Genomic DNA, 72,089 nt, shown 5'->3' on the forward strand with positions numbered 1-72,089 from the left:
TATAGGAACAAGTTCAACAAAGCCCTGTTAATTTTCTTATGAGCAAGAAAAAAGCTAAATAGTGTCAATATAAATCAACTGGATCCATCAGGTGTCAGTAAAAAAAAAAAAACTACATCAAAACAAAGCAAAACAAAAAAGCAGTAAAATGCCTAAACCTTATTGTTATTTAACTTTAGGTTCAAAATTCTCTTCTCTTTTACTTTATAACTAGCTGTACTACCCGGCTTCGCCCGGGTTAATAACTGCTGTTAAAATTTCGCCTCACAACATAACCTATGACGCTCTCGGGGTCCAGACGTGTGAGTGTGCAAAATTTTGTGGCTGTAGCTGCGACGGTGCAGATGCCAATCCCGGACATACATACATACACACACACATACATACACACGCCCGGGTTAATAACTGTTGTTAACAAAATAGAATGTATTAACATTCCTGGGATAGAATGTATAAATAGAATGTATTAACGCCCGGGATAGTAACTGTCTCTCTGTTTCTTTCCCATTCTCTGTCTGTCTCCCCCTCTGTATATATATATCTCTCTGTCTCTCTCTCTCTCTTTGTCTGTCTCTTTCCCTGACTGTCTCTGTCTCTTTCTCCGTCTGTCTCAATCTCTTTCCCTGTCTGTCTATCTCTTTTCTTGTCTGTCTATCTATCTCTGTCACTTTCCCTGTCTGTCTCTTTCCCTGTCTGTCTCTTTCCCTCTCTTTCCCTGTCTGTCTCTTTCCCTCTTTCCCTCTATCTCTTTCCCTGTGTCTGTCTCTTTGTCTGTCTCTTTACCTGTTTTTGTCTGTCTCTTACCCTGTCTGTCTCTTTCCCTCTCTTTCCCTGTCTGTCTGTTTCCCTGTGTCTGTCTCTGTCTCCTTGTCTGTGTCTGTCTCTTAACCTGTCTCTCTCTTTCCATCTTTTTCCCTGTCAGGCTTCACCCGGGTTAATAACTGCTGTTAACAAAATAGAATATATTAACAATAATGTATTCTGCACACAAAAACCACAAAACAAATAGAAATGTAATTATTAAATTGATGCCTATATTAACCAATCAGAGCTCATATTAATTAACTGTAGCAAAATAGAAGTTAAGCTGTGATTGGTTGCTATTGGCAGCCTGATAAATCTCCAAGCAACAGAAAGCCCTCCCCCCTGACAGTATATATTAGCTCACACATACACATATAGACAGGTCATATGGCTGACAGCTGCCGTATTTCCTATATGGTACATTTGTTTTTTTGCAGTTTGGCTGCTTATTAATCAGATTTTTATTTTTGAAGGATAATACTAGACTTGTGTGTGTTTTAGGGCGATTATGTGGTGAGGTTGGTGTATGTGTGGTGAGATGTGTGCTGAGGGTGGTATATGTGTTCAAGTACGTGGTAGTGTGTGGCGCATTTTGTGTTTGTGTTCATATCCCCGACCTTAGCGACTGTACGGTATATACTCTTTGGCGCAATGTAATTATAATGTCTGTCTCCCCCTCTGTATATATCTCTCTGTCTCTCTCACGATCTCTTTGTCTGTCTCTTTCCCTGTCTCAATCTCTTTCCCTGTCTGTCTGTCTATCTCTGTCACCTTCCCTGTCTGTCTCTTTCCCTGTCTGTCTCTTTCCCTCTCTTTCCCTGTCTGTCTCTTTCCCTCTGTCTCTTTCCCTCTCTTTCCCTCTCTGTCTCTTTCCTTCTTTCCCTCTGTCTCTTTCCCTGTGTCTGTCTCTTTGTCTGTCTCTTTGTCTGCCTCTTTACCCGTCTTTGTCTGTTACTTTCCCTCTCTTTCCCTGTCTGTTTGTTTCCCTGTGTCCGTCTCTGTCTCTTTGTCTGTCTCTTTACCTCTTTACGATACACGATTTGTAACCGATTTGCGATCGTTCTGAGATGCTCGTAGGTGTCACACGAAACGACGTCGCAAACAATGCCGGATGTGCGTCACGAAAACCGTGATCCCGACGACATATCGCACAATAGATCGTCTCGTGTGACGCCCGCATTAGTCCAGTAGCAGGAAGGACATAGGCGTCAGACGTCTCGGTATGGGCCTCCGCAGACGGTGCTTGAACCAATTCAGCCAGCTGAAGCAAGGTAGTGGCAGCCGGTCAGGTGTGGATTCTAGGATGCAGGAACCCGAGGTAAGGACTTGAGCAGCGGGCAGGCACGACCAACTCTGAACAAGGATAAAAAGCAGGAGTCAGTAACAGAGACAATGATAAACAAGCAATAGAGGGAACATGGACCTGATAAGAGTAACACACTAAGGGACAGGAAGACATTGCTCAGGCACCTCTCAGCAGGGAGGGTGCCTTATATATCTAGTGCCTCTCCACAATAGGCTGAGAAGCACTTCCAGGTTATGGTGTACTGGCCCTTTAAATCCCCGCAGAATGTTGCGGGCATTGGCTAAGGAAAGTCCTGGAAGTCCTGTTCAGTGCACGCATGCTTCTGGACGAATAGGCCACAGGCAGAAAGCTGAAGGAATGTCCAGGACTTGGATCCAAGTGAGTACCTGTATTGAGGGAAAGACAGCGGGATAGACAGACCGTCTGGAACCATGTGCTGGGTGCCGACCCCCTGCCCAATAGGGGTCGGACCCGCGGGTCGAAGCATGATACCTATTAACTGAAAGGATGACATTGCTAAGATGGCAATTTTAGGATGCATGTTGGAAACTGTTATGGAAGTCAGGCAAGGTAAAATGAGCAGTGATGGAGCCAAGCCGGGCGAAAGCTGCCAGTTTAAAAAAAGGGGGGTCTAAGTCAAAGCATAAGCCTTGCCAGATACTGTTACATTTTTGGCTAGGTAGTGATATGCTATTTCGGCAGATTCTGACTGATCAAAAGTGGATGAACACACGCAAGCAAAGAATACCAGAGAGCACCATCACTGTGTCCTGGCCCGCCACTGACTTTTATTTTTAGTTTTTGGACGAAAAACTGTAACCGCAAAGTATTGTGCCTAAAGGTCCTCAGAGGTTGCAGAGAAAATTCACCTAACCCTGCCAGTTTCAGCAGGAAAGTCAGATGATCTAATCTTCCCCCTTGATAATGACGTCAAGTAAGAGAATCAGTGGACATCGCCCAGACCTCTCAGAAGATGAGCCGCCACCGGCAAGGCTGTCTGGCATCTATTGTGTCTCATCTCCTTATTAAAAAAAGATGCATGCTCACCCGAGCCGAGCGTGCATATATGATAGAGTCAGAAGAGATCTTAAAGCGGTATTCTGGTTGGAACACGTTATTGCTTGTCTATAGGATAGGCGCCAAATGAAAACTGCTTTTTTGTCCATTTTTAAATGATTGATTTTAGCTGGATCCGTTTTTTTAACATTTGAGTCTATGGAAAACGGATCAGTAAAGGGATCGCAACGTAGCCATTTGTTACTGATCTATTTTTTTACTTACTGGATCAGTTTCAAATGGAAGATAAATAGCAGTCTGTTAACGGATCTATTTTCCATGGTCTCCCAAGTTAAAAAACGGATCCAGTTAAAATAAATAATTTAAAAATGGACTAAAAAGTTGTGTCTGCACAAAGGATCAATGCTGGATCTGTTCTAACGGATGATTACCGGACCTGAGAACTGAACCTTAGACTTTAAAAATGGCACGATGGAAAAGAGGAATATGGCACCAAAAATATATAAGGCACAAAACACGAAAAACTTGACAAATAAAGGAGCAAAAGCAATAATGAACGGGACCCCTGGTCCTTTTCTGGAAACACTCAGATGTATTGTGTATTAAAGATAAGGCCTATTCTAATGAATGATACTTCGTTGCAGTACCAAAGGTGTTTTCGCCTTCTTCAACATTTTTTTTTTACAATAATGGCCTCTCCTTAGCAGAGCCGGCGTCAGCACCCGGCGCACCCGGGCAAGTGCCAGGGCCTTAGACCGCCGAGGGGGCCCACTCGCTGTTGGCAGAGGCAGTGATATATTCTGCGCCCCCCCGGGCCGATTTCTAGGGACCGCAGTTCTCAGGTCGGCAACCACACTATGCTGACTGTTGGCCCTTTAAATCTACACTTACATGCAGCTGCACATCCATCTCTTATTGATTTGAATGGGAGGCAGATGTGCAGTACCCGGCCACGGCCATTATCAGAAGACAGGTCAGCTCCAGAACTGAGGCATTTCAGGACTTCTGCTGCCGCCGCTGACGAGTGCAGCTGATCATCGGGGGTGTGGGGTGTCGGACCACAGCCGATCAGACATTGATGACCTATCCTAAGGATAGTCCATTAATGTAAAAGTAGTGTACAATCTATTTAAAGGGGTATTCCCATCTCCAAGATCCTATTCCAATATATTATTATTATTATTTATTATTATAGCGCCCTTTATTCCATGGCGCTTTACAAGTGAAAGAGTGTATACGTACAACAATCATTAACAGTACAAAACAGGCTGGTATAGGAGGAGAGAGGACCCTGCCCGCAAGGGCTCACAGTCTACAGGGAATGGGTGATGGTACAATAGGTGAGGACAGAGCTGGTTGCGCAGTGGTCTACTGGACTGAGGGCTATTGTAGGTTGTAGGCTTGTTGGAAGAGGTGGGTCTTGAGGTTCCTCTTGAAGCTTTCCACGGTAGGGGAGAGTCTGATGTGCTGAGGTAGAGCGTTACAGAGTATGGGGGATGCACGGGAGAAATCTTGTACGCGATTGTGGGAAGAGGAGATAAGAGAGGAGTAGAGAAGGAGATCTTGTGAGGATCTGAGGTTGCGTGTGTCGCGGGCGGAGGAGGGGACGCCGCGCTCTCCCACTGCTCGGGTCCGGCCGCTGCTGCTGCGGCTGCCGCTGCTCGGTGGTGGCTCGAGCGGTGGGCCGGATCCCGGGGACTCGAGCGGCGCTCCTCGCCCGTGAGTGAAAAGGGTGGATTGATGGTGGGGATTTGATTATTGTCCGTGACGCCACCCACGGTTGTGGTGATATTAGTGACACCACCGCTGCTCTGGACGGGGATCCCGGGAGCGGTGACAGGGAGCAGCTTTGTTGTTAGTTCTCCCCTCCGTGGGTAGGGGGTTGGTTGTCCCGGGGCCCGGTGATGGGGTAGGGATGGATGGCAGGCGGGTTACGGGGCCTGGGGAGGTGCAGGGTCGCAGGGGCAGCGCTGTGCCGCACGGCACGGTGGTACTCACTCAGCCTAATGAGGAAGACACAGTTCTCGGTAAAGCACTCGGCTGGATGGACGGGTCCCACAGACGGCTGCGGTGTTGTTACTCCCTGCAGGTTGATGGTGACTGCCTTTCCCTGCACCTGTGTACGGTTGTTGGTTCCGATGGGTCCCCACCGGTAACCCGCTCCCCAGCTTGGATGTGGGCTGGAGGAGCCCTGTTCTTGCCCGCAGGCTCTGGCCCTGAGAAACGGTTGCCTTGGCGGTGGCGGTGTTTCCCTATTCTGGTTGGACTGTCGCCTTCTGTCGGGACTTGGCTGTTTGGAGACCCAGGAGGTCCCCTTCACTAACGGATTCGGCAAATTCACGGCGACTCCTAGCCTTGCCGGGGTCCGCAAGCCCCTGCCAGATGGTGCTGACTTCTCTTCGTGTACCGGTCCGGTACCGCCGGGCCACCGCCCGTCCACAGTCCTCACGGTAACTCCGATAGGCCACTCCTGCAGACGGTCACCACCGTCTGCCAACCTTGCTGTCTCGCCCGGGCCACACACCCGGACGCTGTCAGTCAGTTGCTCCTTTACCACTTTCCTCCTTCCACTTTCACTGTCAAAACTAGACTCTGTCCACTCCTCAACTCCTCTCCAACTCATCTGAGCTCTTTTCCCGCCTCCAGGACTGTGAACTCCTCGGTGGGCGGGACCAACCGCCTGGCCCACCCCCTGGTGTGAACATCAGCCCTTGGAGGAAGGCAACAAGGGTTTTTGTCTGACTTCGGTGTGCCTGCTGGGAGTGTGGGGTGCTGTGGGTGTTGTGCTCTGTGGCCCCTGGCTTGTCCAGGGCGCCACATTCCCCTTTAGTTAAATGCAGACCGTCCGCGGGCTGCCCGTCCATCACCGGTTTTATTTTCACCAACTGTAAAATAGAAAAATGGCAAAACGGTAAACATATTTACAATTATAATAACATCTTCCCACATCGGGAGGTACTCTTGCTTAAACGGTTTCAAACGGTTACGGCATCCGCTCTCTCCCACCCTAGCAACCTGGCCCTGATGCTTCCCTTAGCAAACAGGCAGCACCCCTTGACCCCAGTCCAGCACAAGTTGCCCGAGCGGGTTCTGTCCTTTTCAGGGGACCCACGTCCATGGGGAACCCCTGAAACCCCCAGAGGATTGCCACCGGTTCCGGTGGTGGCTGGGCCCCAGCCTGCTCCACTGCGGGCCCTTCCTCCAATCTGGCTCTCCGGAGGCGGCAACGGTAGAAGCCACAACAACAATTATTTACATGCCACTAACGTTTGTGGTTGCCCTGCAAGTTCTCGGGCCTGTTCATAAAGAGTCCTTTATGCAACTTTTTGGAACGGTCCCCACGGGGACAACGGTGCCGGTAACAACCGGTTCAATCAGCAGTAAGTCAGGTGACTTTTCACGGTGTCATTACTTATCATCTTTGCAGAAACTTTCAAACTTTACAACAGTACTGGTCCCAACGGGGACAGTGACAACGGCACTCCGCTGCCCTTACTCAGCAATCCCGCGGCGCAGCTGCCTTCGCTGCCGCTCCCGGTGCGGAGCACTTTCTGATTGCTCCGGTTCAGGCGGTGTGGGGGATGGGCCCAGCCAGATTCCCCCCGTGCCGGCTACGACTGGTACCTTCGGTAATGAGGGACCCCGCTGTGACATGGCCTGCTCTGCCTCCTGGCAGCTGCATCCCCGCCGTGCCTCCGGTGCATCTTTGCTGACGGGCTCAGCCTTCGGCTTCTTCCATGGAAGCGGATCAGGGTGGTCACGGGCTTCTGCTGCAGGTCGGTCCGCCGGGGCGGATTGGCAGGGTACCGCTACCGGTGGTGGTGGTAGCGGGCCTAGTGGCGGGGCAGCAGCAGCCAACACGGGTAGCGGGGGAGGTAGCACGGCGAGCGGGTATGGACCGGGTCCCTCAGCCGCGATGACCGACCCACTAGGGGTACAGGGGCGTGGGTCACTTACCCTCCCTTCCAAGACTCCCTCCACCTCGCGTCTCCGTATGGCCGCCACCACTTCCGCCATGTCGGCCTCCCACTCCTCCAGGAGGAGCTGCAAGCAGACCTGCAGGCGGCTGCTTAGCTGGACGGTCCGGACTTCCACCCATGCTGCAGTGCCAGGCGCGGGGTCCACGGTGTTGTCGGTTGGACTCAGCATCTTTAGCAGCGGCCTCTTCCAGGAACCAGTAAATGGCCGCAGGGTCCTGGCGTCCTCGCTTCCACAGCCGCGTGCTACATGCAGCCAGACGCCATTTCGTCCCCCCTTAGTCTCTTTTTAGCACTTCCTTCTTCAGGGGGCAGGGCTCCACTTTCGCGCCTTTCCTGCTCAGGGAAGACGCTCGAGCGGGAATTCTTCGCGCCAAAGATAGCGGCTTCGGCAAATTTTCAGCCGGACACCTCCGGCAATAACAAGGCGCACCTCTACCCAACGGCAGAGCGGTAGGATCCTGTTCGTGACGCCAAGTTGTCGCGGGCGGAGGAGGGGACGCCGCGCTCTCCCACTGCTCGGGTCCGGCCGCTGCTGCTGCTGCTGCGGCTGCCGCTGCTCGGTGGTGGCTCGAGCGGTGGGCTGGATCCCGGGGATTCGAGCGGCGCTCCTCGCCCGTGAGTGAAAAGGGGATGGGGATTGATTGTGGGGATGTTTGGTTATTGTCCGTGACGCCACCCACGGTTGTGGAGATATGGTTGACACCACCGCTGCTCTGGACGGGGATCCCGGGAGCGGTGACAGGGAGCAGCTTTGTTGTTAGTTCTCCCCTCCGTGGGTAGGGGGTTGGTTGTCCCGGGGCCCGGTGATGGGGTAGGGATGGATGGCAGGCGGGTTACGGGGCCTGGGGAGGTGCAGGGTCGCAGGGGCAGCGCTGTGCCGCACGGCACGGTGGTACTCACTCAGCCTAATGAGGAAGACACAGTTCTCGGTAAAGCACTCGGCTGGATGGACGGGTCCCACAGACGGCTGCGGTGTTGTTACTCCCTGCAGGTTGATGGTGACTGCCTTTCCCTGCACCTGTGTACGGTTGTTGGTTCCGATGGGTCCCCACCGGTAACCCGCTCCCCAGCTTGGATGTGGGCTGGAGGAGCCCTGTTCTTGCCCGCAGGCTCTGGCCCTGAGAAACGGTTGCCTTGGCGGTGGCGGTGTTTCCCTATTCTGGTTGGACTGTCGCCTTCTGTCGGGACTTGGCTGTTTGGAGACCCAGGAGGTCCCCTTCACTAACGGATTCGGCAAATTCACGGCGACTACTAGCCTTGCCGGGGTCCGCAAGCCCCTGCCAGATGGTGCTGACTTCTCTTCGTGTACCGGTCTGGTACCGCCGGGCCACCGCCCGTCCACGGTCCTCACGGTAACTCCGATAGGCCACTCCTGCAGACGGTCACCACCGTCTGCCAACCTTGCTGTCTCGCCCGGGCCACACACCCGGACGCCGTCAGTCAGTTGCTCCTTTACCACTTTCCTCCTTCCACTTTCACTGTTAAAACTAGACTCTGTCCACTCCTCAACTCCTCTCCAACTCATCTGAGCTCTTTTCCCGCCTCCAGGACTGTGAACTCCTCGGTGGGCGGGACCAACCGCCTGGCCCACCCCCTGGTGTGAACATCAGCCCCTGGAGGAAGGCAACAAGGGTTTTTGTCTGACTTCGGTGTGCCTGCTGGGAGTGTGGGGTGCTGTGGGTGTTGTGCTCTGTGGCCCCTGGCTTGTCCAGGGCGCCACACGTGCAGGTAGGTACCGGGAGACTAGGTCACAGATGTAGAGAGGAGACAGGTTGTGCATGGCTTTGTAAGTCATGGTTAGTGTATAGTAGGTGTAATAATAAGAATATTAGAAAATAGTATAGTATAGCTCTTCTGATTCACTGTCACTTATGTCATGTCCAGGGCATTATAGGACCTTAGGTATCCATAGTTATGACCACTCATATATTAACAGTTAATAGTGGTAGTAACTCATGTGGAGGGCATTGCAGGTTAGGTTAGGTTAGCAACTAACTAATTGTGACTATGTGCGTGGTCATAACCATGGATACCTAAGGTCCTGCAATGCCCTGCACATGTGGTAAGAGTGGCTATATCAGGAGAACTATACTACATTTCTAATTGGAGGTATTTGCTATTATTATTATTATTATTATTACACCTACTACATATTGGGATATGATCTTGGAGATGGGAATACCTCTTTAAGTGCAAGAGTTAGACATTTAGCTTTCCTTTCGAACTTTACCTTTAAAAATATTTGCACACACCTGGACCAACTTCAAACTTTCTCAACTGTCACCTTCTCTGTCACTACTCTCACTGTCCTCCTTCTCCTTCCTCTCTTGCTCCTCTACTACTTCGCTGTTTACTCCTTCACTTCCACTCTCTATATCTCTCTAAACTCTTCTGCCTGGTTTTCCCGCCTCCAGGGCTGTGAACCCCTCGGTGGGCGGAGCCAACCGCCTGGCCCACCCCCTGGTGTGGACATCAGCCCCTGGAGGAAGGCAACAAGGATTTTTGTGTAGCTTTGGTGTAACTATCCGGGGTGTAGGGTGTGATGGTGTTATGACCTGTGACCCTTGGCTTGCCCAGGTCGTCACATTCCCCCTTAGCAAAATGCAGACCATCCGTGGGCTGCCCGTCCAACACCGGTTTTATTTTTCTGAAAAAGATAAAACATAACAAGTATAATAATGTCATCCCACAACGGGAGGCACTTTTCTTAAACGTTACGGAACATTAAAACAGTTGCTGCTGCCGCTCTCTCCCACCCAAGTAACCTGGCCCTGATGCTGCTCCTAGGAAACAGGCAGCACCCCTTGACCCCAGTCCTTAACCAGTTACCCGAGCGGGATCTGTCCTTCCCCTCCAGAGGGTAGCCACCGGTTCCTGTGGTGGCTGGGCCCCAGCCTGCTCTACTGCGGGCCCTCCCTCCAACCTGCCTCTCCGGAGGCGGTAACGGTTAGCTGCAACAAAACATTTTTATTTACAAGCCACTTAACGTTTGTGGTTGCCCTGCAAGTTCACGGGCTTGTTCATAGAGAGTTCCCTATGCAAAACATGGTGGATGGTCCCCACGGGGACAACAATGCCGGCAACGGCCGGTTCCATCACGGTGCTGACAATCAGGTTACTCCATCAGTTGATCACTGTCATTTTTCTCTTTCAAAACTTTCAAACTGGTGGTCCCAACGGGGACGGTGCAACGGTGCTCCGCTGCCATCACTCAGAGTCCTTAGCTAAGGCGGATCCATCCCCCTCCACCAGCATATCAAACATGCACTGACATGCCTGCTGTGACAGGGGTACCCGGTACCCATTTCCACCGGTACGCGGGGTATGGAAAACCACTGGGTCTCCTACATAGCGGGAACGCTCACTTGCCTCTTCAAACTCAGCAGCGGACCCGGGGCTGGGGCCGGAGTCATCATCTCTTGTTCCTGCGTCAGGCGGGTTACCGCCAGCTGCCGCAGCCTCCTGGCCTCCAGCATCCAGCACTTCAGACCCTTCTGCGGTAGCACGGAGCAGCAGATCAGGCGAGTTTACACTGAGGCGCCCCATAAGTAACGGCAAGGGTGATGCATAGGCCGAGACCAGGCCGGGCCCCTCAGCCGCAGCGGCCGGTCCTGGTAGGATATAGGGACGTGGGTCACCAGTCGACTCTGTTACATCTATTCCCCCTCCGTACATCGGGGCAGTTGTAATCAGCATCTCCACCTCGTTGGTCCACTGCTCCATCATCCGTAAGATCTGATCCTGCTGACGCTGGTGGAATTGAATCACCCGGGCCTTCATCCAGGCCACGGTCCCGGGCTCGGGGTCCGGCACAGTCACTACCAGGACTTCTGGCACCATTCTGTTAAGGGGCCGCGGTCCTAGCGGTTCCCCCTGGTGTACTTCAGAGATGTCCTGGACGTCTGCAGCCGGCTGGTCCGCCGGGGCGGCTTGGCAGGGTATCGCTACCGGTTGGGCAGGTAGCGGGCCTAATGGCGGAGCGGCAGCAGCTAGCACGGGTAGCGGGGAGAGAGGCAGGGTGAGCGGAAGCCGGCCGGGCTCCTCAGCTCCAATGGCCGATCCCTCAGGAATACAGGGGCGTGGGTCTCTTACCCGCTCCTCCAAATCCTCTTCCACCTCGCGTCTCCACATAGCAGCCACCACGTCCGCCATGTCGGTCTCCCACTCCTCCAGGAGGAGTTGCAGGTGGGCCTGCAGACGATTACTCAGCGGGACGGTCCGGTCCCTCAACCACATCGCCGTGCCGGGTGCGGGGGTCTCGCTGTTATTAGCTGGAGCGGACATCTCGGCAGTCGTGCTTTCCAGGAACTAGCAACAAGATGGTCACAGGGTCCTGGCGTCCCTGCTTTTGTAGCCACCTCACATGCACTCAGTCGCCATTTCGTCCCCCTCAGCCTCTTTCCGGCCCCTCCTCTATCGGGGCGGGGTTTTGTCCTTCGCGCCTCTGCTACTCGAGAAGACGCTCGAGCGGGAACTCTTCACGCCAAAGATGGCGGCTTCTGGAATTTTCCGGCCGGACACCTCCGGCGGTAACAAGGCGCACCTCTACCAGACGGCAGAGCGGTAAGATCCTGTTCGTGACGCCAAGTTGTCGCGGGCGGAGGAGGGGACGCTGCGCTCTCCCACTGCTCAGGTCCGGCTGCCGCTGCTGCTGCGGCCTCCTGCTGCTCGGTGGCTCGAGCGATGGGCCGGATCCCGGGGACTCGAGCGGCGCTCCTCGCCCGTGAGTGAAAGGGGTTTGGTTTTTTGGGATAGTTTATTGTCCGTGACGCCACCCACGGTTGTGGTGATTGTAGGAACACCACCGCTGCTCTGTATGGGAATCCCGGGAGCGGTTACAGGGAGCAGCAAAGTTGTTAGTTCTCCCCTCCGTAGGTAGGGGGTGGTTGTCCCGGGGCCCAGTGATGAGTTAGAGGATGAGGGATGGCGGGGCCGGTGCAGGGCTTGGTGGGGTGCAGGGACGTGGGGGCAGCGCTGTGCCTCACGGCACTGTGGTACTCACTCAGCCTGAGACGGTGACACAGTTCTCGGTAAAACACACGGCTGGAAAGACGGTTCCCACGGACGGCTGCTGTTGCTTTTCCCCGGTAGTTGACGGTGACGGTCCCTTTTCCTGCACCTAAGTCTATGTTGGTAGCGATGGGTTCCCACCGGGACTTGGTTGTTGGGAGACCCAGAGGTCCCCTTCACTGACGGATTTGGCAAATTCACGGCGACTCCTAGCCTTGCCGGGATCCGAAAGGCCCCTGCCAATGGTGCTGGCTTCTCTTCGTATACCGCTCCGGTACCGCCGGGCCACCACCCGTCCACGGTCCTTTCGGCAACCTCCAAGTAGCCTCTCCTGCAGACAGTCACCGCAGTCTGCTGACCTTGCTGTTCTCAGTCCGGGGCACACACCCGGACCAACTTCAGGCTTTCTCAACTGTCACCTTCTCTGTCACTACTCTCACTGTCCTCCTTCTCCTTCCTCTCTTGCTCCTCTACCACTTCGCTGTTTACTCCTTCACTTCCACTCTCTATATCTCTCTAAACTCTTCTGCCTGGTTTTCCCGCCTCCAGGGCTGTGAACTCCTCGGTGGGCGGAGCCAACCACCTGGCCCACCCCCTGGTGTGGACATCAGCCCCTGGAGGAAGGCAACAAGGATTTTTGTGTAGCTTTGGTGTACCTATCCGGGGTGTAGGGTGTGATGGTGTTATGACCTGTGACCCCTGGCTTGCCCAGGGCATCACAATATGTTGGCGCTATAGAAATAAAACATTATTATTATGTTCCAACCGGGCCATCCAGTCCGGCCCATTGCAGACGCTATTTAGGCGTTTGTCCAGATTTCATGTTCTCATCACACAATGCTAGAAATTCTCTTGTAGTCCTATAATAGGCTCAGACACAAGTACGGAGTGTCAAAGGGCCGACTATGTAACATAACAGTCTATTCCGCAACGCGTTTTAGTGCTGGAGGTGGAAGGCCCATTAGTGTTAATGTGGCAAACTGAAAGGCACCTTTATACTTCTCCCCACGGCAGCCCGTGCAGAACAATCTGGCCTTTATAAAGCCCCTCTTTCTAGTTCGGGTGGGGAATAAATAACAGACTCAAAGAAAAGCCAAGGAAAATTAGATCAAAAACCCCCAAACCATTTTAATGAGGAAAAACACCTCAGCAGTAATGATCACACTGGGACTGCAAAAGGCCGGGCCCGAGAAACCCAGAGGGGCCGCAAAGCACTTTGTGATGTGCGGGGACTTCCAGGGGCAGCTGCCAAGGATTGAAATATAGTGTTGAGGTTCAAATGTGACAAAATGGAAGTAGCAGGCGGAGGGGGAGCGGAGCGGTGCGCCTCTGTTATGACACAGATAATCTCCACTGAGGGAATATGTTCTATGTGTATCATTAGTAATATCGCCTCCCATAAAACACGGAAAATGGATGGAATCACGGGTTTAACGGGGACGGTCATAAAAAGTAATCAAGAACATTGTCAGGCACGGTGATCTCATAGGCTCACATGTGGGTTTCGGTAATGGTGTGGGATAGCGCCCCCTTCTGTTCCTAGTGCATACAGCACAATGATGATGTCTATCTACAGTCGTGGCCTCAAGTTTTGGGACAGACACAAATGTTGGTCTTCACGCACTTTGATGCTTCAGTGTTTTTAGCTCTTTTACTCAGATGTTTTGAGGGTCAATGAAGAACAATTATAACATTTTTCAAGCTTTTAAAGGGAACCTGTCAGCAGATTTGGTGACTATAAGCTGCGGCCACCACCAGTGGGCTCTTATATACAGCATGTTAGAATGCTGTATATAAGAGCCCAGGCCGCTGTGTAGAGCATAAAAATCACTTTATAATACTCACCTAAAGGGCGGTGCAGTGCAGATGAGTCAGATGGGTTTCTCCGTTCTCCAGGTCCGGCTCCTCCTCTTTCGGCCATCATTGTCCTCCTTCTTCTGAAGCCTGGGTGCATGACGCGTCCTACGTCATCCACACTAGCCGGCATTGAGGTCCTGTGCAGGTGCACTTTCATCTGCCCTGAGTAGGGCAGATCAAAGTATTATAGGTGCGCCTGCGCAGGACCTCAGTGACGACTAGTGTGGATGACAACGTAGGACGTGTCATGCACCCAGGCTTCAGAAGAAGGAGGACAAAGATGGCCGAAAGAGGGGGCGCCGGACCCGGAGAATGGAGACACACATCTGACCCATCTGCACCGCCCTTTAGGTGAGTAGTATAAAGTCATTTTTACACTCTACACAGCGGCCTGGGCTCTTATATACAGCATGTTAAGGTGGCTTTACACACTGCAACATCGCAAACGACATCGCTGTAACGTCACCGGTTTTGTGACGTAATAGCGACCTCCCCAGTGACATTGCAGTGTGTGAAACACATCAGCGACCTGACCCCTGCTGTGAAGTTGCTGATCGCTACAAATCGTTCAGGACCATTCTTTGGTCCTTTGTTTCCCGCTGTAGAGCAAAGTCTCAGTGTGTAAAAGGACTTTACAGCGACTTTGTTAGCGACTTCCCTTTCAAAAAGCTGCTTTACAATGTCCCCAATGACTAGCTAGGTCGTTCTGCAGGTCCGGATCGCTGTTGCGTCGTTGGCCAGGTCTGCCTGTTTGACAGCTCACCAGAAACTTTGTAGCGATCCCGGCCAGGTTGGGATCGCTGGTGGGATCGCTAGAAAGCCTCAGTTTGTAAAGGGGCCTTTAGAATGCTGTATATGGCTATGTGCACACAGTGCGTTTTTCGCGGCGTTTTTGCGCGTTTTTCGGGTGCGTTTTTGGCCTCAAAACTGCATGACTTTGCTTCCCCAGCAAAGTCTATGAGTTTTTATTTTTGCTGTCCCCACACAGCGTTTTTTTTCAGCTGCGTTTTTGTGGTGACCACAAAAACGCAGCATGTCAATTATTCCCGCGTTTTTCACTGCGCTTTTCATCCATTGAGTTCAATGGGATGTTGAAAGACGCAATGAGAAACGCAAATAGCTGCGTTTTGGTGCGTTTTGGTGCGTTTCTAAGACCAAAAACGCAGCTATAAACGCAGCAGGTGGGTAGTAAAGTGACGTGTACAGGAAGAGGATTCCTTCTGTCAGTATATACAGAAGCGTGAATCCTCCCGGTACCGTCACCGCCGCTTCCACCTCCCGTCCTGTGCATGTCAGCTGCCGTGCGGCGCCATGTACAGGCAGGAGATGGAAGCGGCTGCGAAAACAAAAGTTAACAGTAGAAAAAAAAAAAAAAAGTTATACTCACCTGTCTGCAGACTCCCGGTGCCGTGCCCGCTCCCATCTCCTCTCACGGTATCGCCACCCCCGCTCCAGCTGTGTGCAGACGGCCGGGAAACCTCCGGCTCCGATGGATGCAGGACCTGGCGATGGATCACCTGATGCAGTCACCTGACGCATCAGGTGATCGTAAGTATCGCGGTGACGCAGGCGCCCGGCCGGTATCAGCGGATGCATCAGGAGACTTCATCCCTGATAACCGGCAGCTGCTGCAGCGATCGGACAGGATCAGACTCCCGCCCCATCGCTGCAGGAGCTGCCGGTATTCAGCACATAAGTGAGTATTATTATTTTTTTTTTTTTTTTTTGCGCTGATGCATCAGCTGATTGTATAAAAGTCGTTTATACAATCAGCTGCTGTGTCATGTGATTCAGGCACTTGATCCTGACACATCATCTGATCGCTTTGCCTTCCAGCAAACCGATCAGATGATATTGGATCCAGATTGGACGGCGCGGGACCCTGACCCAGGATTACTGCGGAGGGGGGCTTCTTTATTTCAATAAAGATGGAGTCACTAATTGTGTTGTGTTTTATTTCTAATAAAAATATTTTTCTGTGTGTTGTGTTTTTTTTTTATCTTTACTAGAAATTCATGGTGGCCATGTCTAATATTGGCGTGACACCATGAATTTCGGGCTTAGGGCTAGCTGATAATATACAGCTAACCCTAACTCCATTATTACCCGGCTAGCCACCCGTCACCAGGGCAGCCGGAAGAGTTGGATACAGCGCCAGAAGATGGCGCTTCTATGAAAGCGCCATTTTCTGGGGTGGCTGCGGGACTGCAATTCACAGCGGGGGTGCCCAGAAAGCATGGGCACCCTGCACTGTGGATTCCAATCCCCAGCTGCCTAGTTGTACCCGGCTGGACTCAAAAATTGGGCGAAGCCCACGTCATTTTTTTTTTAAATTATTTCATGAAATTCATGAAATAATTTAAAAAAAAAAGGGCTTCCCTATATTTTTGGTTCCCAGCTGGGTACAAATAGGCAGCTGGGGGTTGGGGGCAGCCCGTACCTGCCTGCTGTACCCGGCTAGCATACAAAAATATGGCGAAGCCCATGTCATTTTTTTTTGGGGGGGGCAAAGAAATCCTGCATACAGTCCTGGAAGGAGGATGCTGAGCCTTGTAGTTCGACAGCTGCTGTCTGCTCTCCTGCATACACTATTGGATGGAGGATGCTGAGCCTTGTAGTTCGACAGCTGCTGTCTGCTCTCCTGCATACACTATTGGATCGAGGATGCTGAGACTTGTAGTTCTGCAGCTGTCTGCTCTTCTGCATATGCTGAGCCTTGTAGTTCGACAGCTGCTGTCTGCTCTCCTGCATACACTATTGGATCGAGGATGCTGAGACTTGTAGTTCTGCAGCTGTCTGCTCTTCTGCATACACTAGTGGAGAATGAAGAACACATTGAAGAAGGAAATGACATCAGACCTTTTTTTTTTTTGTTCACTGATAAAAAACGCATAAAGACGCAGTGAGCAAAAACGCAGCAAAACGCAGCAAAAAAACGCACCAAATCGCGGCAAAACGCGTGCGTTTTTTGCCGCGTTTTTTCGACGCAGGTGCGTTTTTGTGCGTTTTTCGCGGCCAAAAACGCACAAAAACGCAGCGTCAAAAAAACGCAGCGTGTGCACATAGCCTATAAGAGCCCACTGGTGGTGGCCGCAGCTTATAGTCACCAAATCTGCTGACAGGTTCCCTTTAAACGTTTAGTTGACAAATACATCAAGTTTATAGTGTTGTCCCTTATTTTTTAATGTCACTGCGAGAGTTGAGTATCAGCTTCTGTGCCAAATCTTGACTGATGACCAATTGTTGTCTAATCAGTGCTTGGAGTTGTTCACACTTTTTTTTACTTTGTCCATCCGCTTTTTGATGATTATCCGTAAGTTGTGTCACAATGTGACCTAGGTGTCACACCAGGTATGAGAGGACTCCTGACAAGCGGTGCAACACAGAAGACACTGGTGCTAGGGAGAGGGGATGGGTGGACACCTTCTAACACTCATCTGAGGCTGATCCCTGCAGTCTCTAACATCCTTAGACAGGTCCTTCTCCCAATCACGTGCCTAGGTCCTCGCTTGCCCTGGACTCACCCTGACTAGTAAAGGCCAGCGAGATGCCAGTCTCGCAATTGCAATAAGACCACACAAAGAAGGTAAGACAAACAGGTGGGGAAAGATACAACAAAAAGCACTCTTTGGTTTTCAGCAGGAAACTTCACAGCTGCAGGAGAAACAACACCACAGCTATGCAGAGATAAGCCCTTTCAATATGGACAGGATAGGTATGAGCTATAGAGGAGCTAGAGGCAGAGAGAGGAGCTAGAGACAGAGGGAGGAGCTAAAGGCAGAGGGAGGAGCTAGAGGTAGAAGAAGAGGCAGGAGCTAGAGGCAGAGGGAGGAGCTAGAGGCAGAGGGAGGAGCTAGAGGCAGATGGAGGCGCTAGAGGCAGAGGGAAGAACTAGAGGCAGAGGGAGGAACTAGAAGCAAGAGGTAGAGGGAGGCGCTAGAAGCAGAGGAACGTGCAAAGATGTAGAATGGAGAAGCTACAAGCAGAAGGAGGAGCAAGAGAGAGAGGGAGGTGCTAGAGGCAAAGGGTCAAGCAAGAGGCACAAGGGGGAGCTAGAGGCAGAGGGAGGACCTAATGGCAGAGAGAGGAACTAGGAGCAGATGGAGGAGCTATAGTGAGAAGGAAGATTAAGAAGCAGAGGGGCAGCGAGATGCAGAGGGAGGAGCTAGAGGCAGAGGTGGAGCTAGAGACAGAGGAAAGAGCTCAAGGGAGGCGCAAGAGACAGAGGGAGGCGCTAGAGGCAAAGGGACAAGCAAGAGGCAGAAGGGAGAGCTAATGGCAGAGGGAGGATCTAGAAGCAGAGGGAGGGGCAAAATGCAGAGGGAGGAGCTACAGTGAGAAGAAAGAGTAAGAAGCAGAGGGGGAGCAAGAGGCAGAGGTAGGATCTAGAGGCAGAGGTAGGAGCTAGAGGCAAATGGAGGCACTAGAGGCAGCGGGACAAGCCAGAGGCAGAGGGAGGAGCTAGAGTGAGAAAAAAGAGCAAGATGCAGAGACCGGCTGGTTTCACCTTCACCTGGTCTTCACCTCCTAATCTGGTGCCTTCTTCATCTGCACCTGACTCTGGTAAATGGGTCCCCGTGGCGTAGAGCAACTGGGGGTCCCCGTCTGGTGGTTTTTCCACTGTTATCCGTATGACGGTAGCGTGAACCCTGTGGGGTTTAGTCTCTGGTTCTGTCCTCGGTTCTCCCTTTGCTAGTGAGTCTCGGATTTTTAGGGTCAGCGAGTTCCTTGATGGTCCCCTCGCTGTGCAGGTGTTATCAGGCCTGCCTGGAGCTTCTGCCTGACCTAGGGTCCTGTACCCCGTTGGTGCGTAGTTCCAGGGGTGCTCCACTGGCAACTACCCTCCTGGGCACCAGGTTACTGTTCACTCCAAGTCAGTGCGTCTCCTCACATCCACCTTCACTCTCTCCTCCGACTACTCAGACTGACTGCCTACTGTCCACTGTCTGCCCCTCCCTCCTGGTCAACTAGTGGACTGGACTGGCTCCACCTCTAGGTGGCCATCCATTGGTCCGACCCTAGCCTTGCACCATTGTATGGAGGATTGTTGGGGAAAACTGGGATTTTGTAAAGTGTTTGTGTGTGTCCGGCACTTGTCTTCCGGGGCCTTGGGGGTAGGCCCTGCATCCTGGTGGGGATGCAGAACCTTGTAGCTCCCTGATGGCTTCCGAGGCGCTACAACTACGTCTATCATTATTATTACTAGTACTATTGATACTATTACAGCTATTATTAATACCACTAACATTATTAATATCACTATTATAAGATCACATAAAGGATCTACGTTTTCTTCCCCGTCTAGGCTCCAGTAGGGTCGTCCATGGCTGCGATTACACGGAAGAGTTCACTTCTGCCCTCACAATTCTCCGCCTGGCATTCTCTGTCAATTACTAGGCCCCCCCTAATAAGTAGCATGGACGCCAAGGACCCCGGGCCGAGGATTGTGGGGGCAGAAGTGCTGGGATAATTCCCAATCAGTATGAGCGGTATGAGGCGGCATTTTATACAACGGCCGCCGCTGCAGTACGGTTTCAGGCTAATTATAGAGAGTGAAAGTATGTAAAGTATGGGCTATCTGCGAGCGAGCGAACGAGAATATATTAAACCCAACCATCCACCCGTGTGTCCGCCCCACAGGCCACAGCCTTATCTGCTGGAAGCAAAAGATAGGAAAGCCAAATGCTTATGGCAGACTTTCCAGCATAGCCCTGACGTCCATACATGTACTATATCGCTAATCATAAATATTACAGCCTCCATTCTTGAGTTATTGCCTGCAAATTCACTTATTTTTGTGTTTGGGCAAATATTTTTTCACTGTTAGGCATTGCATTTTTGCTGCTATTTTGCTGTGGTTTTTCTGCCATTTTTCTGTGGTTTTTCTGCCATTTTGCTGCATCTCTGCTGTGTTTTTGTGCCCATTTTGCTGCGTTTTTGTTGCCATTTCGCTTTGTTTTTCCTGCATTTTTGTTGGCATTTTGCGGCATTTTTGCTGACATTTTGCTGCGTTGTTTTGCTGCCATTTTGCTGTTTTTGTAGATCTTTTGCTGTGTTTCTGTTGCCATTTTGCTGTGTTTTTGCTGTCATTTTGCTGCGTATTTCCTGCCATTTTGCTGTGTTTTTGTTGACATTTTGTTGTGTTTTTGCTGCATTTTTGTTGCCATTTTGCGGCGTTTTTGCTGTGTACTTGCTGCATTTTTGTTGCCATTTTGCGGCATTTTTGCTGTGTTTCTGCTGTGTTTTTGTTGCATTTTTATTGCTATTTTGCTGCGTTTTAGCTGTCATTTTCTGTGGGGAATAAAACGAACTTCTATCTATCTTCTATCTATCCATCCATCTATCCATCCATCTATCCATTATCTGTCTGTCCGTCCATCTACCTATCTATCCATCTATCTATCGCTCTATTATCTCTATCTAGCTATCCTTCATATCTATCATTTATCTATCTGTATTTATCTGTCTATCCATTATCTATCTATCTATCTATCCATCCACTCATCTGTATCTATCTATTTATGTATCTATCTTTTTATCTATCTATCTATCTATCTATCTATCTATCCATTATTCATTTAGCTATCAAGCCATCTGTATTTATCTATGTATCCAATCTATCTATCTATCTATCTATCTATCTATCCCTCTATCTATCTATCTATCTATCTATCTATCTATCCCTCTATCTATCTATCTATCTATCTATCTATCATTCACCCTTCTATGCTTTTTTTTGCTTATTATTTTGCTAACTTGGCTGAAAATGTTAATTAAATATTTGCTGTTCAGGAGTCTGGAAAAGCTGGATAACAGCTGCTTTAAGTATTATAAGGGTACGTTCAAACAGAGTTTTTTGACTTTTCCTATAAAGCGGATCTGCTCTACAATCCACATCATCCAGTATCTGAAGAGGTTTCTGATGTGAATTTTTGAACCAATCTGCTTAAAACCCCTTATGGCGGCCTCATCGCTTGTCACCCAGTTGTAGCCTAAACAAACCTCGGATCTTGGTGTTAGAGCTATAAAAATATTGTCCTTGAATCCATTTTAGTTTTCCGTTTTTATTTTTTTGGTAAGTGAAGTGTGAGATGTGGGCTCATCCGATGCCTTTATAGGCCTCTCTTTATCCCTGTGGTAGGACCCAGTCCGCACCTCTGTATCTGGACAAGCTGTTATAGATCTGCTTATCTGATCTCCTGGGAGCCTTGTCTTATCTTCCAAGTGGTTAAGGAATAGTTAATGTGGAGCGTTCTCCAGACATCTCGGAGCCAAATAAAATAGCATGTTGACACCAAAACCAGAAGGTGGACAGAGGGGCTGCGAGGAAAGAGTAATTGTGGGGTCATCTGGTTAAGTTGGGAAAGGGAACCCACAAGTATGTATTGCTGGGTGTAGTAATCTGCTGCTCTGCTGATAACTTATCTTATTCTCTGATTAAAGGATAAAGGATATCAAACAAACTTCTGCCACTTCCTGATGGTGAAGAAGATGATGGAGAATCTTCAAGAGTCAACTGGTGGTGGCCATTGGAGATCTGGAGAAACCAGGACCATTTTACATGGGCCAATAATGGGCTAAATGAGCGTTTGTTAGAATACTCGTTGCCAATCATTGACTTGTGTTCAAAAAAGAAAACATGGGGCTTTGAAAGACTACCTTTCACTTGCGTTAAATGTTTTTATTTTTTTTACCTGGTCTAAATGCCACTGTTCTCCTCAGTTCGGCGATGTTTTTCTCTTGTTCCTGCGCCTCTCCATTCCAGAGATATGGCCATCAGTTCCCTGTGGGTGTGGTCCTCAAAGACACAAACATAGACGCAACCTCAGATCCTCACAAGATCTCCTTCTCTGCTCCTCTCTTATCTCCTCTTCCCACAATCGCATACAAGATTTCTCCCGTGCATCCCCCATACTCTGGAACACTCTTCCTCAGCACATCAGACTCTCCACTACCGTGGAAAGCTTCAAGAGGAACCTCAAGACCCACCTCTTCCAACAAGCCTACAACCTACAATAGCCCTCAGTCCAGTAGACCACTGCGCAACCAGCTCTGTCCTCACCTATCGTACCATCACCCATTCCCTGTAGACTGGGAGCCCTCGCGGGCAGGGTCCTCTCTCCTCCTGTACCAGTCTGTCTTGTACTGTTAATGATTGTTGTAGGTATACCCTCTTTCACTTGTAAAGCGCCATGGAATAAATGGCGCTATAATAATAAATAATAATAATAATAACATAGAAGCACTGAGGACCGCACCCACTTGGCTAAAAAGGCTAGAGTTTCATGCAATGAAGAGAAGGCCATATCTCAGGAATAGAAAAACGTAGAATCATAGGAAAAACAACGGCTGATTCAGCAAAGCCGAGGCCTTTACATCAGATGAAAACATCACATATTAATGGCCGGTGACCGTTCCTCTTTAAAGGAGTGGTAATCAACTGGATATGTTGGTGATCGCCTCTTGATGCAGACAGATATATTTGTGTAAGAGGACCCTAAGATCCTTCCTATTTGCTTGTTTTTCAGATGATTGCTGTCATGGTCAGTCTCCTCACATTTGGAAAACAAAGCACAAGGGAAAACTGTTGTCAATAGGATGAATAAATGATGCTGTGGGGGAGAGCGCGCAATAGGGTCTTACCCGGTAGGGAAATAAGACACAAAAAGGGTCACGGTATACCCACCTCAGGTTGTGAGAGTCACAACCCCTATGTCACACACTCAGTAATGGTATCCGCTGCAGCCCCGAAATGTAGAGTAAGTAGTAGGACGTAGATAGAAATTGGGTATATACCGCGCTAATGCTCAATGGTATATTAATACAATTCCTGTATTATATATTGTTCATATAGGTCTACGCGTTTCAGAGACATCCGTCTCCTTCCTCAGGACATCAAATTAATTATTTAGAAAACCATCAAGAAAAATATACAGACGAAAAAATTAAGGCTAGGAAAAAAACTTGATTAATTGGATGTCTTGGAGGATCAGGACAGCCGAATGTCCCGCCTTGGTTTGAATTGTGGAGGGCGGATCTGCTGACGTGGCATCCCATATGTATATATAGAAGCTCCTTCTGAGTCTGTTGATGTATTGTTCCTTTGATGTCCTGAGGAAGGAGACGGATGTCTCTGAAACGCGTAGACCTGTATGAACAATAAAGGAATTGTATCAATATACCATTGAGTATCAGCGCGGTACATACCCGATTACTATCTACGTCACTAGGAAGAGATTCAGGTCATGGGCCACATTTAGAGCCCACATTACCGATATAATGATAGCCAAAGCTTTTTCACAGAAATCACACTGAGGCAGTATACCAATATCCAGGGGTTCCTATCCTACCCTTTCAGATCTGCTCTTCTGTGTGGGGCTACTCAAAAAAGTCACCATCTGGACACCTCCTTTCCATAGACGTTTGCTAGACCTGGTGCTAATGCAGCAAGCATGGTTGGACAGCCGTGAGCCACACAACATGGGCCCGCAAGCCACACAACATGGGCCCGCAAATCACACAACATGGGCCGGCGAGCCACACAACACAACCCGTGAGCCACACAACACGGGCCCGCGAGCCGAATAACACGGGCCCGCGAGCCACACAACACGGGCTCGCAAGCCACAGGTTGAGGACCTCTGCCATAACATGGGCCCGCGAGCAACACAACATGAGCCTACGAGCCACACAACATGGACCCGTGAGCCATACAACACGAGCCCGAGAGCCACACAGCACTGCCTCATGAGCCACACAACATGGGCTCATGAGCCACACAACATGGGCCCATCAGCCACACAACACAGGCTCATGAGCCATACAATATGTGACCGCAAGCCACACAACATGGGCCCACGAGCCACACATGGGCCCGCGGGCCACACAACAAGGGCCCGCGAACCACGCAACATGGGCCAGCGAGCCACACAACACGACCCATGAGCCACACAACACGAGCTCGCAAGCCACAGGTTGAGGACCTCTGCCATAACATGGGCCCGCGAGCAACACAACATGAGCCTACGAGCCACACAACATGGACCCGTGAGCCACACAACACGAGCCCGAGAGCCACACAACACTGCCTCATTAGCCACACAACATGGGCTCATGAGCCACACAACATGGGCCCGTCAGCCACACAACACAGGCTCATGAGCCACACAATATGTGACCCCAAGCCACACAACAAGGGCCCGCGAACCACGTAACATGGGCCAGCGAGCCACACAACACAACCCATGAGCCACACAACACGGGCCCACAAGCCGCATAACATGGGCTTGTGAGCTGCATAACACGGGCCCGCACGCCACACAACACGAGCTCGCGAGCCACAGGTTGAGGACCCTAGCCATAACATGGGCCGACGAGCCACACAACATGAGCCCACGCACTACACAACACGGCCTCGTGAGCCACACAACATGGGCCCGTCATCCACACAACATAGGCCCACGAGCCACACAATACGGGCTTGTGAGCTACACAACATGGGCCCGTCAGCCACACTACACGAGTCCGCGATCCACACAACACGAGCTCACGAGCCACACGTTGAGGACCCCTGCCTTAATCTGTCTGTGACAGAAGAAGTTGCCTACCACTGGAAATGGGCTCCTCAACCTCCTGGATTGTTGTGTGACTGCACCAATGATATGTCCAACCCGGGGCTGCTGTCAATCACCACCATCCTTCAGGTACGGCTATAACACGTTACCATTGGCTTGTGCTACAGTATTTCTATGGTTTTGGGCCTGGTAAGTCATGGCCTTTTCTCTAAAGTTAAGTTGAAACAAAAAAAAAATAAATCTTAATTCAAAAACTTTTTGTTAAAACCTCTTCTAAATTCGAACCATCTCAAAGTCCTGGAGGTCCAAGGTTTTACAGATCCCTCACTGCAGGGTGACTCCTCTGGTCAGTAGACCTCAGCTGCTTGGCTAATTCTTAGTGGGGGGCTAACTTTTTTACAGCCGGACCTCACTTGTGGGATGATGCCGGGTTCATTAAAAGTATCAATCACTTACCGACAGGCCCATTTATCATGAGTGAGCTTCCCCATGGGATGCATCAAACCCCATCAGGGCTAAACTCTCCTAATCAGGCCGACATGATTATGCCTCACACAAAACAAACACTGGATGGTTGGGTTGGCCATTTTTTTGGAGAAAGGAGAGACACGAAGATTTCATTAGTGATCCCTAAGATCACCAGACCTCTATATATTATATAGAGTCATTACACACAGAGTGATCTATTCCTATATATTATATAGAGTCATTCAACACAGAGTGATCTATTTCTATATATTATATAGAGTCATTTACACACAGAGGGATCTATTCCTATATATTATATATATATTAATCAAAATTTCCGTATAAAATCACCATTAAATGTCAATAAATATCAAAAAACCTTTAGATAAGAATCCATAAGGATACAATAAATAAAGTAAATGATGATGAAATTGATATTAAAATTAATATTTGTATTCAATGATTCAAATAAATATTTATTACAAATCCATAGAAGTACAAGGCAGGAGGAAGTCCCATAAATTATAGTAGCGGTTTACCAGGAAAATAAAGTGCTTAGTGCAAAGACCACTATTATTTAAATAAATATCTGTTTATCATATATAACAAAGTGCACAGTGCAAAATTAAATATCCAAGTGATATGGTATATATGAAAGAGATATGGTATAATTATCCTGCATATCAAAAAAACAAAGTGTAAAGATGTACTAATTTGTAAAGGAAATTATACCTTCAATGTGGTCAGTAAATGATCCAAAGCATGCCGCTATGCCCCGACGCGCATTTCAGCGATCCTTTCCTCAGGGGGTGCTGTGTATATATGTATATATATATATATATATATATATATATGTATATATATATGTATATTATATATATATATATATATATATATAGTCATTACATACAGAGGGATCTATTCCTATATATTATATAGAGTCATTACACACAGAAGCATCTATTCCTATATATTATATAAAGTCATTACACACAGAGAGATCTATTCCTATATATTATAGAGTCATTACACATAGAGGGATCTATTCCTATATATTATATAGAGTCATTACACACAGAGGGATCTATTTCATATGTCTTATATATATATATATATATATATATATATGTATATTATATATATATGTATATATATATATATATATATATATAGTCATTACATACAGAGGGATCTATTCCTATATATTATAGAGCCATAACACACAGAGGGATCTATTCCTATATATTATAGAGTCATTACACACAGAAGCATCTATTCCTATATATTATATAGAGTCATTACACACAGAGGGATCTATTCCTATATATTATAGAGTCATTACACACAGAGGGATCTATTCCTATATATTATATAGAGTCATTACACACAGAGGGATCTATTTCATATGTCTTTTTCTATTAATGTTGATGTTTATGGCTTACAGCCATTTAAAACCCAAAAGTCATAATCTCAGAAAATTAGAATATTATATAATACCAAATAAAAAATGATTTTAAATTCAGAAATGTTGGCGCCTACTGAAAAGTCTGTACAGTAAATGCCTCAATATTTGGTCGTGGCTCCTTTAGCATGAATTACTGCATCAATGCAGCAATGTGGCATGGAGGCGATCAGCCTGTGGCACTGCTGAGGTGTTATGGAGGCGAGGTTGCTTTGATAGCCGCCTTCAGCTCGTCTGCATTGTTAGCTCTGGTGTCTCTCATAGATTCTCTATGGGGTTTAGGTCAGGTGAGTTTGCTGGCCAATCAAGCACAGTTATACTGTGGTTAGTAAACCAGGTATTGGTACTTTTGGCAGTGTGGACAGGGGCCAAGTCCTGCTGGAAAATGACATTTTCATCCCTATAAAAGCTTGTCGGCAGAGGGAAGCATGAAGTGCTCTACAATTTCCTGGTAGACGGCTGCGCTGACTTTGGTTTTGATAAAACACAGTGGAGCTACACCAGCAGATGACATGGCTCCCCAAACCATCACTGATTGTGGAGACTTCACACTAGACCTCAGCAGCTTGGATTGTGGCCTCTCCACTCTTCCTCCAGACTCTGGGACCGCGATTTCCAAATGAAATGCAAAATTTACTTTCATCTGAAAATAACACCTTGGACACTGAGAGCAGTCCAGTTCTGTTTCTCCTTGGCCCAGGTAAGACACTTCTGGCGTTGTCTATTGGTCATGAGTGCTGACACAAGGAATGTGACACTTGTACCCCATGTCCTGGATACGTCTGTGTGTGGTGGCTCTTGAAGCACTGACTCCAGCAGCGTCCACTCCTTGTGAATCTCCCCCAAATGTTTGAATGGCCTTTTGCTAACAATCCTATCAAGGCTGCAGTTATCCCGGTTGCTTATTCACCTTTTTCTACCACACTTTTCCCTTCCACTCAACTTTCCATTAATATGCTTGGATACAGCACTCTGTGAACAGCCAGCTTCTTTAACAAGAAGCTTCTTTAACAAGAAGAACAGGCTTAGTTCACTGTCCATTGTTTGTATTGCTTATGTGTACATTGTATTGTCTGTAGGTAATCACCCCCTGTAGTATTTGCCCCAAGGTCTGGGGGAAGGGGGCCTGGAATCCACCAAACCTCTTTGCTTACCTGGGGGGATGAGGCAATGTGTTTGAGAACTTTAAGAGAGAAGGACGAAGATTGATCCTCTGGGCTGAAGGTGCGGCTCCCCAGAGAGACCTGGACATGTATCACTTTTTGGACTATATTCGTGCTTCTTTACTATTTTTACCCTCTGTATGGTGGATTATTTTATGGACTGTTTGATTTGCTTGGAATAAATACTCTTTGGATTCTACAGCCATCTCTCGCTCTGTTGATTGTGTGATATGGGAGAAAGACCCCGTCACAGTTAGCAATTGCATGCTCAGGTGCTCTGTACTTATAACGAGCAGTTCAATGCTCAGATGGATGCCACTCGAGTACACGAGTATAATGGAAGTCACTGAGGGTTCCGGTAAATATTCCGGAAAAATACTTCCCCGTTGACTTCCATTATACTTGGATACTCGAGTCGTGCCTATACGAGCAGCCGACCGCTCATTACGTGCACCCAAGCATGGTAGTGCCCGCTCATCACTAGTAAGGAGTACTGACCACCCGAGCATGGTAGTGCCTGCTCATCACTAGTTACGAGTACTGAGCACCCGAGCATGGTAGTGCCTGCTCATCACTAGTTACGAGTACTGAGCACCCGAGCATGGTAGTGCCTGCTCATCACTAGTTACGAGTACTGACCACCCGAGCATGGTAGTGCCTGCTCATCACTAGTTACGAGTACTGAGCACCCGAGCATGGTAGTGCTCGCTCATCACTAGTTACGAGTACCGAGCACCCGAGCATGGTAGTGCTCACTCATCACTAGTTACGAGTACTGAGCACCCGAGCATGGTAGTGCTCGCTCATCACTAGTTACGAGTACCGAGCATGGTAGTGCCCGTTCATCACTAGTTATGAATACAGAGCACCCGAGCATGGTAGTGCTCGCTCATCACTAGTTACGAGTACCGAGCACCCGAGCATGGTAGTGCCCACTCATCACTAGTTACGAGTACAGTGCACCCGAGCATGGTAGTGCTCACTCATCACTAGTTACGAGTACTGAGCACCCGAGCATGGTAGTGCTCGCTTATCACTAGTTACGAGTACTGAGCACCCGAGCATGGTAGTACCCGCTCATCACTAGTTACGAGTACTGAGCACCCGAGCATGGTAGTGCCCGCTCATCACTAGTTACGAGTACTGAGCACCCGAGCATGGTAGTGCCCACTCATCACTAGTTACGAGTACTGAGCACCCGAGCATGGTAGTGCCCGCTCATCACTAGTTACGAGTACTGAGCACCCGAGCATGGTAGTGCCCGCTCATCACTAGTTACGAGTACAGTGCACCCGAGCATGGTAGTGCTCACTCATCACTAGTTACGAGTACTGAGCACCCGAGCATGGTAGTGCCCGCTCATCACTAATAAGGGAGAAATGATGTTTAGTTTGTGTTCCATCCACCTGGTACTCTACCCATAGCCCAGTACTAATACAATGACCTATTGTGATACCACATCAGAACCAGAGCCACCCCATGCACACTGTATGTTCCCCAACCCCACACACCCACTCCATGCTACACACACTGTATGGCTTTCGCTAGGTGTTAAATATTAGAAAATAAATCAAGATAATCTCTTTTCACATCACTTCTGAACCTTCCTCCGATGATATATAGTGGGAAAAATAAGTATTTGATACATTGCCAATATTGCAAGATTTCCCACCTAAAAAGAATGGAGAGATCTGTAATTTTTATTGTAGGTAACGTCAACTGTGACAGACAGAATAAAAAAATCCTGAAAATCACATTTTATAATTTATAAATATTAATTTGCATTTTATTGCATGAAACATATATTTGATTACCTACCGACCAGCAAGAATTTTGGCTCTCACAGACCTGTTAAAAAAAGTATAAGAAGCTCCTACTCTGCACTCATTACCTGTAATTATTGCACCTGTATGAACTTGTTATCTGTATAAAAAACACCTGTCCACACATTCAATCATACAGTTAGGTCCAGAAATATTTGGACAGTGACACAATTTTCGCGAGTTGGGCTCTGCATGCCCCCACATTGGATTTGAAATGAAACCTCTACAACAGAATTCAAGTGCAGATTGTAACGTTTAATTTGAAGGTTTGAACAAAAATATCTGATAGAAATTGTAGGAATTGTCACATTTCTTTACAAACACTCCACATTTTAGGAGGTCAAAAGTAATTGGACAAATAAACCAAACCCAAACAAAATATTTTTATTTTCAATATTTTGTTGCGAATCCTTTGGAGGCAATCACTGCCTTAAGTCTGGAATCCATGGACATCACCAAACGCTGGGTTTCCTCCTTCTTAATGCTTTGCCAGGCCTTTACAGCCGCAGCCTTCAGGTCTTGCTTGTTTGTGGGTCTTTCGGTCTTAAGTCTGGATTTGAGCAAGTGAAATGCATGCTCAATTGGGTTAAGATCTGGTGATTGACTTGGCCATTGCAGAATGTTCCACTTTTTTGCACTCATGAACTCCTGGGTAGCTTTGGCTGTATGCTTGGGGTCATTGTCCATCTGTACTATGAAGCGCCGTCCGATCAACTTTGCGGCATTTGGCTGAATCTGGGCTGAAAGTATATCCCGGTACACTTCAGAATTCATCCGGCTACTCTTGTCTGCTGTTATGTCATCAATAAACACAAGTGACCCAGTGCCATTGAAAGCCATGCATGCCCATGCCATCACGTTGCCTCCACCATGTTTTACAGAGGATGTGGTGTGCCTTGGATCATGCCATTCCCTTTCTTCTCCAAACTTTTTTCTTCCCATCATTCTGGTACAGGTTGATCTTTGTCTCATCTGTCCATAGAATACTTTTCCAGAACTGAGCTGGCTTCATGAGGTGTTTTTCAGCAAATTTAACTCTGGCCTGTCTATTTTTGGAATTGATAAATGGTTTGCATCTAGATGTGAACCCTTTGTATTTACTTTCATGGAGTCTTCTCTTTACTGTTGACTTAGAGACAGATACACCTACTTCACTGAGAGTGTTCTGGACTTCAGTTGATGTTGTGAACGGGTTCATCTTCACCAAAGAAAGTATGCGGCGATCATCCACCACTGTTGTCATCCGTGGACGCTCAGGCCTTTTTGAGTTCCCAAGCTCACCAGTCAATTCCTTTTTTCTCAGAATGTACCCGACTGTTGATTTTGCTACTCCAAGCATGTCTGCTATCTCTCTGATGGATTTTTTCTTTTTTTTCAGCCTCAGGATGTTCTGCTTCACCTCAATTGAGAGTTCCTTAGACCGCATGTTGTCTGGTCACAGCAACAGCTTCCAAATCCAAAACCACACACCTGTAATCAACCCCAGACCTTTTAACTACTTCATTGATTACAGGTTAACGAGGGAGACGCCTTCAGAGTTAATTGCAGCCCTTAGAGTCCCTTGTCCAATTACTTTTGGTCCCTTGAAAAAGAGGAGGCTATGCATTACAGAGCTATGATTCCTAAACCCTTTCTCCGATTTGGATGTGAAAACTCTCATATTGCAGCTGGGAGTGTGCACTTTCAGCCCATATTATATATATAATTGTATTTCTGAACATGTTTTTGTAAACAGCTAAAATAACAAAACTTGTGTCACTGTCCAAATATTTCTGGACCTAACTGTACACCAAACTCTGCACCATGGTCAAAACCAAATCGTTGTCTAAGGAAACCAGGGATAAAATTGTAGACCTGCACAAGGCTGGGATAGGCTACAGGATAATAGGCAAGCAGCTTGGTGAGAAGGTAACAACTGTTGGCACAATTATTAGAAAATGGAAGAAACACAAGATGACTGTCAATCTTACTCTGTCTGGGATTCCATGTAAGATCTCACCTCGTGTGGTAAAGATAATTCTGAGAGGGGTCATGAATCAGCCAGAACTACACAAGAAGACCTGGTCAATGACCTGAATAGAGCTGGGACCGCAGTCTCGAAGATTACCATTAGTAACGTCATGGAATAAAATAGAGAGAGCTTTGCCTGTGTACTGTATATGAGCCTGGAAAAGGCCAAAAAAACAACTCTTATGGCCTCTGTTGGGTGGATAGTGCACTTTGTATATGTTTGTTTCATAAGCCAAAAGTGGACAGCACTTAATCCATCCACATCACCCGGCCATTCAACCATTGTGACAGACGTCTCTCCTAGGGCTAATGACCCATTTACGACCCCCTAGTGAGTCCTGTGACTTTTAAGCCTCCTTCCAATTTTTTTCAGGCTTGGATAGAACTAGGGAATTAATTGAAGGGCTGATGTAACCTCAGGAAAGAGTGGGTTTCATAGGAGAAAGTAGTGCTAATAATACAGGTCTACACTGGGTGCAAAATTATTAGGCAAGTTGTATTTTAGAGGATTTTTTTTTTATTATTGATCAACAACTGTGTTCTCAATCAACCCAAAACACTCATAAATATCAAAGCTTAATATTTTTGGAAGTTGGAGTGGGTTTTTTTAGATTTGGCTATCTTAGGAGGATATCTGTTTGTGCAGGTAACTATTACTGTGCAGAATTATTAGGCAACTTAATAAAAACAAATATATTCCCATCTCACTTGTTTATTTTCACCAGGTAAACCAATATAACTGCACAATATTTAAAAATAAACATTTCTGACATGCAAAAACAAAACCCCCAAAAATTAATGACCAATATAGTCTCCTTTCTTTATGACACTCAACAGCCGACCATCCATAGATTCTGTCATTGGTTGATCTGTTTACGATCCACATCGCGTGCAGCAGCCACCACAGCCTCCAGACACTGTTCCCAGAGGTGTACTGTTTTCCCTCCCTGTAGATCTCACATTTTATGAGGGACCACAGGTTCTCTATGGCGTTTAGATCAGGTGAACAAGGGGGGTCATGTCATTATTTTTTCATCTTTTAGACCTTTACTGGTTAGCCACGCTGTGGAGTAGTTGGATGCATGTGATGGAGCATTGTCCTGCATGAAGATCATGTTTTTTTTTTGAACGATACCGACTTCTTCCTGTACCACTGCTTGAAGAAGTTGTCTTCCAGAAACTGGCAGTAGGTCTGGGAGTTGAGCTTCACTCCACCCTCAACCCGAAAAGGTCCCACAAGTTCATCTTTGATGATACCAGCCCATACCAGTACCCACCTCCACCTTGCTGGCGTCTGAGTGGGACTGGAGCTCTCTGCCCTTTACTGATCCAGCCTCTGGCCCATCCATCTGGCCCATCCAGAGTCACTCTCATTTCATCAGTCCATAAAATCTGTGAAAAATCATTCTTAAGATATTTCTTGGCCCAGTCTTGACGTCTTATCTTATGTTTCTTGTTCAGAGGTGGTTGTTTTTCAGCCTTCCTTACCTTGGCCATGTCCCTGAGTATGGCACACCTTGTGCTTTTTTATACTCCAGTAACGTTGCAGTTCTGAAATATGGCCAAACTGGTGGCAAATGACATCTTGGCAGCTTCATGCTTTATTTTCCTCAATTCATGGCCAGTTATTTTGCGCCTTTTTTGCCCAACACGCTTCTTGCGACCCTGTTGGCTTTTTGCCATGAAACGCTTGATTGTTCGGTGATCACGCTTCAAAAGTTTGGCAATTTCAAGACTGCTGCATCCCTTTGCAAGACATCCCACAATTTTGGACTTTTCAGAGCCCGTCAAATCTCTCTTCTGACTCATTTTGCCAAAGGAAAGGAAGTTGCCTAATAATTAGGCACACCTTATATAGGGTGTTGATGTCATTACACCGCACCCCTCCTCATTACAGAGATGTACATCACCTAATTTACTTAATTGATAGTTGGCTCTCAGCCTATACAGCTTGGAGTAGGACAACATGTATAAAAAGTATCATGTGATCAAAATACTCATTTGCCTAATAATTCTACACACAGTGTAGTGCGAAGGCCAGCAAGACGCTAGTCTTGCCACTACAATAAAACAACATGAAGAGGGTAAGACAAACAGGTGAGGAAAGACACAACAAATAGTTCTCCAGCTGGAAGCTTCTCTGCTGCAACAGAAATTACACCTCAGCTTCTCCAGAGCTTCTTCAAAGTGGACAGTATAGAAGAGCTATAGCTGGAAAAGGAGTGAGGCGTGAGTTTATATGGTGCTAGGGCATGGCTGCAACTGAGACTAGCAGATACACATCTCAGCAGGATAGAAACGAGTCCTTAACCCTTTCAGCACCAGAAGGAATTAAATACGCTCCTACTCAGGATAAACAATGAGTTGATTCTAAGGCAATGTGCCCATGGGACTCTGTACCCGCGAATTTTGCCGTGGAAAACCTGCGGATTTATCTGGATTTTCTAGGTAAATCCGCAGGTTTTAGCAAGTACAGACACTCCCCATGTTATCCTAAGGGTCATGGGGAGTGTCTGTGTCCATGCTGCGGTATGTGCGGCTCTGGAATATACTGCGGATGTCCCACAGCCGCACATAACTGCATGTCAATTATTCCTGGGAATTCCCGGCCCTCCGCTATGGAGATAGAGGCCGGGACCTCCGCAAGGTAAATCTCATGAATGTCCGCAGGTTTTCCGCAGCTATTTCGCTGGAATCCGGCAGCTATGTATAGCTGCAGATTCCGAGGAGCTGCTGTGGGAAACCTGCGGATGTACCTGCGGATATATCCGCAGGTGCGAGCTCCCGTGGGCACATATCCTAAAGTGGATCTTCGTTCAACCAAACACTTCTGGTCCCTGATGTATCCCCAGATATTAGCAGGCCGCAACACACTCATAACAGTTTGGTTGCTAATGTGACCAAAATCCCATCGGTAGGTAGATCAAGTTGAAACTTAGAAAAGTTCTCTGTCATGGCTAACAGCAGGCGGACAGGAATTTTACTATATTGGTAATGTTACTATAAATCCTGTGTTCACCTGTATCTGAAAAGATCTAGTGAGACAAAAAGTGTCAAAATGCCCGTTAATACTTTCTCTTGTTGATGGGGAAACTAATAGGTCAGTAATGCTCCCGGGGAAAAAGCATCCAAATAAACTCTTCTCCAAGTAATGAAAGTTGACTCCTTAGTGCCACCTATTGAAAGTACCGTAAGTACTCAAAACCTCCTCAAAAAACTGCTTCAAAATGAGAAAACTCTCCATTTTTCATGTAAATCCACTTTACTGTTCACATGAGGAGTTTTTGAGCTTCTTTTTTCCCCGAAGAGGTTTTGAAAAAATACGTGGTGGGAAAAAAGAAAAGTGCAAGTCACTTGTTTGAAGCGGATGTTGAAGTCACTGTCTAATCAAAAGACTGCAAAGAACGCGTCAAGAAAAACCTCTCCAAAACTCTTCAGAATTCCGTCAGGAAAAGAAAAAGTCCTCCAAAACTTTCCAGAACTCCTTCAGGAAAAGACGTTCGACTCCAAAATTCTTCAGAATTGCTCCAGGAAAAGAAAAACTCCTCCTAAACTCTTCAGAATTGCTTGAGGAAAAGACGTTCTCCTAAACTCTTCAGAATTGCTTGAGGAAAAGACGTTCTCCTCCAAAACTCTTGAGAATTGCTTGAGGAAAAGACGTTCTCTTCCAAAACTCTTCAGAATTCCTCAAGGAAAAGAAAAACTCCTCCTAAACTCTTCAGAATTGCTTGAGGAAAAGGCGTTCTCCTCCAAAACTCTTCAGAATTGCTTGAGGAAAAGACGTTCTCCTCCAAAACTCTTGAGAATTGCTTGAGGAAAAGATGTTCTCCTCCAAAACTCTTCAGAATTCCTCAAGGAAAAGAAAAACTCCTCCTAAACTCTTCAGAATTGCTTGAGGAAAAGACGTTCTCCTCCAAAACTCTTCAGAATTCCTCAAGGAAAAGAAAAACTCCTCCTAAACGCTTCAGAATTGCTTGAGGAAAAGACGTTCTCCTTCAAAACGCTTCAGAATTCCTTCAGGAAAAGATGTTCTCCTCCAAAACGCTTTAGAATTGCTCCAGAAAAGAAAAACTCCTCCTAAACGTTTCAGAACTGTTTCAGGAAAAAACAAAACCTCCAAAACCTTTCCAAAGAAGGAGCAATTCCTGAAGTGGTTTGGGCTTCACAATCTGTTGGTTTTTGGAGGTTGTGGAGACCAGTGGGAAACTCAGGCACTGTCAAAGCTGTCAACGTACACCCCAAGGGCCATCCAATTTTTTTGGCCACCGAGTCAGCACCACGGCTCACCTGGTCTGTGAGTGTGGCACCAAGAGGTAGACCTCTGATATTTCTTTAGGATCATAGAGTAGGGATGAAGTAATCCTGCCTACTATTGTTTCCAGTGCTAGAACTGGAAAAAGAAGGAACCAGTAGCTCATCCGGGGTGCAGAAGAGAAGACCACTCATTAGACTGGGAGCCTGAGCAGTGCACAATGGCCACACAGGCCCCCAATCCAGAGAACAGAGGTTGCTGTCTGGCTACAGTCATCACATTCAGTGAGTGCACAAATCCCTCAGGAATAATTAAAAAAAAAAAAAAAAAAAGCAAAAAAAAAATAAAAAAAAAAGTTGAACGTAAAAATAAAATACGAATGACAAAATAAAGTATTTCTATATAGTAATTAGCTGAACACGTATAGTCTTAATAAGGTGTCATCTGGGTAGGCAGGTTTGGGGGTCTGTAATTTTTATTTTCTACTTCAGGGTCTGTATTTATTTAGGGGTTCTAGTTTGGGGGGTGGGGGTCTAGTATTATTATAGAGGTTGGAATACATTTAGACACCTATTTTTTTTTTTAAATAAACTACGTCCCAACCCACCATTTTTCCTATGACCACATGGGGAAGACCTGTGGAGGGATCGTGAGATGAGTTTTTGAGCTGCATTTCCAGACTCCACCTGTGGACAAGTGTGGAGCTGTTTCTGGGAGAAAGTGGCCATGTTTTTCTAGTCCAAGACACCATGCTTCTGGCTGAGTAGCTGTCACGATTGGTCATGGTCATTGCTGATGGTCAAGGTGGTCACCCCTCCCCATACCTACATTTTTCAATTTATTTCTCATTAGTCAATATTTCCTTAAAAACACCGCTGTTTGATAGTAGGACTAATGGGTAACTTAGCGTATAATTTTGGGATATTTTCCTGGATCTCTTTGTGGCCGGCAGATTCTTCATTTCATTGCTGGGGTAATGCTGCCACCTGCTGGTGTGTTTTACATAAACAACAAATTGACTAACATTTAGGCTCCTGTTTGCACCAGTTTGGATGAAAGGTGTACTGGTGTAAGCCTGTGCTTTGTATTGAATTTGGCACAACTTTTCGTTACTGTGCACCACTACAAGAAACGTGCTCCGATTTAGTTAGCCGCAACATTCCCTTCTCACTAAAATCCGCATGCTTTTTTTAAAAAAAATCCCTAAACATTGTTTTAGGGTGCAAAAATTTTGCAGAACTTTAAGGCGTTCCAGCCATCAATTCAGCCATGCTGCTGATCCGAATGGTCAATGATCTGGAGCGCACTGCTCCCAGGCAAACAGGAAGCTGAGAGGCAGGGGAGCGGTGTGCTTCTGAAGAGAACTGGTTCAAAAACATCCTTTATTCCAAGGTGATATATGTATGAAATACATAAACATCAATATCAAGCATAAAAAAACCTCCATAAAACAAAAAAGTTCAATAAACAAGATTACATAAGCTACAAACTGTTATGTCCCTGGCCGCAACGGCTTAGAGTCTGTTCACAGAGAGTTTTCCTTCGTGGGTTTTTGAGCCGCAGCTAAAATCCAATTTTATTGTCGTGTTTTAGTCACATTTGGAAGAACTGTTTTTTTTTGTTTTTTTTTTATTCAAATACTTCCAAGTATTTATTTTTGGAAAAAACAGTCAAAAGCAGCACAAGACATGTTTTCTCATTGAAATAAATGGGGAAGATTATTCAAAAAGTATTTGGCGCAGATTTTCATGTGAATTTTAGAGCAGAATCCGCTTCAAAATCCATATAACACTATGTGAACATAACACTTCATTCTTCAATGTGAAATTTTCTGGATGAACATTCCATGCCAAAATAATGCATCAAAGTCATGTTTTTTTTGTACACGGCCATTATTTAGTGATTCAATTGATTCAGTAGTAAAATTTGGAGCCATTTTCTAATCAGAAACACCCCAAGAATGAGGTTTCCCCCCCAGTGCAACCCCCCCCCCAAAAAAAAAACTGTGCGCACGATAGGCCCCAATTCTCTATTGTGTTTACATTTTTTTTCTGTGGCTGTTGTCTGTATCTAACAGTTCAACGGATTATGCAACTTTTTGCTTTATAAAGGCGCCAGAAAGGTAAAAGACAAAAAATATACAGCATTTTTCATGTTGCACAAAACTCACGAACCATGTATGATATTTCGGAGCTCAAAACGTCAACAAACAGGAGAAAAAAAATAAATTCGGAGCTCAAAATGTAAACAAATAAGAGACAAAAAGAACAATTAACCAGGAGTGCCATTTTGAAGAATTTGGAGCTCAAAATGTAAAGGAATGCAAGAAAAAAACTATGAACCGGGTGTGTCATTTTGAAGAATTTGGAGCTCAAAACGTAAACGAATAGGAGACAAAAAAAAACAATGATCCGGGTGTGTCATTTTGAAGAATTTGGAGCTCAAAACGTAAACGAATAGGAGACAAAAAAAAAATGATCCGGGTGTGCTATTTTGAAGAATTTGGAGCTCAAAACGTAAACGAATAGGAGACAAAAAAAACAATGATCCGGGTGTGCTATTTTGAAGAATTTGGAACTCAAAACGTAAACGAATATGAGACAAAAAAATCCAATGAACTGCGTGTACCACTTTGAAGAATTTGGAGTTCAAAATGTACAGAAATACGAGCGCAAAAAAACCCAATGATTTAACACTCCTCATCACCCACCCCAAAAATTATTAAAGGGGCCCCGTATGTTTTCCCATTGAAATCAGTAGGAAGATTATTCAAGGTGGATTTGAATAGAGATGAACAAATCGATCTGGTCTGTGACTGCGGGGGCCAGATCCCTGCAAACCTTCTCAGACTTACTTCCCCACCTCGTACTAATTTTGATCGATCTTGAGCAAAAGCATCCTGAAAAGGTTAGTCCCAAAATAACAAGTGATCAAGTATTCAAAAGAATAAGTTACTGATCCCTAGGGGCCTGATTGCTGGGACTCCCAATGATCCCAAAAATTGGGCTTTGGAGCCCCACCTCGAATGCCGAGGCTGTGTGCTTGATTGATTTCTGCCCCACTCTGTCTATACAACTGCTGAAAAAAGTCATATGCAGCTCTCCACCAATTCCAGCTGTTCCAAAGACAATGGGACTATGGACATTTCCTCTCCATTCAAGATGGGGCTGGGGTTCCTGGATACAAGTGCTTCACACGGTTAAAAAGAACCACAGAAGTCGCTAATTATAAAAGAAGGCTTTCCGTTATCATATGTGGATGCTCCAGCTCTTACGGGTTGACAGATATTGGGGAGGAAAGAAAAATCGGGTAGATGGACTTCAACATGCCCACTCCTCCATTCTCAAAGCTGAAACTGCTTCAGGGGACCCATGTAGACAGTCCGCTCTCCAGTGTGAGACATGTAGACAGTCCGCTCTCCAGTGTGAGACATGTAGACAGTCCGCTCTCCAGTGTGAGACATGTAGACAGTCTGCTCTCCAGTGTGAGACATGTAGACAGTCCGCTCCCCAGTGTGAGACATGTAGACAGTCCGCTCTCCAGTGTGAGACATGTAGACAGTCTGCTCTCCAGTGTGAGACATGTAGACAGTCCGCTCTCCAGTGTGAGACATGTAGACAGTCTGCTCTCCAGTGTGACATGTAGACAGTCTGCTCTCCAGTATGAGACATGTAGACAGTCCGCTCTCCAGTGTGACATGTAGACAGTCCGCTCTCCAGTGTGACATGTAGACAGTCTGCTCTCCAGTGTGAGACATGTAGACAGTCCGCTCTCCAGTGTGACATGTAGACAGTCTGCTCTCCAGTATGAGACATGTAGACAGTCCGCTCTCCAGTGTGACATGTAGACAGTCTGCTCTCCAGTGTGAGACATGTAGACAGTCCGCTCTCCAGTGTGACATGTAGACAGTCCGCTCTCCAGTGTGACATGTAGACAGTCTGCTCTCCAGTGTGAGACATGTAGACAGTCTGCTCTCCAGTGTGAGACATGTAGACAGTCTGCTCTCCAGTGTGACATGTAGACAGTCTGCTCTCCAGTGTGAGACATGTAGACAGTCCGCTCTCCAGTGTGACATGTAGACAGTCTGCTCTCCAGTATGAGACATGTAGACAGTCCGCTCTCCAGTGTGACATGTAGACAGTCCGCTCTCCAGTGTGACATGTAGACAGTCCGCTCTCCAGTGTGACATGTAGACAGTCTGCTCTCCAGTATGAGACATGTAGACAGTCCGCTCTCCAGTGTGACATGTAGACAGTCCGCTCTCCAGTGTGACATGTAGACAGTCCGCTCTCCAGTGTGACATGTAGACAGTCCGCTCTCCAGTGTGACATGTAGACAGTCTGCTCTCCAGTATGAGACATGTAGACAGTCCGCTCTCCAGTGTGACATGTAGACAGTCTGCTCTCCAGTGTGAGACATGTAGACAGTCCGCTCTCCAGTGTGAGACATGTAGACAGTCTGCTCTCCAGTGTGAGACATGTAGACAGTCTGCTCTCCAGTGTGACATGTAGACAGTCTGCTCTCCAGTGTGACATGTAGACAGTCCGCTCTCCAGTGTGACATGTAGACAGTCCGCTCTCCAGTGTGACATGTAGACAGTCTGCTCTCCAGTGTGAGACATGTAGACAGTCTGCTCTCCAGTGTGAGACATGTAGACAGTCCGCTCTCCAGTGTGAGACATGTAGACAAATAAGAAAGCCGCGGAGACACCATCACATGTTTCTCAACGCTGGCAGGAAACTAGCCAGGTCTTTCACCGGGAAGGAACAACCACGGGAAGGGCAGTCTCCAGTCAAGGAGACCACCTATACCAAACATGGTATCCATCCACAGACAGCCGTTTCGGGGTATTTGCCCCTCATCAGTATGGAGATGGTGTCTCCGCAGTGGATATGTTGATCTCCCTAAGGTCAACAATGCTTGCTTAAGTAGTCTTATACTAGGCATTGCCCCCACTAGCCAGATTCCTACTCCACACTGATGAGGGACAAATACCCCGAAACGGCTGTCTGTGGATGGATACCATGTTTGGTATAGGTGGTCTCCTTGACTGGAGACTGCCCTTCCCGTGGTTGTTCCTTCCCGGTGAAAGACCTGGCTAGTTTCCTGCCAGCGTTGAGAAACACGTGATGGTGTCTCCGCGGCTTTCTTATTTGCATACTTCCCAGGGGGCAATGCTCTAGAATCACTGCGTTGAGAAACACGTGATGGTGTCTCCGCAGTGGATATGTTGATCTCCCTAAGGTCAACAATGCTTGCTTGAGACATGTAGACAGTCTGCTCTCCAGTGTGAGACATGTAGACAGTCTGCTCTCAAGTGTGAGACATGTAGACAGTCCGCTCTCCAGTGTGAGACATGAAGACAGTCCGCTCTCCAGTGTGAGACATGTAGACAGTCCGCTCTCCAGTGTGAGACATGAAGACAGTCCGCTCTCCAGTGTGAGACATGTAGACAGTCCGCTCTCCTGTGTGAGACATGAAGACAGTCTGCACTCCAGTGTGACATGTAGACAGTCCGCTCTCCAGTGTGAGACATGAAGACAGTCCGCTCTCCAGTGTGAGACATGTAGACAGTCCGCTCTCCAGTGAGACATGTAGACAGTCCGCTCTCCAGTGTGACATGTAGACAGTCCGCTCTCCAGTGTGAGACATGAAGACAGTCCGCTCTCCAGTGTGAGACATGTAGACAGTCCGCTCTCCAGTGTGAGACATGAAGACAGTCCGCTCTCCAGTGTGACATGTAGACAGTCTGCTCTCCAGTGTGACATGTAGACAGTCCGTCTTCAGTGTGAGACAAGTAGACAGTCCGCTCTCCAGTGTGAGACATGTAGACAGTCTGCTCTCCAGTGTGAGACATGTAGACAGTCTGCTCTCCAGTGTGAGACATGTAGACAGTCTGCTCTCCAGTGTGAGACATGTAGACAGTCTGCTCTCCAGTGTGAGACATGTAGACAGTCTGCTCTCCAGTGTGAGACATGAAGACAGTCCGCTCTCCAGTGTGAGACATGTAGACAGTCTGCTCTCCAGTGTGAGACAAGTAGACAGTCCGCTCTCCAGTGAGACATGTAGACAGTCCGCTCTCCAGTGTGACATGTAGACAGTCCGCTCTCCAGTGTGAGACATGTAGACAGTCCGCTCTCCAGTGTGAGACATGAAGACAGTCCGCTCTCCAGTGTGAGACATGTAGACAGTCTGCTCTCCAGTGTGACATGTAGACAGTCTGCTCTCCAGTGTGACATGTAGACAGTCTGCTCTCCAGTGTGATATGTAGACAGTCCGCTCTCCAGTGTGAGACATGAAGACAGTCCGCTCTCCAGTGTGAGACATGTAGACAGTCTGCTCTCCAGTGTGAGACATGTAGACAGTCTGCTCTCCAGTGTGAGACATGTAGACAGTCCGCTCTCCAGTGTGAGACAAGTAGACAGTCCGCTCTCCAGTGTGAGACATGTAGACAGTCGGCTCTCCAGTGTGAGACATGTAGACAGTCGGCTCTCCAGTGTGAGACATGTAGACAGTCCGCTCTCCAGTGTGAGACATGTAGACAGTCGGCTCTCCAGTGTGAGACATGTAGACAGTCTGCTCTCCAGTGTGAGACATGTAGACAGTCTGCTCTCCAGTGTGAGACATGTAGACAGTCTGCTCTCCAGTGTGAGACATGTAGACAGTCCGCTCTCCAGTGTGAGACATGTAGACAGTCTGCTCTCCAGTGTGAGACATGAAGACAGTCCGCTCTCCAGTGTGAGACATGTAGACAGTCTGCTCTCCAGTGTGAAACATGTAGACAGTCTGCTCTCCAGTGAGACATGTAGACAGTCCGCTCTCCAGTGTGAGACATGTAGACAGTCTGCTCTCCAGTGTGAGACATGTAGACAGTCTGCTCTCCAGTGTGAGACATGTAGACAGTCTGCTCTCCAGTGTGAGACATGTAGACAGTCTGCTCTCCAGTGTGAGACATGTAATGACTGACAGTCTGCTCGCCAGAGTGAGACATGTAATGACAAAGTCTGCTCGCCAGAGTGAGACATTTAATGACTGAAAGTCTGCTCTCCAGTGTGAGACATGTAATGACTCTCCTGATTACACACAGCTCTGCAGTGTGATCAGAGCTAGCACAGTACAAGAAAAGTGAACTTAGCTTCATTACGGGCAGCACGGTGGCTCAGTGGTTAGCACTACAGTCTTGCAGCGCTGAGGTCCTGGGTTCGATTCCCACCAAGGACAACATCTGCAAGGAGTTTATATGTTCTCCCCGTGTTTGCGTGGGTTTCCTCCGGCTACTTCGGTTTCCTCCCACATTCCAAAAACATACTGATAGGGAACCTAGATTGTGAGCCCCAAAGGGGACAGAGTTGACAATGTATGTAAAGCGCTGTGGAATTAATAGCGCTATATAAAATAAATATATTACAAAACACATTTGCAGCTGCAGTTGTCCTCCCTCACTGCACCAGCTTCCATCACACTGGCAGTCAGTGTGGGGGGAGGGGCAGCACAGCAGCTCTGAGCGCAGAATTGCAAGTGTTTTTGTAATGAGAACGTTCACTACTGCTATACTGTGTTACCACTTTTGTTTCTCCCCACCAGGCACTTATAAAACCTGAAGTTGGGGTGGGGGGGGAATTGGGGAAACATGAAACCAAAACACAAGGGACTGAACCTATAACTTGTAAAGTGGTTTTACAAAAAAAAATAAATTGGATTTTTGTTATTTTTATGGCACTTTTTTTCAGCAAGCATGATCCAGAACACTCCTAAAAATCCCCCCCTCAGTGTGCACATAGCCTTAGGGATGTGACTAAGGGTATGTGCACACGCTGCATTCTGTAATTGTCAAAAAAAAAGCCCCCTCTGGCAACTGTAAACACTGCGTTTGACAAAAAAAATGCATCCAAAACGCGTGCATTTTTGACTGTGCGAACCCACAGCAATTCAGCTCTGCTGCTTGCCCGCTGACAACGATGAGAATGAACTCGGATGAACTTCACCTGATTTCATCGTCATCCAATGGCTGTCTGTGTGCTGTCATGAACTCAGATGAACCTCTGAGGTCAGTGCCAGGACACAGGGGTCCGCAGCTGTGACGTCAGAGCTTCACCCGAGTTCACTGTCATTGCGCAGCTCTGTCTGTGTCATGGCCTGATTTGCGGTCACACGTGAAGGACTCACCTGTGATCGCAAATCCCCTGAGTGACTGCAGTGAGCCGGGCGATCAGCTGTGCATTCACTCAGGTTACTCGCGGCCACAGCTGCAGTCCTCCACCTGAGAGCGGTGGCCGCGAGTAACCACAGTGACAGCACAGCTGATCGCGCTACTCACTTCAGTTGCTGCATGGAGCTCACAGGAGCGGCGGCGTTCTACTGCCACTCCTGTCAGCTTCCGATGTAGCCGCGCAAATCATAATGAAGTCGGGTGAAGTTCATGCGAGTTCATTCTGATCACACAGCACTGTCGCAGCCAGCCATGCTCTTTTTGACAGTGCGGTCCCACTCGGCTCTGCTGCTATGGGGATGCTGCAGAGCAGAGTGGGAGCGCACTGTCAAAAATGTGCGTTCTGGATGCTTTTCCCACTCTGTCTATGGCAGAGAACGCATCCAGAAGGCATGGATTCTCCAGGAATGTGTGTACGTTGCGTTCTGCCGAATGCAGCTTTTTCGGCTGTGTTCTGAGACGCACAGGCAGGGACTTACACGCTGCGGAATTGAACGCAAAGTGCGCACATGGACTTAAAAGCAGCCATAAGTTTCTTTTGTGTTTACAGACTCCATGTAAAGCCAAATTAAAGGGTTTTTAAATAGACAATTTATTGTCAAAGTTTATGTAGTAAGAAAAAAAAAGTCAAGAAACGCAAACATGAAAGCCAATGTTTGGAATACTAGGTAACTTTAATAAAACTGAATGTTAATACAATAAATACGTAAAAAAAAAAAACCTGTAAAAAATTGAAAAGGCATAATACAAAGGATGGGAGGGAGAAAATGTATTAGTATGAGCAACATTAGACTGTACATCCCAATAACAGCCTGTGTCCTGCCTGCATGCGGTGCAGCGAGAAAACAACTGAAGGCTGCTGCGCATGGATCCAATTATTTGTGTCCTGCCTGCATGCGGTGCAGTGAGAAAACAACTGAAGGCTGCTGCGCATGGATCCAATTATTTAATGTGTCCCTATTTACCGCATAGGTGGAGTTAAATAAGGATTTTTACAATTTACCTATGACTCGTACAAAGGGATTTGGTACCCTATTCACACGTCATACGATGTCTACACAATTTCTACACTACTTTCTTACAAGAGCCATTTTTTAAAAATTTTTCTATCAATATAGCCATTATGAGGATTTGTTTTTTTGTGGGACTAGTACTTTTGAATGATGTCATTCATTCTGCCCCGTATAGTACTAAAAAACGAGAAAAAAAAAAACTCCAAGTGCAGTGAAATTGCAAAACAAAAGTGCAATTTCACAATTTTTTTTTCTTTTTCATTTACCATGTTCACTTTATGTTAACACTGACATGACAATGATTCCCCAGGCCAGTACGAGTTCATACATACCAAACATGTATAGTTTCACTTATATCACCAGAAATGTGCAATGAAACATGCGCGCTCAAAATAAAGGGACAGCGACGACCTTGGACGTGCAAGGGGGTGAAGGGGTGGATAGGCCTCGGCTGCCATAACACCGGCATCCCACAATCGTGAAGATGAAGCCATGGATGATAGAAGGTACACCTCTAGTTTCCAACCGCTTAAATGCTGCTTTCATAAGTGATTCTAGCATCTAAAGGTTAAAATGCTGTGAATGGACTAAGCGCCGAAAGCAGCGATTTTACAGCTCGTACGAAAGTGCAAAACCCACAATGTATACAATGGGCTCCTGGGGAGGACACGTGTGGCAGATTAGTGGGCAAGATTTGCTCACATAAGTGCTCCAGAATGGCGTGATGTTCTGGCGTACACGCCACCCCCCTCCGACGACGAGACGCCACCCCTCCGACGACGAGACACCACCCCTCCGACGACGAGACGCCACCCCTCTGACGACGAGACGCCACCCCTCCGACGACGAGACGCCACTAGGGATGATCGAATATCACGAATATTCGGCAATGTTCAGCTTCGCGAATATCCGACGAATAGGTCGCCGCTATGAGAATATTCGATGTGCAATGTAAGTCTATGGGAAGCCCGAATAGTTGTTATTCGACAACTATTTGGGTTTCTCATAGACTTACATTGCACATCGAATATTCGCAAATAGTCGAATAGCGGCGACCTAGTCGGCGAATATGGGCGTTGGCGAATATTTGAGGTATTCGATCATCCCTAGATGCCACCCCTCCGACGAGGGGGCGGCCAACCCCCCCTCCGACGAGGGGGCGGCCAACCCCCCCTCCGACGAGGGGACGGCCAACCCCCCCTCCGACGAGGGGACGGCCAACCCCCCCTCCGACGAGGGGACGGCCAACCCCCCTCCGACGAGGGGGCGCCAACCCCCCTCCGACAAGGGGGCGCCAACCCCCCCTCCGACGAGGGGATGCAGCTTAAAACATGATCTTGTGCGAAAGGTTGGATGCCAAAAATTCATCTAAACTAAGAGGTCATGCCAGAAATTTAAAATGAGGAATTTGGAGCATTTTCAGACCGTCCATATAGTCCACTATTTCTTTCCAGGATGTGAGAATAGCCCCCCAGAGCTGCCTCGTACCATCGCAGATCTTTTTTGCTTGCGGATACTCCAAAGGTTCTCAATAGAACTGAGGTCCGGGGGAGGCCGGTGGCCACGCCATGTGTTTTTCTACCTTTATGCCCATAACAGCCAATTACGCCGACGTATTCTTTGCATTGGCACGAAGATAGTTTTGCCACGAATGGCACGGTTCTTCTTTTTGTACCATGGAAAAAAAGTGGTCAGCCATATACTTTGCTGAGGTCATTTTCACAGCTTTAGGGATCTAAAAAGTTCTCTCTTTGATTCCAGCCCAAAACATAACTCCACCACCTCCTTGCTGATTTCACAGCCCTCCACTACTCCTTTCAGGATTCAACGGCACTCATCAGTAAAGAAGACTTAAAATTAGTCTTCGTTTATCTCTGGACCCGCTGAATCAGTTCCTACTTGTTTAGGGGCGGCCGAACAGTAGGTTTATGCACAACTGCCGAATCTGGAGGATCCTACACCTTGAGGTTCACGGGACTCCAGAGACAGCAGCATCAAATACCTTTTTGCTGCTTGTAATGGTATTTTAACAGCAGCTTTCTTAATCTGACAAATTTGTCTGGCAGAAACCTTCCTTATTCTGCCTTTATCTGCACAAACCCATCTGTGTTCTGAATCAGACACAAATGTCTTCACCGTACTATGATCACACTTAAGTTTTTGTGAAATATCTAAATATTATCACCCCTCGACCAAGGCATTGCACTATTTGATGTTTTTCGGCATCAGAGAAATCCTCTTTCCCGTATTACCATACACTATAATAGAGTTTATACAGCAGGCTCCAAGCAATAAGATATAAATGGTTAAAAGGGTTGTCTGGTTACTAAAAAGTTATTCACGATTTATCAATGGGGCTGACCACTAGGACACCCACCGATCGGCAGAACTTTTAACCTTTTTACAAAGGAGCGGCAGTTCCCACGCTCGACCACCACTCCCATTCATTCACTACAGGGCTGCGGAGTCCTGCGCTCGACCTTTTCTGGCAGCCCCATGGAGAATGAATGGAGCAGCGGTCAGGCCTGGCACTCAATTCTGTAAGGATCCCAGTGTTCAGATCAGCAAGTTATCCTGTGGATAGGTGTTAACTTGTTTTATCCGACATATACCTTATTTTTCAGATTAAAAGCCGCACTTTTCATCCCAAAAATTTGGGAGGAAAAGGAGGGGTGCGTCTTATAATCCGAATGTAGCTTACCAGGAAGTGGAGAATGGGCGCTGTACTGGCTGTGGGTGCCATGGCGGGTGTCGCTTCAAATAACGGCGCCGGATTTGGCGCGCATGCAGATTGAGCTCTCGGCTGAAGATCTCATCTGCGCAGGCGCAGTCTCCGGCCCACTGGTTTTCCAGCAGTGGACTAAAGGAAAATGGTACCAGTAGGTGGCACGTACGCAGATGAGATCTCTGCTTGTCATTGAGCCGAGAGCTCAATCTGTGCATGCGCTGACTCAGAGCGCCATTTCTTTGAAGCCCGCACTGTATCTGGGACATTCGCCGCACCGCCTTGCTCCAAACATCCAGCAGGGAGCCTGCCGCCAGCACAGCCTCCACCGCCGCCGCCAGCACAGCCTCCACCCCCAGCCAGCACAGCCTCCACCCCCAGCCAGCACAGCCTCCACCCCCAGCCAGCACAGCCTCCACCCCCAGCCAGCACAGCCTCCACCCCCAGCCAGCACAGCCACCACTGCAGCAGTAACTGCAGCATCGCCCTACTCCACCATCGTCCCTGCCTCCTGTGACCCCTCCCCTCCAGCGCTGCTGCCCCACCTCCGGTAAGACACCACTGGAGTATAAGACAACCCCATTTTTATTTTACCTCTCAATTTGGGGTACGTCTTATAAAACAAAAAAAATACAGTACTCTACTAGTCTCATACATGGACTCCATAAAGAGGCTACTGGAGGAACACATGCCAAACCACGCACCTTCTCCCTCAGGCCAACGTCAATCTCCTCCAAGAAGAAAAAACTTCCATCTCGGAAACATTATAAAATCTTACATATGTACAGAAGAAATAAGAAATGATGGTGGCCAGAGAGTAAACCAAGCGCATGTATTGTGTGCGGATACATACATCCAAGTACATGGGGAAGTGCTCAACATTAAAACGTAAAAAGTCCCTAAAATACAAATGTGACCATATAACAATTACAGTGGGGGTCGGGGGGGGATCTAATTACAGGAAATATGTGGGAAGGGGGTGAGCTATTAAAACATGGCGTAAAAATATAAAAATATCATGTCCGGTCCCAGTAGTGCCAGCTGCCAATGTGAGCGCCATTTATTGCTGAGAATCTAGTGCGGTATTTGGGGTTGGTGTCCTGACCCCAAAGGCCGATTGGTATTTGACAAGGTGCCCGAGCACTTCATGGATGGATCAGCAGCTCTGAAGACCTAATCCACTTCCGGCAGGAGTTGCAAGCACTCTGCTTGCAGTCAATTAGTAGGAACCTTCATGGTTTCCTTCTTGTGATGGCCGCACGGGTGGACAGTTCGTTACGAGACACCATCCTCTTAAATGTAAGGAGCCAGGCCCCTCTGTGATGGTGGGACGGCAAAGGAGGATGGGACTGGCACAATTGACCCTTAGTAGAAGCCAAAGACAATATCTCCTCTTCTCCGGTCATTCTTTAACCAGCTCCGAAATACTAAAAACCTTCTAAAAACAAAAAAATATGGGTAAAATCAGGGACATCTTGCATTTACAGACATGACCTAAGTCTATGGGCCTAAGCCTACTCCAATCCGGCTGCAGCTTATTTACATCCTCCCGGCACAGGTAAGACAAGGGCAGGCTTCTGATCAAACCACTTCTGGCGTCATGCAATCCACAGCGCCCCTGCCCACGGTATACGCTATCCATTGGCACGAAGCTCCGATATGGCACGAGGGTCACTATTCCTATGTACAAATTCAACAGTCTATTTCCGCTCTCGCCTTGTCCGGGTGCCATAGTCTCTGCGGCTACGCCTCCAGCTGTTTGTTGCTTTCGGATTTCTGGTCCAAGCGGCTGCGGTTACTCTTCACCATGTAGATAAAATAGGCCAGGGTTTCCTTCTCATTTACAGGAATGTTCCGGAAATGTCGGCTCACGGTCTGGAGGAAACAGGGGAAATATATTGTAAATGCAAAGCCAATTTAAAATATCGGAAAGGTCTAAAAAATTTTTTTTCATTTTATAAGACGCACTGGATTATAAGACTCACCCCAAATTTAGAAAAGAAAAAAAAAAAAAAATATGGGGTCCATCTTATAATCCAGTGGTGTCTTACCGAAAGGAGGGCAGCAGGGTCACAGCAGGCAGAGACGGTGCTGGAGTAGGTGCAGGCGGTGCGGCGGGCGTCCCAGATGCTCGCTTCGGGCACTGTGAGGCAGGAACATCCAGAAACTGTCAGCGGTGCGGGCTTTAAAGAAATGGCGCCCCGAGTCAGCACATGTGCAGATTGAGCTATTGGTTCAATGACAAGCCGAGATCTCATCTGCGCAGGCGCCACCTCCAGCTGCCATTTTCCTTAAGTCTGTTGCAGGGAGATCAATAGGCCAGAGGCGGCGTGTGTGCAGATGATATCTTGAGCTAAGAGCTGGATCAACGCATGCACCGACTCTGGGCGCTATTATCTGAAGCCACACCGCCAACATTTCTGGATGGCGGCCCCTGCCTCACAGCCCGCAGTACACCACCCCTACTGCCTGTGACTTTTCCAGCACCCCCCGGGTAAACTACATTCAGCTTATAAGATGCACCCCTCATTTCCTTCCCAAATTTTGGGGAGGAAAAGTGTGTCTTAGAATCCGAAAAATATGGTATATTGCGTTTTTTTCTATTTAATTAATTTACTTTTCCTTTTAAAGGACTAGCGGTGATGGGCCATGAATATCAGATGGCTGAGCATAGCGCCCCATATTACAACAGAGCAGCTCAGCGCTACTAAAATGAATGGGACTGAGGTTTTTTTTTTTATTTACTTCTAATGGGTGGGGGAAGGGGTGATTAGAACTTTTAATGTTTCTTTTCACTGTATTTAATAGTTCCCTTTGGAGACTTGAACCCATGATCATCTAGGCTGCTTGTGCTAATACTGCCGTGCCACAGTATTGCTGTATACAGTGTCCACCCATATCCTGTCCACCGCCATTAACTTGAGAACGGCGGCAGCTATAGGCATAGAAGTGGTGTCTAGGTATAGTAAAGTAGCCATGCGCTTCGCAATGAAACCATCTATAGCGCTACCTGGTGGAAAACAACGGAGTTAGCATTTTTATCTTGAAAACGGAACGAGATAGAGAAAAAAAGTGAATTACAAAGTTGTAGGGCATCATCAATTCAATACGAATCGACACCTTGCATACAGAAATGCTATGATAAGAACGTGTAAAACTCACAAGGCTGCGGACGTGAAGCGATACCTCGTTGAGACCTTCCTACAAGTCATTGGGTATGGTGGCTGTGTGGAGTGGCCTCCACCCTCACCTGACCCCATTGGACTTCTTTCTGTGAGGTCACATCAAACAGCAGGTGTATGCGACCCCTCCACCAACATTGCAGGACCTACGACGACGTATCACAGATGCTTGTGCAAACGCGTCACCTACCATATTGCACAACGTGCAGCAAGATACAGTATGCTGTGCAGAGCCCAGATGTGCAATGCAGCTGACGGGGGACACTTTGACATCAAAGTTAAATGAGCGCCATATGAGTGACCAGCATTCAGTGTTTTTTTTTTGGGGGGGAGGGGTCATGGGTTTCATATAGCATTTCTGTATGCAAGGTGACGATTTGTATTGAATTGATGATGCCCTACAACTTTGTAATTCACTTTTTTTTCTCTCTCTCGTTCCGTTTGAGATAAAAATGCTAACTCCGTTGTTTTCCACCAGGTGGCGCTATAGGTGGTTTCATTGTGTAGCGCATGGCTACTTTACTATACCTAGACACCACTTCTATGCCTATAGCTGCCGCCGTTCTCAAGTTAACGGCGGTGGACAGGATATAGGTGGACACACTGTATAGCAAAAATCATGGTCCCCTATGACTACTGCCATAAGTGACTTTCACAGGGGTACTGTGATGACACAGGGGTCTTTAGCAGATCAGAGTTTCACAGCAGCCCATTGGCATCCAGTGTTCATGTCATGATGGGTGCTTGGAATGATGTGTCCCCCTGGTGGCGTGCTGTAAATACAATCAGAGATTGACAGCGGCATTGAACAGGTTAATAGGCAAGGCAGATAATGGCTAAATAACACAGCCATCATCTGCTTCCAAAGACTTACAAGCCCGCATCAAAGTCAGGAAGCCAGCATACGATGTAGCAGTACATCATATGTTGGGAAGAGGTTAAAGCGCGCTGTGGCTAAAAGAATCTCCGGGATGTGACCCCTGATGGAGCTGGCCTGACCACACGATTTTACATTTCTTCTGTAGGGGTCGCTCCAGCACCAATTTTACTAATTACACAGTAGGGACGGTCAGCGTTAGGACTGTACCTCGGCCAGCTGTGCCTTGTTCAGGCCAGGACGGGTCTGCAGCTTGTAATGCCTCTTGTACCTGCGGAGAGTGTTCACCTGAAGCTGGAAGAGGTCCACCTGCAAAAATGGAGAGAAGCGGCGTTACTACACAACACTACACAATTTTTGGGAAAGAGTAGTCATCGGGTGAGAACGCCTCTCCACTGGGCGAGATTACTTTGAAGCTAGCTTGCAAATCACCTCTCGACAGCACATTGTCCTATGTACAACAAGAATAGCATCCACCTACGGGCACAGAACGATTCTGTGCAGATTGTTCTGTGCTCATTAAACCGCGGTTGGTCTGGTTAACCCAGCTATGAAATGACTACTAAGCAACAAACATGTGGCCGTAAACTCTGCTTTAGGCCCCCTTCACACATCAATGTCTCCGTGTGAGGACCGTTTTCACACGTTTCGGAGACACGGGCACACTTAGACCCATTAAAATCAAAGGGTCTGCGCACACACGCGTGTTTTCACATGGAACGTGTGGAGCGTACATGTGCTACGCACATTAACAAGTCCGTTTTTCTCCGGTAGCACGGGTGTCCCACGGCCCACACGCTGATGTGATCCATGAGACATCAGTGTGACGTGTACCAGAGAAAACCACGTTTCTGTGAAATAAAATGAATTTCTACACTCACCTTCTCCAGCCCTGCTGTCTCTGCTGCTGCCACTTGCCTCCGACGCCCGCTCATTTAGCTCATTGCATATTCACTGCACCGAGGACCGGAAGCAGCAGCGCAGGAGACATCAGCACCACAGACAGCAACGCCAGGGATAGGGGAGCATAAAATTCCTCTACTCCGTGTATTATCATAGATAGCACACGGAGAACATTCTTGTGCCAAAATCACTGCCGACGGAGGGCCATACGCACCTTTCACACATACTTGCAAAACGTACGTGGTTTTCACGGACCTGTTAAAGAGGCCTTAAGAGTAGGGAAGGGGAGAAATTTGTACTGTACTTCATGGAGGGAATGGTGTGGAGGAGAGAGTAAGCGGACAAAGCACAGACAACCGCACAAACCCGATGCATCTCAGTGTGTACGTAATATGTTCCCCAAGGGCCGCACTTATTAGCGCGCTGTCCGCCAGTTAAGTGCCGCTGCGCAATTGAGGCTCTGCTCGCCACCATCCTCATCAATGCTCTTTTCGCTAAGGTTTGAGTGGCTCTGGTCACCGCCGTCCTCATGAATGCTCTTCTCGCTAAGGTTGGAGCGGCTCTGGTCACCGCCGTCCTCATGAATGCTCTTTTTGCTAAGGTTCGAGTGGCTCTGGTCACCGCCGTCCTCATGAATGCTCTTCTTGCTAAGGTTCGAGTGGCTCTGGTCACCGCCGTCCTCATGAATGCTCTTCTTGCTAAGGTTCGAGTGGCTCTGGTCACCGCCGTCCTCATGAATGCTCTTCTTGCTAAGGTTCGAGTGGCTCTGGTCACCGACGTCCTCATGAATGCTCTTCTCGCTAAAGTTCGAGTGGCTCTGGTCATCGCTATCTTCATGAATGCTCTTCTCGCTAAGGTTGGAGCGGATCTGCTCGCCACCATCCTCATGAATGCTCTTCTCGCTAAGGTTCAAGTGGCTCTGGTCACCGCCGTCCTCATGAATGCTCTTCTCGCTAAGGTTGGAGCGGATCTGCTCGCCACCATCCTCATGAATGCTCTTCTCGCTAAGGTTGGAGCGGCTCTGGTCACCGCCGTCCTCATGAATGCTCTTCTCGCTAAGGTTGGAGCGGCTCTGGTCACCGCCGTCCTCATGAATGCTCTTCTCGCTAAGGTTGGAGCGGCTCTGGTCACCGCCGTCCTCATCAATGCTCTTCTCGCTAAGGTTGGAGCGGCTCTGGTCACCGCCGTCCTCATGAATGCTCTTCTCGCTAAGGTTGGAGCGGCTCTGGTCACCGCCGTCCTCATGAATGCTCTTCTTGCTAAGGTTGGAGCGGCTCTGCTCACTGCTGTCCTCATGAACGCTCTTCTGGCTGCTAACAAGAACCTACACTGTCACAATGGCTACTTCTGATACCTATTCTGTTAATAGAGGGTGGGTGTCTGCCATTCAGTCCCCTCATCTTTTAACCAGAGCTACATAAAACGCCCCTCACTCATCACATCAGAGACCTCCACTAGAAAAGTGTAATGCTTTATTTCAACTGTGGTGGCGCTGTGGGAAAAAATGGTACAATTTCTGTTTAGAGAAATACGATGGCCTCGGTATCGAAGTGCGGATCCCTCTCACCTCTGGCACATCTGTGTCGTGATCTGGAGAGTCACCGCCATCGTCGCTGGTTTTCCTCTTTCTCTTGTTCCGGACGCTTTGAATAAAATTCTTGTGGAAGTCGCAAATGTAAAGATGTCGGACCTGAGAAAGGAAAGAAACAACAGGAACACTGTAAAATATTACTATAGTGTGCAGGAGTATAGTATATAGTGATGTGATGAGGCGTACAGTATAGTATAGCGGTACAGTATTACGGCACATTACGATACTATACAACACCACAGTATATACTGCGGCATAAATACCACCTTTTATAAGACTAATAGTACTAAAATATAGATTATATATATATATATACACACACACACACACAGTATATTAATTATGAAAAGCAGAAGTTCTGGCAGTTGGCTGGTCTGGGGCATTCTTTCCATCAGTGATGATCTTAGAGAAGCATCTTTGTGGGAAGGGTTAGTGCCACATACAATTTAGACAATAATAATAATAAAAAATTCTATGGTGTGAGAAATTATTCACAAATGGAAAGCATTCAAGACAGATGACAATCTTCCCAAGAGTCACAGTCCTAGCAAATTCACCTCAAGGTCAGATTGTGCAATACAGAAACAAATTCCCCCAAAAAAAATAAAAAAAATAAAAAAATCACAAAGCACCTCAAAACAAACAAAAAAGAACCAAGAGCTACAGCTCAGAGTCTAAAGGCCTCAGCATGTTTAATTTCATGACCGTACACAAGTATGACTTGTCTGAAAAAGGTGCAAGAAACAAAAGAAAAACAAAAAAAAATACACACAACTCTTTAAAAAAAAACATGACAGCACGACTAAAGTTTGCACAGTTGCATGTGACCAAACTACAAGCCGTCTATTCTGGAGCAATGTCCTTAGGGCAGACAAGACCAAAGTGGAGGTGTTTGGAGAAATCTAAACAGAGCAAATCAGCCCAAGGTCGGGTCAGGCCCGATGCCGCAGGGGGAGGAGGTGGCGCAGGGGGAGGAGGTGGCGCAGGGGGAGGAGGTGGCGCAGGGGGAGGGTTTGGCCTTGTTTTGCCGCCATCTTTTAGTTGACCATGAACTCCAATGTACACCAAAGTAGTCCAGCACAAAAGTGTGAGGTCACGTAACTAAAAGCTACAGCTCGGCCAAAACAGCGGAGCAAATACAACAGACCCAAATACAACAGATAAAAAATACATCAAAAGGCTAAGGGGGAAAAATAAGAATCGTGGTGCTGCACAGACCTGCTGTGACGAGACATCAGAGCAGTGCAGAATCTCCGGCCCAAAAACCCTCCGAACGCACCACAGAAGAGGCCGAGACTCCTCCAGCACCAAGAGAGACAAAGCCACAATATAAACCAGCACTACAGGATTCTGCCAGAGACTGACAGCTGGGGTGTACTCAGTTCTCACACAGAGGCTGCATATTGGCTTATATCACTACAGTATGTGACCTGTATACAGCAGTACAGTATATATAGCACATCAGTGTGTATATATTTCCAGTATATGAGCTCTTCCATTCTAGCTGATGTCCAGTTCACTCCCAACATACATCAGTACCGTGTGTGTGCGCGTGTATATATCAATATATGACCAGTAAACACTAATATATACCAGTATACACACTAACATGAAACAGGCACTCACGCACTTGTCAATGTCCAGCACAGCGCACGCAGTCCCATTACAGTAAACACACTACCAGCACGTCCCAGCGCGCGCGCAGCCCACAGCGCACCCCAGTCCAGCGCGCGCGCAGCCCCCAGCGCACCCCAGTCCAGCGCGCGCGCAGCCCCCAGCGCGCACCCCAGTCCCAGCGCGCGCAGCCCCCAGCGCACCCCAGTCCAGCGCGCGCGCAGCCCCCAGCGCGCACCCCAGTCCCAGCGCGCGCGCAGCCCCCAGCGCGCACCCCAGTCCAGCGCGCGCGCAGCCCCCAGCGCGCACCCCAGTCCAGCGCGCGCGCAGCCCCCAGCGCGCACCCCAGTCCAGCGCGCGCGCAGCCCCCAGCGCGCACCCCAGTCCCAGCGCACCCCAGTCCCAGCGCACCCCAGCACAGCGCACCCCAGCCCCAGCGCACCCCAGCCCCAGCGCACCCCAGTCCCAGCGCACCCCAGTCCCAGCGCACCCCAGTCCCAGCGCACCCCAGTCCCAGCGCACCCCAGTCCCAGCGCACACAGTCCCAGCGCACCCCAGCCCAGCGCACCCCAGCCCAGCGCACCCCAGCCCAGCGCACCCCAGCCCAGCGCACCCCAGCCCAGCGCACACAGTCCCAGCGCACCCCAGCCCAGCGCACACAGTCCCAGCGCACCCCAGCCCAGCGCACACAGTCCCAGCGCACCCCGTCCCAGCGCACACAGTCCCAGCGCACCCCAGCCCAGCGCACACAGTCCCAGCGCACCCCAGCCCAGCGCACACAGTCCCAGCGCACCCCAGCCCAGCGCACACAGTCCCAGCGCACCCCAGCCCAGCGCACACAGTCCCAGCGCACCCCAGCCCAGCGCACACAGTCCCAGCGCACCCCAGCCCAGCGCACACAGTCCCAGCGCACACAGTCCCAGCGCACCCCAGCCCAGCGCACACAGTCCCAGCGCACCCCAGCCCAGCGCACACAGTCCCAGCGCACCCCAGCCCAGCGCACACAGTCCCAGCGCACCCCAGCCCAGCGCACACAGTCCCAGCGCACCCCAGCCCAGCGCACACAGTCCCAGCGCACCCCAGCCCAGCGCACACAGTCCCAGCGCACCCCAGCCCAGCGCACACAGTCCCAGCGCACCCCAGCCCAGCGCACACAGTCCCAGCGCACCCCAGCCCAGCGCACACAGTCCCAGCGCACCCCAGCCCAGCGCACACAGTCCCAGCGCACCCCAGCCCAGCGCACACAGTCCCAGCGCACCCCAGCCCAGCGCACACAGTCCCAGCGCACCCCAGCCCAGCGCACACAGTCCCAGCGCACCCCAGCCCAGCGCACCCCAGCCCAGCGCACCCCAGCCCAGCGCACCCCAGCCCAGCGCACACCGTCCCAGCGCACCCCAGCCCAGCGCACACCGTCCCAGCGCACCCCAGCCCAGCGCACACAGTCCCAGCGCACCCCAGCCCAGCGCACACAGTCCCAGCGCACCCCAGCCCAGCGCACACAGTCCCAGCGCACCCCAGCCCAGCGCACACAGTCCCAGCGCACCCCAGCCCAGCGCACACAGTCCCAGCGCACCCCAGTCCAGCGCACACAGTCCCAGCGCACCCCAGTCCAGCGCACACAGTCCCAGCGCACCCCAGTCCAGCGCACACAGTCCCAGCGCACCCCAGTCCAGCGCACACAGTCCCAGCGCACCCCAGTCCAGCGCACACAGTCCAGCGCACCCCAGTCCAGCGCACACAGTCCCAGTGCACCCCAGTCCAGCGCACACAGTCCCAGTGCACCCCAGTCCAGCGCACACAGTCCCAGTGCACCCCAGTCCAGCGCACACAGTCCCAGTGCACCCCAGTCCAGCGCACACAGTCCCAGTGCACCCCAGTCCAGCGCGCACAGTCCCAGTGCACCCCAGTCCAGCGCGCACAGTCCCAGTGCACCCCAGTCCAGCGCGCACAGTCCCAGTGCACCCCAGTCCAGCGCGCACAGTCCCAGTGCACCCCAGTCCAGCGCGCACAGTCCCAGTGCACCCCAGTCCAGCGCGCACAGTCCCAGTGCACCCCAGTCCAGCGCGCACAGTCCCAGTGCACCCCAGTCCAGCGCGCACAGTCCCAGTGCACCCCAGTCCAGCGCGCACAGTCCCAGTGCACCCCAGTCCAGCGCGCACAGTCCCAGTGCACCCCAGTCCAGCGCGCACAGTCCCAGTGCACCCCAGTCCAGCGCGCACAGTCCCAGTGCACCCCAGTCCAGCGCGCACAGTCCCAGTGCACCCCAGTCCAGCGCGCACAGTCCCAGTGCACCCCAGTCCAGCGCGCACAGTCCCAGTGCACCCCAGTCCAGCGCGCACAGTCCCAGTGCACCCCAGTCCAGCGCGCACAGTCCCAGTGCACCCCAGTCCAGCGCGCACAGTCCCAGTGCACCCCAGTCCAGCGCGCACAGTCCCAGTGCACCCCAGTCCAGCGCGCACAGTCCCAGTGCACCCCAGTCCAGCGCGCACAGTCCCAGTGCACCCCAGTCCAGCGCGCACAGTCCCAGTGCACCCCAGTCCAGCGCGCACAGTCCCAGTGCACCCCAGTCCAGCGCGCACAGTCCCAGTGCACCCCAGTCCAGCGCGCACAGTCCCAGTGCACCCCAGTCCAGCGCACACAGTCCCAGTGCACCCCAGTCCAGCGCACACAGTCCCAGTGCACCCCAGTCCAGCGCACACAGTCCCAGTGCACCCCAGTCCAGCGCACACAGTCCCAGTGCACCCCAGTCCAGCGCACACAGTCCCAGTGCACCCCAGCACAGCGCACACAGTCCCAGTGCACCCCAGTATAGTGCACACAGTCCCAGTCCAGCGCAGGCAGTCCCAGTGCACCCCAGTCCAGCGCACACAGTCCCAGTGCACCCCAGTCCAGCGCACAGTCCCAGTGCACCCCAGTCCAGCGCACACAGTCCCAGTGCACCCCAGTCCAGCGCACACAGTCCCAGTGCACCCCAGTATAGTGCACACAGTCCCAGTGCACCCCAGTCCAGCGCACACAGTCCCAGTGCACCCCAGCACAGCGCACACAGTCCCAGTGCACCCCAGTATAGTGCACACAGTCCCAGTGCACCCCAGTCCAGCGCACACAGTCCCAGTGCACCCCAGCACAGCGCACACAGTCCCAGTGCACCCCAGCACAGCGCACACAGTCCCAGTGCACCCCAGCACAGCGCACACAGTCCCAGTGCACCCCAGCACAGCGCACACAGTCCCAGTGCACCCCAGCACAGCGCACACAGTCCCAGTGCACCCCAGTATAGTGCACACAGTCCCAGCGCACCCCAGTCCAGCGCACACAGTCCCAGCGCACCCCAGTCCAGCGCACACAGTCCCAGCGCACCCCAGTCCAGCGCACACAGTCCCAGTGCACCCCAGTCCAGCGCACAGTCCCAGTGCACCCCAGTCCAGCGCACACAGTCCCAGTGCACCCCAGTCCAGCGCACACAGTCCCAGTGCACCCCAGTCCAGCGCACACAGTCCCAGTGCACCCCAGTATAGTGCACAGAGTCCCAGTGCACCCCAGCACAGCGCACACAGTCCCAGTGCACCCCAGTATAGTGCACACAGTCCCAGTCCAGCGCAGGCAGTCCCAGTACACCCCAGTACACGGCCGGGCCGGACTCACGCTCTTGTCGATGTCCAGCTTCAGCTTCTTCTGGGAGATGCTCTTCTGGACCCTCTTGCTGAATGACGCGTTCCCCGCCGGCCGTGCGCAGCGCTCCCCTCCGTCTATCAGACAGCACGTCTGACCGAAGAATGGCGCTGCTGGCGCGGGCGGGCCGTCCCTGCTGTCCTCCTCGGTGCTAAAGCCGTTCATCCTGGCGCACTAGGAGCGCGGCGCGGACATGCCGGGCCTTCCCCGCACACTGCAGCAGCCGGCCGCCTGCACCTGACAACGGAAGTCCCGCCCTCCTGCCTACTCCAGCTGCAGAAAAGGATGGGCGGGGCCCGCTACTGACCGAAACATTAATGATTGGTCAAAATGGTTGTCAGTTAGAAAAGGCTGGATCCGCCGTTTCCTGCTAAAAGTTTGGCTGACCAATGAGAGGAGGGGCGCATGAAGTATGGCTCCTCCCCCTGACGTGCTTCGGCTCATGCACAGTGCTGCTGGGGCGGCCTGTGGCGGGGGAATCTCGTATGAGGAGCTGTCAGGTGTCAGGTGTCAGAGGCATTGTGGGACTTGTAGTCCTCCACTAACTTCAGGAACTTGTGTCATGTGACAACTCCAGCCACAAGAGCAGCGCAGCCAATGGAATGTGCCTGTGGAAGAATGAGGCTGTCAGGAGGGAGGAGCCCGGCAGCCAGGAATATAGCACTACAGTATATGTATATGGCAGCACATTATATCACATGTATAGCACTACAGTATAGGGCAGCACATTATATCACATGTATAGCACTACAGTATATGGCAGCACATTATATTACATCTATAGCACAGCACTATAGTATATGGCGGTACATTATATTATATCTACAGCACTATAGTATATGGCAGCACATTATATCACATGTATAGCACTACAGTATAGGGCAGCACATTATATCACATGTATAGCACTACAGTATATGGCAGCACATTATATCACATGTATAGCACTACAGTATATGGCAGCACATTATATCACATGTATAGCACTACAGTATATGGCAGCACATTATATCACATGTATAGCACTACAGTATAGGGCAGCACATTATATCACATGTATAGCACTACAGTATAGGGCAGCACATTATATCACATGTATAGCACTACAGTATAGGGCAGCACATTATATCACATGTATAGCACTACAGTATATGGCAGCACATTATATCACATGTATAGCACTACAGTATATGGCAGCACATTATATCACATGTATAGCACTACAGTATAGGGCAGCACATTATATCACATGTATAGCACTACAGTATATGGCAGCACATTATATCACATGTATAGCACTACAGTATATGGCAGCACATTATATCACATGTATAGCACTACAGTATATGGCAGCACATTATATCACATGTATAGCACTACAGTATATGGCAGCACATTATATCACATGTATAGCACTACAGTATAGGGCAGCACATTATATCACATGTATAGCACTACAGTATAGGGCAGCACATTATATCACATGTATAGCACTACAGTATAGGGCAGCACATTATATCACATGTATAGCACTACAGTATAGGGCAGCACATTATATCACATGTATAGCACTACAGTATATGGCAGCACATTATATCACATGTATAGCACTACAGTATATGGCAGCACATTATATCACATGTATAGCACTACAGTATATGGCAGCACATTATATCACATGTATAGCACTACAGTATATGGCAGCACATTATATCACATGTATAGCACTACAGTATAGGGCAGCACATTATATCACATGTATAGCACTACAGTATATGGCAGCACATTATATCACATGTATAGCACTACAGTATAGGGCAGCACATTATATCACATGTATAGCACTACAGTATATGGCAGCACATTATATTACATCTATAGCACAGCACTATAGTATATGGCGGTACATTATATTATATCTACAGCACTATAGTATATGGCAGCACATTATATCACATGTATAGCACTACAGTATAGGGCAGCACATTATATCACATGTATAGCACTACAGTATATGGCAGCACATTATATCACATGTATAGCACTACAGTATATGGCAGCACATTATATCACATGTATAGCACTACAGTATAGGGCAGCACATTATATCACATGTATAGCACTACAGTATATGGCAGCACATTATATCACATGTATAGCACTACAGTATATGGCAGCACATTATATCACATGTATAGCACTACAGTATAGGGCAGCACATTATATCACATGTATAGCACTACAGTATATGGCAGCACATTATATCACATGTATAGCACTACAGTATATGGCAGCACATTATATCACATGTATAGCACTACAGTATAGGGCAGCACATTATATCACATGTATAGCACTACAGTATAGGGCAGCACATTATATCACATGTATAGCACTACAGTATAGGGCAGCACATTATATCACATGTATAGCACTACAGTATAGGGCAGCACATTATATCACATGTATAGCACTACAGTATATGGCAGCACATTATATCACATGTATAGCACTACAGTATAGGGCAGCACATTATATCACATGTATAGCACTACAGTATAGGGCAGCACATTATATCACATGTATAGCACTACAGTATAGGGCAGCACATTATATCACATGTATAGCACTACAGTATATGGCAGCACATTATATCACATGTATAGCACTACAGTATATGGCAGCACATTATATCACATGTATAGCACTACAGTATAGGGCAGCACATTATATCACATGTATAGCACTACAGTATAGGGCAGCACATTATATCACATGTATAGCACTACAGTATAGGGCAGCACATTATATCACATGTATAGCACTACAGTATATGGCAGCACATTATATCACATGTATAGCACTACAGTATAGGGCAGCACATTATATCACATGTATAGCACTACAGTATAGGGCAGCACATTATATCACATGTATAGCACTACAGTATAGGGCAGCACATTATATCACATGTATAGCACTACAGTATATGGCAGCACATTATATCACATGTATAGCACTACAGTATATGGCAGCACATTATATTACATCTACAGCACAGCACTATAGTATATGGTGGTACATTATATTATATCTACAGCACTATAGTATATGGCGGTACATTATATTATATCTACAGCACTATAGTATATGGCGGCACATTATAACACATGTACAGCACTATAGTATATGGCGGTACATTATATCACATGTATAGCACTACAGTATAGGGCAGCACATTATATCACATGTATAGCACTACAGTATATGGCAGCACATTATATTACATCTACAGCACAGCACTATAGTATATGGCAGCACATTATATTACATCTACAGCACTATAGTATATGGCGGCACATTATAACACATGTACAGCACTATAGTATATGGCGGTACATTATATCACATGTACAGCACTACAGTATATGGCGGTACATTATATAACATCTACAGCACAGCACTACAGTATATGGCGGTACATTATATCACATGTACAGCACTATAGTATATGGCGGTACAATATATTACATGTACAGCACTATAGTATATGGCGGTACAATATATTACATGTACAGCACTATAGTATATGGCGGTACATTATATTACATGTACAGCACTATAGTATATGGCGGTACATTATATTACATGTACAGCACTATAGTATATGGTGGTACAATATATTACATGTACAGCACTATAGTATATGGCGGTACATTATATTACATGTACAGCACTATAGTATATGGCAGTACATTATATTACATGTACAGCACTATAGTATATGGCAGTACATAATATTACATGTACCGCACTATAGTATATGGTGGTACATTATATTACATGTACAGCACTATAGTATATGGCGGTACATTATATTACATGTACACCACTATAGTATATGGCAGTACATTATATTACATGTACAGCACTATAGTATATGGCGGTACATTATATTACATGTACAGCACTATACTATATAGGGGCACATTATATTACATGTACCGCACTATAGTATATGGTGGTACATTATATTACATGTACAGCACTATAGTATATGGCGGTACATTATATTACATGTACAGCACTATAGTATATGGCAGTACAATATATTACATGTACAGCACTATACTATATAGGGGCACATTATATTACATGTACCGCACTATAGTATATGGCGGTACATTATATTACATGTACAGCACTATAGTATATGGCAGTACAATATATTACATGTACAGCACTATAGTATATGGCAGTACATTATATTACATGTACAGCACTATAGTATATGGCGGTACATTATATTACATGTACAGCACTATAGTATATGGCAGTACAATATATTACATGTACAGCACTATAGTATATGGCAGTACATTATATTACATGTACAGCACTATAGTATATGGCAGTACATTATATTACATGTACAGCACTATACTATATAGGGGCACATTATATTACATGTACCTCACTATAGTATATGGTGGTACATTATATTACATGTACAGCACTATAGTATATGGCGGTACATTATATTACATGTACAGCACTATAGTATATGGCAGTACATTATATTACATGTACAGCACTATAGTATATGGCAGTACATTATATTACATGTACAGCACTATAGTATATGGCAGTACATTATATTACATGTACCGCACTATAGTATATGGTGGTACATTATATTACATGTACAGCACTATAGTATATGGCGGTACATTATATTACATGTACACCACTATAGTATATGGCAGTACATTATATTACATGTACAGCACTATAGTATATGGCGGTACATTATATTACATGTACAGCACTATACTATATAGGGGCACATTATATTACATGTACCGCACTATAGTATATGGTGGTACATTATATTACATGTACAGCACTATAGTATATGGCGGTACATTATATTACATGTACAGCACTATAGTATATGGCGGTACATTATATTACATGTACAGCACTATAGTATATGGCAGTACAATATATTACATGTACAGCACTATAGTATATGGCAGTACATTATATTACATGTACAGCACTATAGTATATGGCAGTACATTATATTACATGTACAGCACTATACTATATAGGGGCACATTATATTACATGTACCTCACTATAGTATATGGTGGTACATTATATTACATGTACAGCACTATAGTATATGGCGGTACATTATATTACATGTACAGCACTATAGTATATGGCAGTACATTATATTACATGTACAGCACTATAGTATATGGCAGTACATTATATTACATGTACAGCACTATAGTATATGGCAGTACATTATATTACATGTACAGCACTATAGTATATGGCAGTACATTATATTACATGTACAGCACTATAGTATATGGTGGTACAATATATTACATGTACAGCACTATAGTATATGGCGGTACAATATATTACACGTACAGCACTATAGTATATGGTGGTACAATATATTACATGTACAGCACTATAGTATATGGCGGTACATTATATTACATGTACAGCACTATAGTATATGGCGGTACAATATATTACATGTACAGCACTATAGTATATGGCGGTACAATATATTACACGTACAGCACTATAGTATATGGTGGTACAATATATTACATGTACAGCACTATAGTATATGGCGGTACATTATATTACATGTACAGCACTATAGTATATGGCGGTACAATATATTACATGTACAGCACTATAGTATATGGCGGTACATTATATTACATGTACAGCACTATAGTATATGGCGGTACATTATATTACATGTACAGCACTATAGTATATGGTGGTACAATATATTACATGTACAGCACTATAGTATATGCGGTACAATATATTACACGTACAGCACTATAGTATATGGCGGTACATTATATTACATGTACAGCACTACAGTGTGTGATAGTATAAATTAGTGTGTATTGCAGTATAGTATATAGCAGTACATTATAGTTAGTGCTTTAAATATATTTGTATGTACGGTACATCATAGTACACAGTGAGTAGTATAACAGCATGTTTAAGAATATAGTGATGTGTTTACACCGTGTGCAGAATTATTAGGCAAGTTGTATTTTAGTGGATTTTTTTTTTTATTATTGATCAACAACTATGTTGTCAATCACCCAAAAGACTGATAAACATCAAAGCTTAATATTTTTGGAAGTTGCAGTGTTTTTTTTTTAGATTTGGCTATCTTAGGAGGATATCTGTTTGTGCAGGTAACTATTGCAGTGCAGAATTATTAGGCAACTTAATAAAAAACAAATATATTCCCTTCTCACTTGTTTATTGTCACCAGGTAAACCAATATAACTGCACAACATTTAGAGATAAACATTTCTGACATGCAAAAACAAAACCCCAAAAAAATAGTGACGAATATAGCCCCTTTCTATATGATGACACTCAACAGCCGACCATCCATAGATTCTGTCATTGCTTGATCTGTTTACGATCCACATTGCGTGCAGCAGCCACCACAGCCTCCAGACACTGTTCAGAGAGGTGGACTGTTTTCCCTCCCTGTAGATCTCACATTTTATGAGGGACCACAGGTTCTCTATGGGGTTCAGATCAGGTGAACAAGGGGGCCATGTCATTATTTTTTTCATCTTTTAGACCTTTACTGGCCAGCCACGCTGTGGAGTAGTTGGATGCATGTGATGGAGCATTGTCCTGCATGAAAATCATGGTTTTTTTTTAACAATACTGACTTCTTCCTGTACCACTGCTTGAAGACGTCTTCCAGAAACTGGCAGTAGGTCTGGGAGTTGAGCTTCACTCCATCCTCAACCCGAAAAGGTCCCACAAGTTCATCTTTGATGATACCAGCCCATACCAGTCCCCACCTCCACCTTGCTGGCGTCTGAGTCGGAGTGGAGCTCTCTGCCCTTTACTGATCCAGCCTCTGGCCCATCCATTTGGCCCATCAAGAGTCACTCTCATTTCATCAGTCCATAAAACCTTTGAAAAATCAGTCTTAAGATATTTCTTGGCCCAGTCTTGACGTTTTATCTTATGTTTCTTGTTCAGAGGTGGTGGTTTTCCGCCTTCCTTACCTTGGCCATGTCCCTGAGTATGGCACACCTTGTGCTTTTTGATACTCCAGTAACGTTGCAGCTCTGAAATATGGCCAAACTGGTGGCAAATGGCATTTTGGCAGCTTCACGCTTGATTTTCCTCAATTCATGGGCAGTTATTTTGCGCCATTTTTGCCCAACACGTTTCTTGCGACCCTGTTGGGTATTTGCCATGAAACGCTTGATTGTTCGGTGATCACGCTTCAAAAGTTTGGCAATTTCAAGATTGCTGCGTCCCTCTGCAAGACATCTCACAATTTTGGACTTTTCAGAGCCCGTCCAATCTCTCTTCTGACCCATTTTGCCAAAGGAAAGGAAGTTGCCTAATAATTAAGCACACCTTATATAGGATGTTGAGGTCATTACACCGCACCCCTCCTCATTACAGAGATGCACATCACCTGATTTACTTCATTGGTAGTTGGCTCTCAGCCTATACAGCTTGGAGTAGGACAACATGTATAAAAAGTATCATGTGATCAAAATAATACTCATTTGCCTAATAATTCCGCACACAGTGTAGAGGTGTAGTATATGGCAGTACATAATAGTGCACAATTTGTGGCATTACTGTATATAGTGTGTACAATAAATACATGGGGAGAATAGTATAATGTATAGCCATGTGTACAGCAGTCAAGTATGTGGCAGTACATAATAGCACATGGTGTGATAGTATATAGAAAAATTGGGAAGAAAAAACACAATAAAATCTTCTTGTTTTTTTTGGAGATCATTAAAACGACTTCACAAGTCTATGTGCAGCATTGCCGACGCGTTTCTGGCTCTGCACAGCGCCCTTAGTCATTGGCTACATCCGAAACGCGTTAGGTTCACATCTCGAACTTATCTCTCTCAGAACTTTTTAATTTTGCCGTAAATTTATTTTAATCGCTATAATAAAATTGGAATTAATTACGTTAGTGCTGGATCACGCCAATTCTTCGCTGTGATATTCATGGACACCAGCCATGAAGATCTAGGCGCACACAATGGAATCCATGGACATTCTTTGGGGAGTGGGCATTATCCTGGATTTGGTGGAGAGCTGATGCACCAGTCTCTCTTTTTTTTTGTTAGTCGGGAGGTCCCCGTACACATAATACTGGCAGCTGGTGACAAAATGGTCAGATTCTGCTAACCTTAAATGAGTTGTGCACTACAATTTATCATAAAAATGGAGCAAAGGGGATTTTAAAACAATAGTGAACATCTACTCATCTACTGGATCACTACCTATGCACCCTGCTGGTCTCCTGGCTTCCTCTTCCGCCAAGGGACATCACTTGACCGCTGTAGTCAATCAGTGGCCACCGATCGGCTGCAGCATTCACATTCTGCTTGATCCTGTAGAAACATCTTTCTCTTCTGGTGGAATGTGACCAATTGGTGACCACAACGGTCAAGTGACTGTCATACGGTGTTCAGGTCCAGACTCATTAGGTGTCACGGCGGCACCAGGCTCTGTTCACACAGGCAACCTTATGTCTCCTAGTTGTTCAGCCAGAGCTGGGCGTCGGCTGTTTCATGTGCTCTGTTTCTCAGTCCTCTAGGGGTTAAGTGCTGCTGACCTGGGGAACTCTGGTAGGAGCTCAGGTCACTAATGACCAATCACAGCTGTCTTCTACCTATAAAAGAGTCTGGACCTTGCTATTCAGCGCCTATTATAGCTACAGCAATCTTGGTCTTTATGGTGACCTGTGTTGCAATTGTGTGTGGTGTGGACATTCCCTTGTCGTGTGTTATTTCCTCCCCTTTTTCGTTGTTCTCCTGTACACATTGTCTCTCGTTTGTGTTTTAGTGCTGTGTGTATGAGTTTTCGTTCTCGTTTGTCTGTGTGGTTTTGTTACTGTGTTTCCAGCCCACCCCAAGGGTGGGGGAGAGGGGGAGTAAGATAAGGGCTCGGACAGGAGTCAGGGTCACGCTGGGGGTTCGGACCTGACTACCTTCAAGCGTATCTCTGAGATAAGGGACAGATCAGGGTCAGATCTGTCATTACGTACCCTGTGACGTGACAGTGACATCTCTTTCTGGAGGGAAGCCAGGAAACCAGTATGGGACATAGGAAGAGGTGGATAAATGGCCAATTGTTTGGCCACATCTCCTATACACAGGAGTCCTCCCCTGACATGCCTGAAATCAGACAAACCTGATCGACATTTTCCCCAGAGATCGGATATCCGAGGTCCCCAGTTCATTACTGCTTTAATACACCCATGCAACTATTTTTCATCTAAACCAGTAGCAGAAAATCTATTTTAAAGCTAATCTACGAATTTTTTTCTACACTTATCTGAGAGGAGCATGATGTAGGGACAGAGACCCTGATTCCAATGATGTGTCCTCTACTGGGCTGCTTGCTGTAGTTTTAAGTCAGTTTCATCTGCTGCAGATGTACCAGTTCTCTGAATGCAAAGCTCTGTATAACCCCGCTCACACTACTGATTGACAGCTTTGTGTGTATACTGTGCATAGGCAGAAAAATGCCAATCAGTGGTGGGGGTGTGATTATTCAGAGCTCATGAATATGGAGGACTACCTGGCAGCAGGTTTACTAGTCCTCTATTGATAATCTCCTGCTGATAAAACAGTGATTTAATCACAATTACAGTAAGCAACCCAGTAAGTGACATAGCTAGAATCAGGGTCTCTGTCTCTACATTATGCTGCGCTCAGATTATATCTCAAAATTGGTTATGGAAGCTGATAATGCTATTTTATACACACACATTATATATCTAATATATAAAGCTGAATGTGTGTGTGTATGTGTGTGTGTGTATGTGTGTGTATGTCTGGAATTGGCATCCGCACCGTCGCAGCTACAGCCACAACATTTTGCACACTTACACGTATGGACCCCAAGAGCGTCATAGGCTATGTTTCGAGGGGAAATTTTAACCCCGCGCTTTACAGTTATTCGCCAAAAAACCTGCCTCCATTAAAGCGAATGGAGCTGGGAGCCACAGTGCAGCCAGAACTTTAGAAGAATGAGCAGCCACGCCCTTATATGGAATGTTGGCGTGTCACAATGCAGCCAGGGAAAGAGACAGACACAGACAGGGAAAGAGGCAGACAGAGACAGACAAAGAGACAGACAGGGAAAGAGAGACACAGACAGGGAAAGAGGCAGACACAGACAGAGTAAGAAACAGGCATAGACAGGGTAAGAGACAAACACAAAGAGACAGACAAAGAGACAGACTGACAGGGAAAGAGACAGACAGGGAAAGAAACAGACAGGGAAAGTGACAGAGATAGATAGACAGACAGGGAAAGAGATTGAGACAGATGGAGAAAGAGACAGAGACAGACAGACAAAGAGATAGAGAGACAGAGAGATATACAGTTAGGTCCAGAAATATTTGGACAGTGACACAATTTTGGCGAGTTGGGCTCTGCATGCCACCACATTGGATTTGAAATGAAACCTCTACAACAGAATTCAAGTGCAGATTGTAACGTTTAATTTGAAGGTTTGAACAAAAATATCTGATAGAAATTGTAGGAATTGTACACATTTCTTTACAAACACTCCACATTTTAGGATGTCAAAAGTAATTGGACAAATAAACCAAACCCAAACAAAATATTTTTATTTTCAATATCTTGTTGCGAATCCTTTGGAGGCAATCACTGCCTTAAGTCTGGAACCCATGGACATCACCAAACGCTTGGTTTCCTCCTTCTTAATGCTTTGCCAGGCCTTTACAGCCGCAGCCTTCAGGTCTTGCTTGTTTGTGGGTCTTTCCGTCTTAAGTCTGGATTTGAGCAAGTGAAATGCATGCTCAATTGGGTTAAGATCTGGTGATTGACTTGGCCATTGCAGAATGTTCCACTTTTTTGCACTCATGAACTCCTGGGTAGCTTTGGCTTATGCTTGGGGTCATTGTCCATCTGTACTATGAAGCGCCGTCCGATCAACTTTGCGGCATTTGGCTGAATCTGGGCTGAAAGTATATCCCGGTACACTTCAGAATTCATCCGGCTACTCTTGTCTGCTGTTATGTCATCAATAAACACAAGTGACCCAGTGCCATTGAAAGCCATGCATGCCCATGCCATCACGTTGCCTCCACCATGTTTTACAGAGGATGTGGTGTGCCTTGGATCATGTGCCGTTTCCTTTCTTCTCCAAACTTTTTTCTTCCCATCATTCTGGTACAGGTTGATCTTGGTCTCATCTGTCCATAGAATACTTTTCCAGAACTGAGCTGGCTTCATGAGGTGTTTTTCAGCAAATTTAACTCTGGCCTGTCTATTTTTGGAATTGATGAATGGTTTGCATCTAGATGTGAACCCTTTGTATTTACTTTCATGGAGTCTTCTCTTTACTGTTGACTTAGAGACAGATACACCTACTTCACTGAGAGTGTTCTGGACTTCAGTTGATGTTGTGAACGGGTTCTTCTTCACCAAAGAAAGTATGCGGCGATCATCCACCACTGTTGTCATCCGTGGACGCCCAGGCCTTTTTGAGTTCCCAAGCTCACCAGTCAATTCCTTTTTTCTCAGAATGTACCCGACTGTTGATTTTGCTACTCCAAGCATGTCTGCTATCTCTATGATGGATTTTTTTTTTTTTTCAGCCTCAGGATGTTCTGCTTCACCTCAATTGAGAGTTCCTTAGACCACATGCTGTCTGGTCACAGCAACAGCTTCCAAATGCAAAACCACACACCTGTAATCAACCCCAGACCTTTTAACTACTTCATTGATTACAGGTTAACGAGGGAGACGCCTTCAGAGTTAATTGCAGCCCTTAGAGTCACTTGTCCAATTACTTTTGGTCCCTTGAAAAAGAGGAGGCTATGCATTACAGAGCTATGATTCCTAAACCCTTTCTCCGATTTGGATGTGAAAACTCTCATATTGCAGCTGGGAGTGTGCACTTTCAGCCCATATTATATATATCATTGTATTTCTGAACATGTTTTTGTAAACAGCTAAAATAACAAAACTTGTGTCACTGTCCAAATATTTCTGAACCTAACTGTATACAGAGGGGGAGACAGACAGAGAATGGGAGAGAAACAGAGAGACAGTTACTATTCCGGGCAGCGCTGGATGCTATGTTGTGAGGCGAAATTTTAACCCTGCGCGTTCCAATTTACCAATAAATTTTGCCCCTATCTACATAATGGGGAAAAAGTGAAGAGTCTGGTATTATCCTTCAAAAATAAAAATCTGATTAATAAGCAGCCAAACTACAAGAACAACAAATGTACCATATAGAAAATCCGGCAGCTGTCAGTCACATGACCTGTCTATTATGTGTGAGCTAATATATACTGTCAAGGGGAGGGCTTTCTGTTGCCTGGAGATTTATCAGGCTGCCAACAGCAACCAATCACAGCTTAGCTTCTATTTTGCTACAGTTAATTCATCTGAGCTCTGATTGGTTAATATAGGCAACAATTTAATAATTACATTTCTATCTATTTGTTTTGAGGTTTTTGTGTGCA

General features: G+C 47.4%; 1 protein-coding gene across 1 annotated transcript; it reads right to left on the bottom strand.

The window, feature by feature from the left end:
* Positions 1–48,115: 48,115 nt before the first annotated feature.
* Positions 48,116–59,783, bottom strand: SAP30L (SAP30 like). The gene is made up of 4 exons (XM_075342220.1): positions 59,486–59,783; positions 54,203–54,325; positions 51,943–52,041; positions 48,116–49,548 (listed from the first exon to the last, which is right to left on the bottom strand). The coding sequence occupies exons 1-4, from the start codon at positions 59,675–59,677 to the stop codon at positions 49,417–49,419; spliced, it is 546 nt and encodes a 181-aa protein (XP_075198335.1). The 5' UTR covers positions 59,678–59,783; the 3' UTR covers positions 48,116–49,416.
* Between the last annotated feature and the right edge of the window lie 12,306 nt (positions 59,784–72,089).

Source organism: Anomaloglossus baeobatrachus, chromosome 4, assembly GCF_048569485.1.
Source record: "Anomaloglossus baeobatrachus isolate aAnoBae1 chromosome 4, aAnoBae1.hap1, whole genome shotgun sequence".
NCBI lineage: Eukaryota > Metazoa > Chordata > Amphibia > Anura > Aromobatidae > Anomaloglossus > Anomaloglossus baeobatrachus.

Bases quoted from the DNA above. Each gene is read 5' to 3' on its own strand.
- SAP30L (XM_075342220.1), bottom strand. From the start codon at position 59,677: ATGAACGGCTTTAGCACCGAGGAGGACAGCAGGGACGGCCCGCCCGCG. The intron at 54,326-59,485 runs GTGAGTCCGGCC...TTCCTTTCTCAG, and splicing joins AGCTGGACATCGACAAGAGC to GTCCGACATCTTTACATTTG. The intron at 52,042-54,202 runs GTGAGAGGGATC...CCATTTTTGCAG, and splicing joins ACGACACAGATGTGCCAGAG to GTGGACCTCTTCCAGCTTCA.